The following is a 54349-nucleotide window of genomic DNA, read 5'->3' on the forward strand; positions in this document are numbered from 1 at the left end:
TCGGGGAGTAAGGGATGGCGTGGTATTGACATAAGGACCGACTGATTGCGGGCACAAAGCCGAAACAGCCGACCCTCGGCCTTGTGCTTGCAGTCCTCTTACGACACATGGACGAGCCATGCAAGCTTGAATAGCGGAGTCCACCGGGCCGTTGAGGGTCTCCGAGGCGAAGAAAGCGTTCAGCCACTGAATACGCCTGGGAAAGTGAACGTAACGATTCTAGGCGGCGCTGGCAGGCTTATATGACCCATTCTACCGCCGATAGCGCGGCAGAAGCGCGGTATGACGATTCCAAAAAGACATTGAGAATCCACAAACAATGATAGTGTGATTCTAAGCATGTTGTTGCACAAAACCGAAATCGAAACTGGAATGAATTTCTTATTGGGACACCGTCAAGTCACATCGCATCTCGAATACGCCGCACTGCTGTTAGTTGCTGTGGCCGCTGCAAAGGTCACATGGTATTTTTTTATCAAATAATTACAACCTTATGGCCAGGATGAATGATTAAATTGTGTTTATATAAGCTAATTCATGCAATGCAAACTAAAATAAGTTTAAAATTTTACTTTAGTGTCTCTCTAAAGACTTTACTTTCCGTTAAGCTAATCAAAAGCGACACTTTTCGTCTACCTGTTCGTATCTATGTCTGCCTGCTTGCTTGCACCTCTAGTCAGGCTTCCGGCCAAAATCTGACAGAATTTGTCAAAAAGAAGCGTATGTAGGCAGAGTCCTATCAATAAACCATGATTACCGGCATCAGTTCTGCAGGTCCCCGTTATTGAACGCAAACAAAAATGCAAATTGTATATTTACTTCACCTGTATTATCCGCCTTTTTTTATTTAAGAACATACGTTAGTTTTCTTTGCACGATAGAAAGAGAAAAAAAGAACAGAACTTCGACTTTTGCTGCCGCAGGCGGAATAAGACGACAAACATGCACGCTGTCCCAACTGACGGCGTACGAGGAGCGCGCAGACAAAATTGAATTGCACTCAACAGAGCCCTATTCATTTCGTAACGAGAGTCAGAGCAAAGGAGAAGAGTAGAAGCGGCGGAAACGCAGAGCGCAAAGCGAGTTACGTGGCACAGGAACGGAGGTCTATCGTCCGTGAACTACATTTCCAGTGAAGCGAACAGACACTCAGCCGAATTATCATTACGCGTTCTACTGTGTGGTGACGCTAAGCGTATTGTGAGCAGAAATGCTTGTCCTATGCGGGGTCGGTGGTAATAAGCTTGCCTTCAGCAAATCTGGTGGAGGTTATGTTTTTCTAAAGACTGTCCGCAACGGTTTGGTGTGCGCAATTAACGAATAGTTTCCTTCTGAGCTGCCTATATCTGCTATTATAAAGCTCCCACCGCAACACATGTCGCTTCGGTTACGCAAGAACCGTATGAAAACAAGCTGCATTTGTATTGATAGAATACAACTGCGGTATTCTTCATCCGGGGAGTGTGTTATGAATACTGTGTGAAGTGCTGACACTGAACAAGATGATTGTTTTTCTTTCGCAGAGTATTAGAAGAAAATCACAGATTTTCGCAGAAAAAACTCTTGTTAGGGATGCTGGAATACACTCTAGTTTTATAATTAATATTCGTCCCCACTTAGGTCTACCATTTACCACCTCTCTTCCTTTTGTTGGACGTATTCACACGTGCACAGAATTTTCGAGTATAGTGCTAGAGGAATGAAGCCGGCCAATAGGTTACATCAGGGCACTGTGAAAACTATGTCGAATTGACGTGCGTTCCTCTCCTGACGAGCCATCTGTTTGCGTTCCAGGCGTGACATGTACGCAGTGATGCACGCCGAGAGAGGAAGCAATTATTTCCTACTCAGCGTCCTAGACAAAAGTCAGCTAACAGGTGGTGGATGAGCTATCTCCATCTTCAATGCAGGCCAGAATGTCCTCGCAAATCGTTTGAACATGAATGCGGAGAGCTTCCTGTATGGCCGGAACTTCTGTTCCGTGTAGGGTAGCCAGCCACCTTCCCAATGATGTGATGCATGAGAGGGAGGCAGGAAATTTCGGGGCGTGGCGGTCCCAGCAGTATGAAGCTAGATGGAGGGTATGCATGGAGGGTAGATGGGTGTGCATTAGAATAAGCGAAGCTTCGCGGACAAAGCTGCACAAAAAGACTGCGCACAATGAAGCGTCCTTCTTTATTTCCAATTAATTGTTTCTAATCGGCGCACTTTCTACAAAGCAATACAAGAAATGATGGCAACAAGGACATGTGGGTTCTGTTTAGGAGAGCTACTCTGCAAGCCTACCTGCAACGGTGCGTTATTTATTTTGCCGAATCGCACATGTCTCATGAATGACATTATAAGTTGTATGGTTTTCAGGCATGGTTATTCTATATTCGCCATACGTGAAATAGACACCGCACAAAATTCGTTTACAGCAGTGGCCCTAATGGCTTGATGTTAAATATAAAAACTGATTACTATATAGGGATGCTTGAATATCGGCTGACCTTCATTCAGTGTTACTGAAGTGAATGAATGACGCATCGTCGCTTGCAGTGTCCTGAATTCTCTAAGCCCGCTCGTTTCTTACTAACAAATGCCGGGAAAAGCATTGATTCAGTTGGAGGGGATACAGAGTGTAATGTCCGCTCAGGCATTCTCTTCCATTCCGCATGCTTAACCTTCACTAAAATTTCGGCGCACGAATGTTGCACATACAGCTTTCTGATAAGCGCATCTTACGCTGTTTCTTCGTTAAAGCTGTCTAAGGCGTGATATGGCTTTCAGGAACGGGTTGTAATTGTCCGAGCCGCTACTAAAGCGACTAAAAGAAGTGCATATATATAAACATTGCACTCGCCGAATTGTTGCTTCAAAGTAACAAAATCAACCTAAGGTGGGTTAGACACCGAACATCTAATATTCTCGGCAGGTGTCCGCCAAGGCAGTTTTATTGGCAAGTTCCCGCCCCCAGCAGCCTTCTTGCAGGGTGCAGGGTGCTCATTCAAAGCACTATCCCAAGATGGGCCGTCCCACGAAATCCAAATCATTGCCCGGTGGAATAAACGGTGGGTGGGTAACGCACATTCACCCCTTCTAGCTGATTTTAAAAAATTCCACCATTATCTTAGGCGCCTCGCCCCTGTGCCTAAATATCACTGTTCTTTCTTCAAGAAGGAGTTTGCAGCCAACCTTGTTGCGCTACCTCAGTGTAGTGCCAGGTGCGTGAAAGGCCTACCCACATAATCTCACGCGCCATGCTCACGTAACCCTGCATCGAAGTATCGTCCAGTTTCCCCGATAAATACCATTCCGCAAGACAACAATTGAGCAAACACAACTGCATTCTTGCAAGCCACGAATTGCATTGCTCGTTTCACGTTGCTGTCTCTTCTTTTTGTGCTGCCCTAGCGTATCGTTTCGCTTGCCAAGTGCAGGACAGATCCGTCCCAGCTTTCTTTCATCGTAAAACGGAAAGTTCACGCTGTGTTGGGAACCCACTCTCTTGATACCATTTGAGAGCCAACGAAGATAGGGTATTTTTTCCACCGTGTTTTTTCAAGCAAACGCTTTTCCGGTTCGGCTAATGATGTTCTGTGCAAAAACCAATGTCTTTCAACGGTGCCCGGCGCTTGACCCAAAAGCTCCGATGAAATCTTTGGACACCCGGCTGGTGCGTGAACGAGGGCTTTCAATGCGTCAAAGCGGCTACTTAAAGGAGCCATGAAGAGAAAACTCAACTTCGTTTAATTTGAAAGAGTTAGGATTCAGTATCTCACTCAGATCCATTATAGCCACAAAGATGTTTTTTAACGAAAAAAAAGCAAGAAATATTTAAAAACTTTCAAATTTGGCGCCACAGTGACGTGTTATGAGCAAGAATGACGTCATATGGGCCAACAATGAAACATAATTTTCAGTGCTTTAGCTGCACGTTAGCATTCAAGTGATGCGGTCAAATAGAACTAGGGGCCCCATTACAGACGTCCAGTCGTGTGTCGTCGCGACAGGTCAGTTAGGCGGCCGCCAATCGCACAAACAAGGTTCCGTGACGTCATAGAAAAGTTGCTGGAAATTGGCTCGACTGCTTCACACGTTTTCTTTAATATCTCGGTTATTTGTTCGAAGATTGCGCTGATATTGGTATCATTGTTCTCGGGACTAAGCAGTCTTTCTAATAAACCCAACTTGTATTTTGTCTTCATGGCTTCTTTAAGAATCGCGAGGAAGGAATACACGCATCGATTACGAGGAAGGCGAAAACTGTATACCGTTATCGCATAAACCACGTATCGTTATGTATTTAGATCGTTCGTAGATGGCTTTACTTAGTTGGCGAAACATCGTCGCATGGGTTCGTTCTACGTTTGCGTTTGGGGTCTTTGAAGGCTTGACGAACGACTGGGCGCACTTTTAGCGAAGATTTTGACGCACTTTGACGCAGGCTTGATGCGGGAAATCTTCCGCATTTCCATGCACTTTCTTTAGGAAGGGATGGCAAAGCTTTTGTGGTCACGTTGGCATTGGCGCAAAAGTCGCATCGGTTTTTTATGGCACGTGTCTCCTTTTTCGCGCACCTCATCGCTGTGTAGAATCCGCGTGTTAAACCCCATAATCAAGGTTCTTTTACGCACGTGGCTGCAGCGGCACCGCTTGAAAACCCATGCAAAACATCGGACGTGCCATGAAGTATACCAATAGAAGAATTCAAAGGATTTTTTAGAAGTATTGAGGGGTGATCAAACTGTGCGTATCCCGTTCTCGTGGTGTGCGCGCTTTTGTAATTTGAAATCAGAAAGGTTTCGATAATACATTCTCTAGTGAGTAACTGAAGCGAAAATTTTGACTCAATATTTTCTTTTTTGTTGTACCCGTGGTAAGTGACGGGGAAATAATGCAATTTTGGACATTTGCCTGTTATTATTGCCAACCTTACCACGTGCTTTTCTCTAGATTTTTATGCCTCCTTGGCTAAGGTGTTGCGCTGCTGAGAACGAGGACGGGGAAGGGGGGGGGGGGTTCGATTCCCGGTAGCGGCGACTGCTTTTCTAATGGAGGCGGATAGCGAAAACGCCCGTGTGTAATAGATTTCGACGGATGTTGAAGATCCCCAGGGGGTCAAAATTAATCCGAAGACATCCACTACGGCACGCCATGTTACTGCGTTGCGTCGACTCCTTAAACCCTAACATCATCATCTTTTCTCTAATGATTTTTTTTTCGTCAGTGTTCGCTCTAGTATAAAAATTCGAGACATTCACGACATCTTCTAGCATTAGACGTACAATTCTATCGCGATTCAGAAAACGAAGAGAAAGCTGGGAGCACACCTATATAAAAGCGCGTTTAAAAATGGCTGACGATTACTATACCCCGTTAGGGAGTATATAGTAATCCTCAAGCCAACTTTGTGTGCAGCGCGAACTGCAGTCTTCTGGGTTATGGAACAAAGCTCCTGCGCTTCGGGAAGCGATGGCGTTATGAGCGAACGCAGAGCGGCGCGGTACTCCGGCGTTATTTGGCAGCTTGACGCAGTACAAGGCCGCGCCGCCATTCCCGAAGAACTCGGCGAACCCGGCTGGCTCTGCATACGTCGCAAGCATCGCCAGCAGTCCACCAACGCGCCAACCACGCCGCCCCCTCCGGCGAACAACCCGCGCCGTCCACCGACGAACAAGCGCAATAGGCCCAAGCGTCCTAACCGCAAAGCGCATCCCATTGGAGATCCCCTGTCCGACGATGACATCAAGGTCATTCTGCGCCCGCAGGGTGGCCTAGCGCTCCACAGCGTGTCAACCGCCCAGCTCATCGATACGATTCAGTCTCAGGCCAATATCCCGACCACCGTCGAAGATGAAATTCGCATCCACTACCGCTCCAACGTCGTTCTCGTCAGCACTTCTTCCGAAAACCATGCCCAACAATACCTCTCGCTGACATCTCTTGCGTTCAATGGCATCGTATTCCCGCTGGCCAACCACATTCCGCCTCCATCGAACACCAGCACTGGGGTAATATTTGACATCCCTACCACGGACTCCGCCGACAACATCCTGCGCAGCCTCATCGAATGCAACCCAGCTCTCCAAATACTCGACGCTTAGCGTCGCCACAAATCCACCTTTGTACAAGTCCTCTTCAGCGGCACCGTAGTCCCATTTTGAGTACGATACCGGGCCGCCCTTCTTTGCTGCTACCCGTTCAAGTGCAAGACAGAAGCCTGGTTCAATTGCTGGATAACCGGCCATCGCAAGGATGTATGTCCACACCTTCCGCCCGCCCACCGCTGCACCACCTGCGGCACCGTCTCCCCTACGGACCAGCACCCATGCACCTCCACGTGCGTCTTATGCGGCGAGAATCACCTCACAGGAGCTGCTGGATGCACCAAACGATTTGAACCGTGCCGCCCGCAGAAGCAACCCCCTCTGCTTCGCGACGCGCAAGTTTAGCTATCAAAAACTCCTATTCGCACTCCTGACAGCAATCCACTTTCCTCCTCTGTTTGTTCTGCTGGCGGCAAGACCTACAACCAGACCATCCGACAGCCTTGAGACAATACATCATCGATTTCTAACGTACAGGTGAGCTCCCAGGGCCGGCTCCCGGAGGCGCCCTCTGCCCCCGTTACTACACCCCGCTCCCAGCCGAACGTTCCCCTTACATACGCACCCCTTTTATCTGGAATACTCAATCTTCGCGCGGAAGTTCTCAGGCTTCGCCAAGAAAATGAGACTCTCCGGCAACAAAATCTAGAGCTTACCCTCGGAAAACCTTCTTCCCCAGACACTCACATGACATCTACGTACAGCGACACGCACCTACCGCCTCCCACCAAGCGCAAGGCCCCACAAGACGGCCCTCCCACTACCCCGACACCCCTTCCCCCGGTCCTAGAGGAAGGCCTCCACGCGCAGAGGCAAGAATACCTACACTTTCACAACTACCTCATCGCCTCACAAACAGCCATGCAGGACTCCATTACAAGCCTACAGAATCAGATTCTCTCTTGTATCAAGAAACTGCTGCCATCCAACTCCTCGTTTCTCGCGTCTTCTGCGCCCTCCAGTGTACCATTACCCATGGAACCCGAACCTAATGCCGGCCTCTAAATCCTTCGTACTATGACAATAGAACTGCAGGGGTTTGCAGTATAAACGCGCTACCCTCCAGTCATACATCACCACTACTCCTCCGCCCCCAGCTGTCATTGCACTGCAGGAAACACGCCCCGCCACCAAATTCTGCGGGTATCAATCATTTCAAGACCCCCGCTTTCCCACTATAGCCACCCTGGTACAACGCAACTTGCGGGCTGGCGGCACATCACTCCCCGTCACCACCATACCGCACCTCTTAGTAACCATATTTCCCTGCAAACCCTCACAACCTTCAATACACATCCTAAAAATTTACAGTACACATTAACAACATCACAACTTCCACACTCTCCTCATGCACGCTATTCATACCGCTGGCCGCAACCCCTTAATAATTGTTGGCGATTTTAACGCTCCACACTTAGCGTGGGGTTACACTCGTAAAACGCGGAAAGGCCGTCTACTTCGGGAAGTTTCACACAACCTCCGTCTCACCTTCGAAACAGACTCCCCAACCCCCACCCGCATAGGTAACAGTGTTCAACGGGACACCACCCCCGACCTAACCTTTTCGCGTCGAGCGCCAAACGGGCCCTGGCAAACCTTTCCAGACACCCTGGGTAGTGGTCATTACAACATTCAGACCGCACTACATCTTGCCCATCATTTTATCCACACGCCACCACCCCAACACATCACTGATTGGGACGCGTTCTGTACTGACTGTGCTACTCTAACTGCCCTTACTCAATTAGATGAAGGCGTGCTCGAGCAGTAGATTCGTGATATCATGGAGATAAAACACAGTCACGACAAACCCGCTGACCCAGAGCTTCCAAGCTCCTATGCGGATTCCCACATCCTCCATCTGTGGGAAGCCTACTGGAGTATCGAAAAGCGCTGGCGCTCCCACAAATGCACAAGAGCGCTCAAACACAAACTTGCCCACCTACAAGTTTCCATGCATGCTCATGCCGCCACACTCGCTCGGAATCACTGGTATCAGATCTGCGACGACATGCGCGGAGGCCTTTCCATTAAAAAGACCTGGGCCTTCCTCCGCCACCTCCTCGACCCTACTTCGTCCAAAACCACCAAAAGTACTTTCCTGCAATCGCTCATCAACACTTACCCAGGCACGTCCGCTGATCTTCTAAACAAGTTTCGATTCATGTACATTCCTACTTCCTCATCACAGCACTCGTCCCTTCCCTATTACTCCGGACCTCCGAGTGTTTCCCTCGATCAGGACATCATTGTCGCTGAGGTCAAGCATGCTATATCCCAACTACGTCGAGAAACAAGGTCACCAATACGATATGCGACAATTTACCGACCATACAATAGATTCCCTGACAGCCCTTTTCAATCCCCACTGGTCTCGATGCACGCTCTCATCAACGTGGCGGCATGCTGACATCTCAATAATTACCATACCACACAAAGCTATTACATTGGAGCACCTCCGTCCGATATAACTCACCTGTTGTCTTGGAAAACTGCTCGAGCATATCATCAACACGCGGATCACCACCTACCTCGAAATCCATCACCTGCTCCCACACACTCTCACTGGATTTCGCCAAGGGCTGTCCGTACAGGATACGCACCTCCGCCTCTATAATGACATTATAGCTAACCCTTCCAAGGCAGACACCTCGGCCATTCTGGCACTCGATCTCTACAAAGCAGTCGACACCGTCTCTCACGTAGCCATTCTTGACTCTATAAACTCCGCATGGACTTGGTTCGCGTACCTACCCTTATATCTCCTCCTTTCTTCGTGACCGCACACGCACTCTACGATTCGGACCCCTATAAACCTCGAACTTCCCTTACCCCGCAGTAGGCACATCTCAGGATTCGGTAATATCTCCTCTTATTTTCAATCTGGCGATAATCCCCATGGCCACTGCCTTGTCCTCCATCACAAATCTCCACACCTCTATCGATGCAGACGATACTACGTTATGGGTCAAATCAGGTGGCGATGCTGCAATCGAACAAACACTCCAGCAAGGCGCAGACTTTGTCTAAGCAACTGCTTCTCAGTTAGGCCTCCCGTGCTCCTCGCATAAATCCAAGTTACTTCTTTGCACCCCCTTTGCAAGCAACCCACCACGGAACACCCCATCACAGTTTAGGTCGACAACCATATCGTCTCTCATGTCTCCTCCCTCCGCGTGCTAGGTGTCACCATTCAGGCCAACCGGGGCAACGCGACCACCTTAACTAAACTGCCATCGCACGTACTTCAAACACTCAAACTCCTAAGAAGAATCACCGCACGGCGTGACGGCGTTTCCGAACCCGAACGCTTGCAACTTCTTCATTCCTTCGTACTCTCTCGGTTTACGTTTTACCTCCCGCACTGCAAACTCAATGCATCCGACAAAACAAAACTAGATTGCCTACTACAACTCATATACCCAGTTGCGCTCCTAATGCCTCTCTCTCAGCGCTCCCACCAGCAGTCTATTAGCCCTTTGCATTCACAACACCGTCGATAAAATCATAGAAGCCCACCGCACAGCCCAGATAGCCAGCCTATCGCGCACATATCCCGGCCGCGCCCTTCTCACAGCGGCCCGCCTCACCTTCTCCATCCCCTCCGCTATGGCCTCCCTTATTCCCACTAGGCTAGGACAACTGTTGCATGTGCTCCCACTGCCTCGCAATATGCACCCCCACCACCACTCCGACCGCCGACTGGCCAGGGCAAGACATCTGCAGCGCACAGTCCCTCCGTCCTAGCATCATTTAAACGTCGACGCAGCTAGCTACCACAATAAGCCGGCTTTCGCCACAACAGTCATTTCGTAGCTCGACAGCCCTCCCTTGGACGCACTCACTACACATACAACATCAGCAACCGCTGCGGAGAAGGCGGCTATTGCTCTCGCCCTAGGACAGTGTCCCACAACCAGAATTGTCCTTTCGGACTCTCAATCGGCAATTCGCAACTTCTCTGCAGGGCTACTCTCTCCAATCGCCCTCAAAGTCCTCTCTCGCAGAGCACCATCCCACCCCGTGGCTCTGCTGTGGATCCCGGCCCACACGGGAACAGAAGCCAACGAAGCGGCCCACCGTACAGCTCGAGCTCTCGCCACACGAGCAGGCCCTTCTTTTGGCTCTACCCACGGCAATCCCAGCTTCCGGGACGCTCTAGTCTCGTACCGGGACATTACCCAGCACTTCCACCTCCTCCGCAGGATATATCCTCCCCCACACCCTTCCCTCACTCACGAAGCCACTCGCCCTTGGCGTCTACTTCGAGCCCACTGTTGCGACCGGGCGGGCCGAGCCGCTGCCGGGAAGAGGTCCAGGGCTGATAGGCTAACGTAACTGTTTGCTTCATAGCGAGAGGTGAGCCGAAGCCAAAGAACAATGCCCCGACGGGCGATGTTACAATACAGGACTCGAGCAGAGCGACAGCATGGATTCGCTGCTCTAACAGGAATAGTTTACAGCGCTTGCGGGGGTCTATTTATACCCAGAAGCGGTAACGGTCAAACGCCAACAAGCGGCAACACGCCACGAACGTCACAGACACAGACAACGCTATTTCCAGAGTTCGTAAGCCGTTGGTAGCCTCGGCGCACGTTGAGTCCGAGAGATGGGAGAGAGGAGGACTCCGCTGAGTTCGCGGGGCCTCTGTGTCCTTGAAGAGCGTTGAGACGGGCCTCGCCGGCAGCCGCCGAAGTTTTCAAATACGCCGAAAGCGAAGCGTCTGACTCGGCTTGTCGGAACCTGTCACCGACATGGTGGCGCCTGACGGCAGAAAGGCGCACGCAGTGGCTTTGCCGCACAGCCGAGGAGTGATGCGGGAAAGTACGGCGGCGCTGGCCTATTCGTAACAGCTTCTCCGCCGGGGGTCCGAGATCCCGATGGATAAGGGTCTTCAACCTTTGTCCGGAGGGATGCTGTCGAAGTGAAGTGCTCGGCAGACGCTCGACTCCAGGCCTCGGCTGTACGACACTGTGCTGGAGCTTCACCAGGCCGGTCACAGGAGGAGTAGTGGCTCCCCATGAACGTCTCTGGCTTGGTCAGGCAAGCAACAGAACAACACACGAAGACACAACCGCATCTCCGGCAAGTGCGAAGACAAATCCACACTGAAGATCTACCAGGATTTTATTTGCGATAAAATACGCTAATAACTAACTACTATAGTTATATTTTAGCCCAGCAGTACTTTAGACATGTTCACAAACTTAAAAGGTGACATTTCGCGTGATTGGAAATGTCCCACACAAAAAGAAATCTGATCGTAAAGAGCGAAACCTGCGTCAGGAAAAACAATGAACTTGAGAAAGTCAGGCGTCTACAGGCCACTTCTCGCGCTGAGAGCTGCGATTCAAGCTCTCATCATTGCCCTGAGTATTTCCCTTTTTGTACCGCACTATAGGTGCGCCTGCTTCCTGAAAGCGACTGCTGCGACCACGTGAAAGGACACCGGCCGTTGTTTTCGACAAAGGTCGAGCGCTCGGAGGAGCGAACGAGATTTTCCAACGTTCAAACAAGAGGCGCGCACTCCTTTTTGGAGGCTACTCCTTTTGGAGGCGCGCTCCTTTTTGGAGGCGCGATGCGATCTCACGACTTTGCCCCTCGGCGTGCCCGCATTGAAACATGCGCCACAAGTACGCGCGAAAGTTTTTCCTCTATCCTTCTTGGTCGCCTTTTCACCAACGCGTTCGGCAAGCAAACGTCGGAACGCGTTTACGTTCTCTCATCTAGGCTGATCGCTTCCCGAGTTCGGCTCAGTTACAGGCGCAACCGAAATCTCAACTAGCTTAACCTATATTGGCTTATCATCGTCGGGAGCATCAGCTGGGAGTGACAAGGGCATGACATGCTTATTGGACACTTCGTAGCTTCCAACAGACCCTATCTCGGCGTCCCTCGCCTTTTCCACAACACCCTCAGTAAGCGAAAACCAAAGGGTGTTTTCGTTCTGTTTTGCGGCTGTCAAGGCTACACTAGATCCAAGCTGCCCTGTCCCAAAAGACGGCTCAGCCGCCCGCGACACCTGAATCTACGAGCTTGGCTGGCCGTTGCTCGAGGTTGGTTTCCTGAGCTGGTGGCAGGACGGAATCGGCTGGCGCAGTGGCGAGATGGTCGTTTCTCCCAACTGAACCATGCAAACCCTTCGCTGCCTCGACTGGAGGCTTTCCCACCACGTCGCTCGTTTCTGCACTGCCGTCCGAAGGAACAACCTCCGTTTCAGCGGACTCGTGCGGCCTTTCGGTAACCTCATCCTTTACGCATTCCTGCGAAACGTCGCTATCTCGCGAAATGTTCACGTTCAAGTCGGTAGCCGTTCCTAACGCCTCCCGCGAATTTGAACCGTCCAAACACTCCGCCGAGATCTCGAAAAAAAACGCCGACACATTATCGCACTGAGTGGACACACACTGCCCTCTGCCGCCTCTGCCGACAGTCTGAGCTAATTCACCGTCGTTATCTCTCTCAGCAACCTTGCCGCGCTGCTGGGCCGCAACCGTCGCTTCCAACTCGCGCTCCCTAGCGCCTGCTACTGGCAGCGCTGGCACGGTGCTATCCTCCACAACAAGGTCTTTTTCGAGCAACAAATCCAACTCGGGCTTCACTTCGTCCTGCTCGAGTTGAAATTCATGCTCTAGGTGCTTGTTCTCCCGTTGGAGTCTCTCTCTTTCGAGCTTCTTTCTTTCCCTTCGGATTCGCTCGATAGCGAGGTCATACCATCGCATCTTTTCTTCGTGCTCTCGTTGCCGTTTATGTTCTTGCTTCGCCCTCTCGAGCTCCTGTTCTTGCCTCTCAAGCTTCTTACGCTGGTGCTCAGCCTCTGCCTCTGCAGCCTGACGTTTAGCGGTCTCCCTGTCATTGATCAGATCAATGCACTCAGACAGCTTGTCATCGTCAGCCCCAAAAGCGAGTATAGCCTGTATCATCTCTGGCTTTCTCAGCGCGTCCTTAACATCCAAGCGCAACTCTTTTGCAAGCTCCAATAACTGCGGTTTTTTCAACGCCTTCAAATTCATGGCCGGTCGAGAGTACTGCTTTCCCACTGCTCCAAAAATCTTTTGCGCGAATAACCCACGCGAAAAAAACACACGCCCTACCAGCTATTCTCAGAAGCCTGTTAAACTCAGTGCCTGTTAAAGTCCCACACTCACCATTGACCGCCGTGAATTCTGCGAAGTGCTAAGCCGCCTTGACGTCCGTGGTGTTGTATCTCGCACCGCTGGCTCCAGGTGTTACGAAGTTGCCATCCCACCGCTGCCACCAGTTGTTGCGACCGAGTGGGGGCACCCGATCCGAGCTCCGTGCCCTCCGACATACGAGTGGTAGCGTGTATGATGCGCGCGGCCAGCCGCTGTTGCAGCCGTGAAGAAGTCAGGAAGCCGTAGGCCAACGTAACTGTTTACTTCATAGCGAGAGGTGAGCCGAAGCCGAAGCCAAAGAACAATGCCCCGACGGGTGATGTTACAATACAGGACTCGAACAGAGCGACAGCATGGATTCGCTGCTCTAACAGGAATGGTTTACAGCGCTTGCGGGGGTTTATTTATACCCAAAAGCGGCAACGGTCAAACGCCAACAAGCGGCAACAGGCCACGAACGTCATAGACACACACAACGCTCTTTCCAGAGTTCGTAAGCCGTTGGTAGCCTTGGCGCACGTTGAGTCCGAGAGAGGGGAGAGAGGAGGATTCCGCTGAGTTCGCGGGGCCTCTGTGTCCTTGAAGAGCCCTCAGACGAGCCTCGCCGGCAGCCGCCAAAGTTTTGAAATGCGCCGAAAGCGAAGCGTCTGACTCGGCTTGTCGAAACCTGTCACCGACATGGTGGCGCCTGACGGCTGAAAGGCACACGCAGTGGCTTCGGCGCACAGCCGAAGAGTGATGCGGGAAAGTACGGCGGCGCTGGCCGATTTGTAACACCACACAACCCCCTGCCGAACTATCCTTCACAACGTCAACCCCAATCTCTACCCTTCGCCTCTTTGCCCTCAATGTCTCAAACCGGATACGCGCTACCATTCCCTTTGCGAGTGTCCCCATGACGCATTTCCCCCTTTTCCTTCCCCTTACAGTGGGAGCAGGCCCTGGAGAGCTCCCACCCGGAAGTGCAGTTGGCACTAACCAACCGGGCCGCCCAGGCCGCGGAGAGCATCGCATCCTCTGCCACACCTTTCCGCTAGACCCAGTTTGCAAATAAAGTGTTCTCCTCCTCCTCTCCGCCTCCACCCCTTATGTTGTTTTAGTTCGTGTTTAAACCTCCCGCTCAAATGTCAGCGCTTGTAAGCCTCGGCGTCGGTGGCGCGAACTGCGTCTCAGGAAGTGAACGAGTCACCGTCAAGCGCATGACGCCACGCGCTGCTATGGCGTCATCTCGCTGTGTGTCGCAACCGCCGAACATCTCGCGTGCGAGCTCGATGTACCGCCCTTCCCCTCGCACTTTCGCCACTCTTTCAGCCTCTGTTTTCTTCTGTATTCTGTGTTTTCTTTGTTCGCTGTGTTACGAGGCCGGAGAGGACGCCAAAGCACAGTAGCGCACGCTTAGGGACTCCGCACTGAAATGTTTACTCAGTGAATTGTTGTTCAAGGCATCGATGATTTACATACCACTAAGATAACAAGAAATTCACAAATACATGTCTTTGTTGTTCCAATCCCGCTGAAAATTATCTACAAAGACTGAAAATTATCTACAAGTTTTGACACTGGCTGCGGCGTCTGTAATTTTTATGAAAACGATGCCAAGAAATACGATCTAAAATATTTCAGTATGGTGTGGTGGGATTTTTGTTGGTAAGAATTCATCCAGCCCGTGGCAGTGTTATCTTCGGCTGCACTACGTTCTCCATCCATTAAAAGAAAATATTGCAGACATCAGGAGTACTTGTTCAAGCTCCTTTAAACCTTATTGACCGGTTGGCCGTACCTGGGCCAACATTCCAAATTGTTTCTGATTATGGTGCGGCGTTGATGAAACAAGCAAACGTCGGAACGCGTCAAGAGTTCGTAAGCCGTTTACCCGATTCATGAAGCATGCCTATGAATCGCGTAATTACAGAAACTTCGGTGTGTAACGGTGGTGTCGATCAGGAGGATCCCCGCGGCTTTGTGGACATAGGTCTAATGGTCAGACTAAGACGGAAGGTTTGTTTCCCTTTAAATGCGAATGCATTTCTTAGTCGGGGGTTGTCGTGCTCCGTCGGCGTGCGCCTGCATTCCTCCAGCGCGAGCGCACGTGAGCGCGCGCCTCCTAGTTCTGCCTTCGTCGTCGTCGTCGTCGTCTCGGCGCGGCGGGGGGGGGGGGGGGGGGGGGCTGTGCTCCGTCGGCGTGCGCCCGCAGGTGTTATCTCTCCGCGCTCCTCCTCGCCCCTAGCAACAGCTGTGGCGCGCCTAGCAACCGGAACAGGGGGTAGCTCGGGCGGGAGTAGCGGAGGGCAAGGGGAGATAGGAGGGCGCTCGGGCGTGTGAGGGCGCTCGCATCACGGAGCTCGGCGGGAGAGAGAGCTCGCGCGCGGGGCGGGCGTGTTGCGCGGGTCTCTCTCTCCTCTCCGCGTACCCTCTCTCCGCTCGCTGCGCTCGGAAAATGTATATAAATGCAGTGGAGTGCACGCCTCTCTCCGTTACTGCTTGCCGCAGCGCACTCATCGGTGCACCCAATGCATTCGCATTTCCGCACGATCCCCTTCGGGGAGGTGGGGGGAGTTTTTTTGTTTGTTACTAACTTTTGTTTCCTTTTTCGACATAAAGGACTACAGCAATGCCACATACGTCACAATTCTGGAATTTGGGGACTTCGCCTTGATTCAGCGGAAGCTTTATTAGAAAAGGGGATGTCTATTTGCCCAAAGCGTCGACGTAGAAATCCCCACTCGTACGAGATTTTACGAGATTTCCGAATATTTGCTTTGGGCTTGAGAGTCCTGCGGGGAGAAATTTTTAAGAGTAATTTTGCGTGTGACTTTTAGTGCGTAAGTTTGGACGGAAAGAAATCAACGAGATATTTTTGTGTGCTGAGAGACTGAGACATTTGTGAAAACACGAGCAATTCTTTTAAACTGGGAAAGAAAAAAAATCTAAATAAGGGGAAATTTCTTATTACAGATTTGTGTGGGTCTCATAGATCAAAATAAATTAGCAAACTGCACGCTCAATAAGCACATTGGTGGATTTGCGGCGACATGCCAAATCACGACGTTATTTAATGAACCAGGTTCGTATTCACTTTCTGAATACCCCTACATGATATTTTACAGGTCGAATGAGGTGTTCTAATTCGGCAAAACCTGACTAATTGATTTGTGGGGTTTAATGCACCGACGCTACACAGGCGACGACGCGCGCTGTAGTGGAGGTCTTGGGATTAATTTTGACCTCCAGGGGATCTTTAAACTGTGCTGAAATCTCGAACGCACGTGCGTTTTTGCTTTTCGCCTCCATCAATTCGACAAAAACAATTGGAATTACGCCCAGTGCATACGAAATACAGAGGGCTTGTAATCGCTTAATATTTAGGCCATTGCACGAAGTTTTTCTGCGGAATGAAAAAAGAATTTCAATTGTTGAGCCTCTGGGGTAGCAAATATTTCTAGCTTTGAATTTCCAATTGTGAACCCCCGCACATCGAGCCTTGCGATGAGTTAGTGAAAAAGTAAGGGGGGCAGGAAGGGATTCAGCCATCGAACGACTCAGTAAGGTAGTGGGTTCTTTAGTCAAAATGAATAACTGACATTAACTGTATGTGTTCATTATCGACACCAATTATACATTTAAGGGGAAAGTGCATAGCGTCCCAATCATAATACATCAAGGAGTTTCTAGGTCGTGACTCAAGTGTGATAATGAAAGGCAGGAAAGAGAATGGCCAACCCATCGATTTATGGCAGGTATCCTTCATTGTAGTAGTGAGTGGGGAAACGTTGATGCTCGCATGTATGCGCAAAGATAAAAAGACACAAGACCAAAATATGGACAACCGAGCGCCCCTTTATGTACCGAGGTTTCAACGAAAGTCGTCTCCGACATTTTATTTATTTTTGTAGTAAGTCTTGCTCTGTACAGCTGTTTGCAGTTTCAACCTTCGAAGTCAATCGAGCCAGGGTACCCAGGTCCCGTTGTGATTTTCCGGAAAGGCCCTAGGATCGGCGGGCTTGTTGCGGGGCGGTATTGCCGTGGCATTGTATGCAGCCAGTCTCCTTTTCAACAAGCTCACCACCTGCACACAGCCACAGTGTTTTCCACGTTGCATTTTCAGACGGCGATAACAGGAAGCCTTGCAGCTGCTAACGGCACGCGCGTTGCCTGTCCCTGTACGTTGGCAGACACAGGGCTTCACCACGAACTGGAACAGTACCTGCGCTTTATTTCTCGCGGGAGTTAGGTTTCTTGATTGCTTGATAATTCTGCTTTGTTTATGAAGCAAGAAAGCAGCCGCCTAGGAAAAATGTTTACTGCCTTAACTGCGATAACGACGGCGTCCCTTTACGTGAAACTTTCCGGGCTTTTCGCTGGAACAATTTAGGTTGTAGACAATAGCGAAGGATGTATAGATAAATTTCAGTTTCATGCCACCTTAAACGATGCAATGCTCTGTACACATAACATGGTAATATTATTTTGAATACATTTTTCTTAACACCCAAGTAGCGGAAGAGAATGTGGCTCCAAATTGGTTGAATATGTTTTGGTCATTTAGGTGCTTCCTGCAAATCTATTTTTCTTTTCTATCGCCAGACTGGCAGCGCCGGAACATTCATACCTATGGAGAATTGAAACATTGTTATGGCGTAGTTACGGTACCCTTATTCCATTCATCAAAGTACCCAGAACGATTACTTGTACCGCTCTAATCTATTTCGGTTGAAGGTACCAAGAAGAAATATACAGATGGGTGTAATTACTGCGTCGGAATGAATAACGTGCAAAATGTAAGCGTAATCGCCTTTAAATCTTTGTGCTATTTAAACCCGAAGAAAGAACGAGTTGTTATGCCCATAATATTGTCCTGCACTTGCCCAAATATTCCGTTGTGCTGCGAGTACGCGCTGGCTGGCACAGTAAAACATAAAAAAATCACAAAACAAACAGGATTGTTGGATTCCATACATGTAAGTATTGAGCATGAATTGAACACGCGTTATTTGAGGAGACCACCACCAGGGATGAAGCAAAACGGTAAATCTACTTGAATGGCTAGCAGTACACTCTCGCAGTACAGTAAGCATAAGCAGCAGTGTACCTCTCGTCATCCCTAACATTGCGCTTGTACGTGCACGCATATATTAATGACTGCCATTATTTGAAGCAACTTCTACTACTGGTTCAGTAAAAGCCAGGGAGTACCAGCGGCTAGCTGCGTCGTCCGGTAGAAGAATTTGGCAAACGGTCACGACGTCACGCATGTGAAGCGACATACTATATTTTATGCTATTAAATCACCAAAAAAATTCATTTATCGAAAACCTAAGATAGCGCCCCTAGCATAGATCTCAGTTATTGGAAGAGACGCACGCTGTTATATATATTAGGCATAAGTACGACGAATTTTTCCCTGCCTCCCAACAGCTTTATGTCGTAGCAAACGGAGTGCCTAATTGGGTATCCGCTTTTTTACATACAAATTCATCCGCTGTGAAATTACGGCTTACTGTTAGGAAAGATCCATTTGAGCAGCCTGTCGCATAGAGAACTCTGTGGGAGTTTTCTGGTTAGCCTGGGCTTTACCATAGCTTTGCTATACGCGCACAGGCTTCATGGTCTTCGTGGTATCAAAATTTGTGGCCTGGAACTTTCTCCCACATGCCTTCTTGGAGATGCTTGCATAGCACTGAGCCCTATCCTACTCAGAAAAAGCACTATCTCCAAACAGAGACTGCTCAGATATCCACACGGAAGAAATCGGGGCTTGGACTGACAATCCTCTGATCGGGATGGTTTATAAAGAGATAACAAAGGCGCCCACCACTACAGAAAAGGATACAATGTCGTCTCGGCCCCCTGAAAGGGAGCCTTGTTCATTGATCGATTCTAACGCGCCAACGCATTAATGCGCCGACGCAACGCAGGCAATGGGCCGCGCCGTAATGGAGCGCTAGGATTAATTTTACCACGTGGGGATCTCTAACGTGCGCCGAAATTTCGTACACAGGCGTTATTGCTTTTTGCCTGCATCAGAAGTGCCTTGTTCACACAAAATAATAAGAAAATACGACGGCAACATTTCCCCCTCTCACGCAAGGTGTTAGGTCACGTGCTTCAGCCTATTTAAACACTCAGATTTTATTCTTAGCTTTTATGGTCAACAAGGCTCCTGTTCGGGGGGCCGAAACATCATTGTATCGCTGTCTGTCTTGTAGGAAGTTTTGTTATGTCTTCCAGTACTGCTCGGGATTCCGCTCGACAAAACCAGCCACGCGGAAGAGGAATTACGACACGTGATGTTTTTGCGGGAGCAATTTTACCCAGCAATGGTATTGGTGGGGCGTGAAAAATCGTCCGCCCGAAAATATTGAAAATTGCGTTGAAAAACAGTCTGCTTGGTAGTGGCCAGAATGAAGACCGCTAAGTTCCAGTATACGCACTATCCCTGAGAGCGGGATCGATACTTTGTTTTAGTGGTAGGGGTTTAAATGTTTAATACAGCCTAAACAAAAAGTGGGTGGCGTCAGCTTATCCCCGCAGGTTATGGTTTAAAACTCTGTCCGGGCCCGATTGTCCGTGTCCTTCAGGAATGGCCTGCCCAGCCTTCCGTCTGACTATTGGTGCATGGAGGGAACTAGGGCGTGCGGAAAAGGGGAGGGGGGCAGAGGGGGCGTATTTTTTCACTTTTTCTTAAAACCGTAAACGAAGGGAAGCCCTTCGAACGTTGAGAAGGCTGTGCTAATGTTCGCGTGGGATACGCGTGCCGCAGACGGGAAATCCCATAAAAATCGGTATAATTTAACAGACTCTCGTGACCTTGATCAAAGTCTCCCGTTATCGTGATCAAAGACCCTAGTGATTGACATCTAATCTACTCAAAATGCGTATCGAAGTGAGGAGACGTATAAGCTTCGAAAGTATTTCTGTCCTTCAAATTTGTATATTCTATCAAAAAAAACGTATTCAAGTAATGTGACGTATCGCCTTAAAATTCAAATCGCGTTTTCTATGGCGTGCTACTTTCATAATGACCGCGTCGCTCATTTCTAACGCCTGGCTCTATTGAACACCTTACGACTCAAAGAAATGCGCAGTTTTGTTCGCAGACGTAACAAATGCATGGTGGCCTAGCCTCATAAGCTACACTTAGAAGATGAAGCTCAATCCCACCTCAGGCTTGCTGGGTGCCAGGTTCACTAGCTCGCAGGGGTCCTCTTCCAGGTGGAATAGGTATGTGGCTTCCGGGTTGGTTATATTTATCGCACCGTCGGGACATTTGATCGCCGCTTTCTCCCTCCAGTTGCTCGGGAAGCGGAGGGAACTAGTTCCGTACAGTTCTCGCAGCACGCGTGCGGTTTTGCATTGATTCATCAATGCGTCCAAGTTAGCCGTCGGTTGCGTGCCACCGGTCGTCGGGAAGCGCAGGTTGTAGATGCCGCCGATGGCCGTGCCAAGTACCAGCTTGTATCCGTCAAGGATAATACCCGAAGTGCCCTCGATGGAGTCGATGTTGCAGAGAACTTCTTTTCTGGGCGTTTCTTGATCCATGGAAAGGCGGCGCCACATGTCGAAGCCATCAAGCGGGCCCAAGTCTTTGACGTCTCCGCCTGAAGAAAAGTTGGGTACCGACGGAGTGCCATGTCTCTTTCACCATAAGTATGATGAAGATTAATAGTGTTTAGCTGTTGACGATGTCGGGATATGCGGGCTCGAACTGTTAGGCCTAAGTTTCGGTAGCTGGTTTGAGAATGGTCTATCACGAAGATATCAGAGCACACTTTACATGAGCTTCCTAATGGTAGCAAATTACATAACCTTGCATAAATCATACGTGTGTATACAGCAGATAAGGCTGAGGCTGTGGCATCTGAGACCAACTTACCAGCAGCAGCGTAAAGCGTGGGTAGCCAGTCGACGATATGCATAAGGTTGCGCGAGACGCGTCGTTTTTGCTTGAGCAGGGGCGACCACACAAACCCCGCAGCGCGAATGCCGCCCTCGAAGAGCGTGCCCTTGGCTCCTCGCAGCGGCCAGTTGAAGCTGCGCGCCGCGTTCTCACCCCAGGGGCGTCCACCGTTGTCCGCGCTGAATACGAAGATGGTGTTATTTAGCATGCCTTCTTTGTAAAGCGCCTCCACTAGCTCTCCCACGGTCTGGTCGACGGCGTCGACCATTCCTGCGATCACCATCGTATCAACACACCATTTCTTGCCAGTTAATAACCATATTCAGCGGCCTAGGTTTTTTTCGCTCGGATTGAGTGGCAGGAATTGGCTGAGCAAGCAGATTTTTCTCACTGCCAGCGTGTTTGATACAAATCAGCTGAAGCAAACAACAAAATGTAAATACATACGGTCACCTGAATCACTCATAACACCACAATCTGAACACTGAATTTCAAGGTGTTGCAGCGACCTGTGTAGGTATACAGGGAACGCACTCACAAATTTCACAACTTTTCAAACCACTATACATGTTACTCTAGGCCACTCTATAGATATCCTCGCTGATCCGGATAAGGTTGTGATCTCAAGCTTAAATATTCAAGAGCACCGCATATAAGGACGATCACCAAACTAAGAAACATGTACAGCTTTATTCAGCGATGCTCTTCCTAAGGTAGTTTCTTAGCCGCACCTTCTAACCCCGAAGATAACGCAACATTTCTCAAAAGCAACAAACATGGAAGTTACCGAAACTGTTGCACATAAGTGCACGGTTCCTTCAGCCGAAACACTCGTTCACTGTGTTTTGGCACTAACAAAACAGAAGTTTTGATATGATACTGTTTACAAAAACACACTACGCTGACGTCTCGAAGTATTTATTTCTGCCTCCCTATAATAATTTATTTATAGAAAGTAAAAAGCCGATGATGTGGGGCATGAACTTTTACTGTACTCCCTACTAGCGAATTGCTCAGATAATTTAGTACTATTACAGACCATTACGAAGTTATCTGCATAAAAAAGACAAGACCATATTTGTGGTCCTGTATCACCCGCTTAACGACCGCGTTCCCACTTTCTTGGGTTTCTATGATAGTTTCCTTCCCTATACAAATCATATTGGTTATGTTGGGGCCAGTAGTGGTGACTTTAAAATTGACACTACAGAAGATTCAACAGTAGCTACAAATTTGTCATGTGTCCTAAAACTCAATAATTTTTCGAGTGCAATTTTTCACGTCGCCAAACCGGGTTACCTTATCAACATCCTCCATGGTCAACCATTTGTTAGAAATTATTACCCTGAAAAGAGAGTATGAGCTCTCAAAAGATCTGAAAGCAGTGATTATGTGCTAACATTTATTGTCCGTGTGCTAACTGATCACTCCCGCTCGGCCTAAAAGCCAAAATGCGCGCGCCGTTTTCTATCACATAACAAAAATTACATAAGCTTAGAGCCCAGTTTAGAGAAGGCTCCCACCAGACTAACGGTGATGCAGTCTGTGCCACCAGAGATATTGATGAGTGCTACGCTTAAATTATAAGATTAGTCAAAATGCTTTTCTCTCTCCATTCTTTCTTATAAAAATGACCACGCCTGAAAAAGTCTCCGGTGACGAAACAATTCATAGTACAAATGAAACGCAAAAGTAAGTTGTATCAGCCATTCATGCGATGTCGCAACTTGGACAAGTCGAACGAGCACAGGAAATCGAGGAAGTAAATAAATAAGGAAATTGAAAAAAGCACAGGAAGAATAATGTATCTCGTACTAACGCTAGTAACCGGCAATATCCGGGTGGGCCACAATACTAATGACAATATCGGGTAAAACACCTGTTCAGTTATTTATTGCGTGTTATAACTAGGTAGTTCACTGTGAAGTTGCACACAACTGGTATCCCCCTCCTGTCGTCAATACATGAGCTCCTACCGGAGGCGTTGGGTTTTGGGAAAAAGAATGTAACTCGTGTTTGATAGGCATCTTCTCAAAACAATTTGTACCAATATTGTCCGCTAAAATGACTACTTACCGTTCGGAAGTGTTATCTCAGTAGGTATGAGCGATATTCATCAGTCAGTTTTATTATAAATAGCATGGGCTTCTACGGGAGTGGCGTGGTTACAGAAACTCCGAACAGATAGCGAGCGCTATGCAAACGCGGGAAAATTGAACTTTCTTCCGCGTCTAGAGCAGTGTAATATAAAAACTCGCGCTCATTGCCCTCATTGGAGGCATGTTAGGACAAAATCCTACAGTATATCTTTTGATAACTGTAAGTGCAGCATTTGCAAGCAAAAACAATTTCGATATATCAAAGCGCTGAATACATTTTGAGGAAAGTTAAAAGCACGCACATTTCTCGTAATTATGATGGTCCCTATTAGGTGGGTGTTACGGAAAAGTGTTGTGGAACAATATTTATATTCTTGAGTAAATGAGCGGTATAAAAAAAACTAGCTGAATAACTCCAATGGCCTGTGATAAAAAATAAATACTTGAATATATATTTCACCGTTTTTCACTTCGTGTAGTGATTTCTAAAAATTACAGCAATTTTGAGCTCATACACTATAATTGCAATGTGCTTATGGATTTTGAAGCCGTGGGAAACAGTAGTTTGGCTTGGCGTTGACATCACCGTTCGGCCTTTTGGCCTATTCAGGCAAGTCATTTCAAAATATTTATTTTCGCCCTTTTACCGGATTCGCTAAGCGAAATCCTACAAGCTCGTTTTATGCATTTGTATGAGCAAACATTAACTCCAATGTACTGGGATGAAAACTAAATATTTGAAGAACTATTTCACCGTTTTTCCCAAAAAGCAGTTAGATAAAGGAATCAGTGAAACATTTATTGGAGGATCCGTAATAGAACCCTATTTGTTCCGAAGTGCAGAATTGCCCAAATAGTGTGGGTTAGCGTACAACCCGCAAAACTACTTTTCAGAAATTTCTAATGGCTACATATATCAGAAAAAAGCACTTGAAATTGTGAATCGGTGCAGCAAGTAATCGCGAATTTACGAAAACGCAAGTTCCCATTTTCCCTCGGCTAGGAGTACTATTTACAAAAAATACAGCCCCAGCGAGCCCCCACGCCGTGACGCAAATGTACTCCAGAAATTTCAAGTCGCTGGATCTAGAAATTTTTTCTGGGCGTTAATAAGTTAGTAAACGGGTTAGTCAGTCAGTCATTTCATTTTAAAGGTATAGGTTTCATACGAACTGTGTACGCATAAATGTTAGTTTGTGGAAAAGGCTTAATAAATATTAAACCCTATAACTCCAAGTCAAGAAATGGGAGAGACCAGTACTCATAGACAAATTGCCAATCGAAAAGAACTTGCCAACATCCAATGTTTTTTTTTTTTAAAACTGTAAAAATTGCATATGAGGAACCAATTGCGCCAGATATCTCGGCTCTAACCCAAACAATATTTCCGACGTTGGCTTTTGCCTCTCAAGATCGCAGCATTTTCTTAAACTACAAAAAATAGCCGCAGCCGTAATGCAGATATCTTGAAAATCCCATCAAATACGCATAGCACAGTGATTTTTATCCTATCCTAAACATCCTATAAAGATATAGAGAAACAATATATTCAATACGTCCCTGTCGAGTGGTAAATTTACAAAGAGCATGCCGGTGGCATGGGTAACGATCCTGCCTAAATAAGGCAACAAAACTGACATATAAAATTATTCACCAATGTCCGCAGCTGCAGTGTTTTCAAATGTCCTTGAAAAACAAGAAACGCCCTTATGCACAGCTTCATCGGGAAACAGGAACTGTTAACCGAATGCCAGTAAGGTTTAAGAAAAAAACACAAGTGAAAGTGCCTTATTTGTTCAGAAAAAAGGGACATCGAAAAATTAAAAAAAAGCAGCTGACACTGGGCCCATTTTAGAGCGTGCGTTCGATAGTGTTACCCGAACTTTACATGTAGCGAAATTGGAAAAATATAGTTTGAGCGGCCTTGCCTGTATCCTTATGTGTTCTTTCTTAAAGCAACACGCTATGTTCGTTGGAAATATAAGTATAAAATAAAAACATTTAAAATGGGATTCCGCAATGTGTATTCTGGAACGTATTCATTTTCGTTTATTTCAATGGCATCACACAACTGAAAAACCAGTTGAAGTTTATTATACATGGAGATTACTGTGCCATCTTTCTCTCTGGAAAGCATTTAACAAGCATACTGCCACTGACTAGCACAGTTTGTGGAAAATTTCAACGTAGGGTTTACCAAAAACACCTTCTCCTTAATCAAGCAAAAACAAAATGCGTTATTTTACGAGCACCACGAAACCATCACACCTAGCCACAAACAATATTGCGAAATATGTAAGCAACACTCGCGTTGTATTTTCACTATACATCTCATGGAGTGAGCATATTAATCTCTTGAGCCAGAAGTTGAAAAAATGGCAGCATCTCCACACCGTGGATGATGGCGAGCGTGCGTAGTACGGGGACACGAAATCACATCCAAGTTTTACATCAAGTGACATTCGATTTGCGCCCCTACCGTCATTCGATTTGAGGGATGTGTTGCACCTTGATTATTCCTTAAATAAAACTGCAACTCGCGGCTAAAATCAAAATTTGCTTGATTTTCGCTTGATAGTGGTGTGCGCACGGATGGACGCGGACGGACGTTGGGAGGTCCTAAGATACTCCGCACCGTTACAGGCGAGGAAGTAAGCTGTTTAACTCTCGCTTACTAACTCATGATCATAGCCAAATGGAACTGGTTAAGAGAATATTTCGGTGATTCAATGCGTATGATTATTGCAGTGTGGAGGGCTCAGCCTGAGCCTCCAGTGTGGTTGCCTGTCATGGAAACACTGACCAACCTCAAACAATTTTAATCGTTTTTCTGCTGGAAAGGTGATGACTAGCAGTTTTATCCTTGTAGTGTGTTGTTTTATGGTGCTTGTTCTATACTGAAATATTGCAATAAAGAAAAAAACAGTAATAGCCAAATGGGTAGACGACTGACACTAACTCTGTCTGGTCTACCAGACACAGGCTCGAATCCTGCCGGTGCCTGCGGGATTTTGTGCGATTTTAAATGCTATGAACACAGACGCGGACGGACATTGTGCTGTTCTAAGGTACTCCGCACCTAAAAAACTGTCCGTGTCCTCAGCAGATATCATTACATGTTGCCCCCAGCAATGAAAATACTAACATTTATGTATCTCTTTATTTTGCAGCATATTTATTTCTCGTCAACCACCACTGCCCTGAATATTTAATAAGCAGCACTCGTAGAAAAGAAAGTAGTAGGGGCAAATAACTTGTTTCTTACTTAAAAAAACACGAGAGTTGTTATTAAAAATTTTAAAAATTCTTACACACATGAAGGGGCTCTGACGGAGCTCCTTCGTGTGTGTAAGGAGCTTTGGGATAGGAAATTTACACTGGGTTTCATCGAATGCAACTTTATGTGCAGGTACTCCTTCATATTTTTTTAGGTACCAACCACCATGACAAACACCTTTTTACCACACTAACAACGGTTAACAACACCTTCGTCATGCATTTCCTTCCGTATACGTCATTGTCATATTCTGCGAAGGACATTGACGTCCACTTCAATCCACTACACCATTGGGATTAGCCCTAAATCTGGCCGATTAACATTTTCATATTCACCAAAGGTAAATCATAAAAGTAAGCAGAGCTTGTAACTTTTTACAACCGGCGTGCATGACTTCGCACAACGATAAACAATGACATGCGCGAAATTATATGTATCTTGTGTTTAAATGACATGTGTCGGTTAGAAGGGTGTTGGAAACAGCAAAAAATAGAAAATATGTTTTTGTTATCACAAACAAAAATGCCGAATTCCAAGAGGCAAACCCGACAAGACCTGCGTAGATGGTTCGGTTCCGCTCTCCTATGTACGGGAACTTTTGTATGTTCTCTTGTGGTGCCTGCAGCTCTCGGCCTGGGATGCTTCCTTGTTGCGTAGCTTGGTGGGCAAAGTAGAGGAAGAGCGGCTGCGAAGAAAGGCAAAGCGTAGCATTACGAGATTACGGAAAGCATTACGGAAAACGTGTAATAGGTTGGATGCAATTCGTGCGTTCTCCAATGTGCTCTTCTTAACTGCCCTAGGGTAAGCGAGCTTTGATGCAGTTATAACTGCACACTCTACCCTCCTAAATCATTATATGCTGAAGAAGGAGAACAAAGAGAGAAAAGCAAACCTTCAGTACAAACATTACTTCTGTGTTGCTTCGTTACCTATTACAGAGTAAGAAGCGCATCTAGGCCACCGTTGATGCAATGACCGTACAAAAAGATATGACAACGTTTCCTTAAAGTATACCTTGCTTTTGTTACGGTTTTCCACTATGTACTTTGCCCGTTGTCCGTACAGGTTTGTAGAGTATTGGCCATCTGCACTTCTTAAGGGGTTCCGGTTCAACCAGAAGTCCAATCCCACGTGGCCACCATCCTGTTAACGATGAAATGTTCCTTGCTTTTACTGGTTAGTGTATTTTAAGCTTTTTTCATCCAATAAAAAGAGTAATTTCAATGCTGCAGGTGAAAGAAAAATTTTCAAGCTAATATAAAAAAGCACACACGTAATGATGGCACGAACATTTTCTGTTGCAAATATCTGCTGTCTTTATTCCCGATGAACCCTTACAGTACAGCTTGTCACGCTGATTGAGATTTTCCCAGAATTGTGGAAAACTTATACAGTTGAGAGCTGATTCTTTTTTCCGCTTTCTCTTTTTACGTAAGAGGAAGTGTTTACGAGTGTCGAACATTGCTTGTTCGTTCCGCAACTGCAAGCAGGTAGATAATGTAGCTAACGCCGAAGGATACAGTATTTTTTATTGCACGAGGAAACTTAGTTTCTTCGCCAGAAGTTGAGTTAAGGCTGGCAAACATAAGCGAACTTTTGTTCAGGTACAGGGTCGTTCACGTTTGGTGCGAACCCACGAAGCGTGGCCTTGAGTCGCGCCGCGCCATCGCACACTACTACATGATTCAGTATCGAAAAGAAAAAGAATGTGCACTGAGGATATTATTGAACCCATCTTGGGGCTCACCTGCATACAACCTAGTGCGGGCGGATGAGGAAGAGGGGGTGAAAGACTAGAGAGGAGAAAGAAGGAGTTGATGTAATAGATAGTGAAGGGGAAAGCAAAAAAAAAGTGAAAGTGCAGCCTCGAAGCAAAATAAGCGCGCAGCAGCAGCAGAACCGGCGCGTACGTCAGTCTGCCTGCGCCAGCGCACAAGCCATGGCCGCGCATCCAAGTTAAGCGGTGCAGGCGCGCAGGGGCTTAGAGGCGGGTAAGGAGCGCGCCGTCCTTGCTTTTCTGTGAAGCGCGTCTAACTATCGTCATTCTTGTAGCGTCTTCGCGCGCCGCGGCCCGGTTCTCGGTAAGCGCACTTTACTCACTGCGGAAGGTTGTGTAGTTTCTACGTACGACCACGGAGAGCTTCCACTTTTCAGTGCCGCAATCCTTGTTAAACTGCTACAATGTGCCGCTCCCGTAACTTGCTGGGTGACCACTTACCGAATATGACTTCATCCTGCAGCATGGCAAGTCGCCTATACACTGGTCGAAATATGTTGCTGCGTTGTTAGCATTGTGACGCGGCGGTCCTCGAACGGCCTCCTCAGTCGCCTGGTCTCAATGTCATAAAAAATGTCTGGGGCAACATAAAGATAGCTCTGGCCCACCGACAGCTGCGCGCCATCTCAGCGCATGCACCGTGGGTCATTGTCAAACTGGAGTGGGAGCGGCCTAGAACAATCAAATAGTGTAGGTCCCTGTACTGCCCCCTGCAGAACACAATGCAGGATGGGATAAATGCAGGGGGATGAGGAAACCCACCCGCAAATCAGCTTAGGGTACTTCCGGAAGCGCTCCTCGCATGCGAGAGAGACTTCGCAGCAATAAAGCCTCAGTAGCATCATCAACAATAAAATATTTGTTGCTAGTTAACAGCTGCCTCGTGGTTCTTTACGCTTGATGTCTATGCCTTGCGCCACATTCCTCCTGACACGGCAAAGAGCTGTGGTGGCGAAAACCTTCAGCGGGTACAAGGAGATTGACTGACCCATTATAGGAAGTTTAAGAATTATTATTATTACATCCTCATTCAGCCTGGTTAATATTCCACACATCGCCTTACATTTAAACAAAAACTTGCAGTGCGGAGCGAGCATATTCTGATTTTTTTATATTTAGACATTTATTGTCAATTTTCGTGAGTTAGTTGGTCTCATTCAAAGTCAAATTGAGGAAACCCCGAACGTCGTCGAGCTGCACTGAGCATGTGAACACTCTGATCAAAAAAGCGACCCAGAAGCCGATTCCGGACATCTGGCCATCTTCCTTAGAGAGCACTCGCAGAAAATAGTTTGCTGCTCACTGAAAATAGTTCTGCTCCGTAACCCTGTTTACTTCCATAGTGAAGGTAAGTCCTGAGAATGCGCCGCCATGGTGACTCAGTGGTTAGGGTGAATGGCTATACTGAGCCGGGACACCCATGTTTGATCCTGTAGCAGGTGCCGCGTTTCAATACAAGCAAGTGCACTAACGCGCGTCTGGTGCGCCATATGAGTGCACGTCAAAGAGCCTCAGGTGGTTCAGAACCCTCCTCTACAGCGTCGTCATAGCCAGAGTCGTTTTCCAGCGCTCTACGCCATAACCCGAACCAAATCAGGCCACAATACCGGCATTTAACTGGGATCGTGTCGCCGAAGAGAGAAAGTGTTCCGTTGTAGTACGCAGAAACTACACAACGCGCCGCAGGTAGTAAAGTGCGCTTTCCAGCAACGCGGTCGCGGCTCGCGAAGACGCAACAAACATACCGATAGTGATATCAGGTGCCCACTGTGGCCACAACCCATGTAAACACTTTAAAGACTGACGTCATTTCACGTCTCAGCCAACCGAACTGCGTGACACGCTGTTTTTTTACATCTATAGCTCACGATTTGGCTTTTGTATGGATCGTCTGAACGTAGCATTAAACGTTCTTCCCAGCACAGGAACCACGGCGCGCTCCTGCCTTTTAGCAGACGACACGAATATCCGCCTCCAAGCTTATATGCGCCTGCACCACTCCGCTTGGATGCGCGGCTGCGGCTTGTGCGCTAGCGCTGGGTGGAGCACGGTCACGCTGCGCCGTAATGTCATCAAGAGTGGGTGACCCTGTACGTCGGTCTAGGTGTGCCTTATAAATATGTTGTGAAAGTTCACGGAACTAAGAGAAGAGGAATGTGTCATCGACACCTCTAGGAGACATGAACACGACGCGGAAGAGCCAAATGCCTTTATACTAAAAGACAAAACAAAAGAGCGTGCTCACGTAATAGGCAGAGTGGTTGTAGTAGTCGATTCCCTCGGTGTAGTGGCCAAGGAAGCTGTCAAACCCCCTAAACGTCGGCGTGTAGGTTTCCTTGAAAAATCCCAGGTGCCACTGAACGTGGCGTAGAAATCGCATGCAACAATGGAAAAATGCTTACAATTTATCTGCACAGGAATCAGCGCTTTGACCCTTTCCTGCGAGTTAGAGATAATTTTCTACCGTTGTGATCCACCTGCTCGGTTTCCTTCTCATTATGTCGTGCATTACTCGTCATTGTCACCAATGCATTCTAGTGGATGGCCCTGTAGCAGCAGAGATGTAAGGGGGCAGACACTACATTTAAAGACTGAGTAGAGAACCATATGGAATCTTATGAGTGGCCGATTCCCGTTCCGTTCTCGCTCAAAGTGCGCACCATAAATTTGACATGATATTATTGTGAAAGCTGCGCGTTCTCCGTCACTTGCCACAGATGGTCTGTGAGCTCCGTAAGTTAAATTTGGCACGGAACAGTAAGGTTAAACTTTGTCGCCGAGTCGTTGGCGTTTGCGCTTATAGCAAATGCGTTTCCCAAAAACCGATTTCAAAGAGTAGCACTTTACATTAACAGTGATACGCTAGTACAAAGATAAAGCTAAACTATATGTTCCTCGGTGCGGTGCAAGCAGAACCTGAATTAGATAATTCACTTTAGGACTATTTGCAGAATCAGAATGCTGTTTCTGTGGCAGCACAGATGGACTGATGAATATACCTTGCCGACGATGTGGGCTTCATATCCCAGGCCCTTGAAGTATTGTGGCATGACTGTCTGGTTGAGGGACAGGCCCCAAGGTTCGGGAGCTTCGATGGGATAATGCTGCATTCCTGCGTTAATACGATGTGGTAACAACGTGAGGTGGTTTCCTCTTGTCCTTCATGATGTCGGGTCTCAAATAAGAAAGTCGCACTTCAGCGGGAAGTTGAAGTGGGCTGCGCTTTCGTTAATATTTACTTTTGCGTGGCTAATTTTTGACTAGCTGCTAATAACATATACACAGCAACATCAGTGCATGCGGCTAAAAGCAAACCAGTGAAATATACTGGGAGCAAATGATCAGCTGATTTTATTATAGTGACGTTTTCTTTCTTGAATGTGTTGTATATACATTACCCAGAGTTAGATTCTTTGCTTTCCTCCGGGTAAGCCGTTGCTTCACTAGGTTTAAGAGGAAACCGCACCTGTATGGATTGGATAGCGGCCAGTGAAGAGCGCAGACCTAGATGGGGTACAGTGAGGCTGAACGTAGTAGTCCCGCAGGATGATGCCGTCCGCCGCAAGGGTATCAATGTTCGAAGTCGGTATCTGAGCGGATCCGTGAAAACTCACGTCGCTCCATCCCTTGAAAAACACAGCAGCAAAAGAAGGTAACAGTGAATTTAACAGTGAAGGTAACAGTGAACAGTGAAACAAAACGTTCGACTATTTTCAGAGAGTAGCACGGTGCGTTTGTAACGACCTTGCCTTGCGATGAACATCGGGCGGAACAACCTTTGCACTGCAGTGAGTGCTTACATTGGTGTATGTTCGATCAAGCCGCTGATTTATCTATTACTCAGAACGGGCACAAGCTGCTTGTCGCCTCACAAACACTTCGTGTTATGAATCTGTGTTGTAAAATTGGTATGCATAAAAATGCCACATCACCAGGGGAAGGTTGCAACCATGTTTGTTTATTCCCAAAGACACGGTATAACAATTCCTTTCCTGTGTCCGTAGGAGTTTAAACCGAACGGAAATTCTGCACCGAACTATGAGCACTGAGACACATATACCCAAAGTGGGTTTAAATGCCAAACGTACTACCCCTACACTCTGCCCCTTCTTCCCCTGCAGAACTAGGGGCTGCGGTCAAGGTACATCCCCTTACCCATTTCCCTGTGGGTTCAGAGAGTGGTCCTAGGAGGGAATGATTATTGATAACCGTGACGAGGACAGCACACCAGCTATACATTCATTGCTCTAAAAACAGAAGTTTATTTTCTAAGCAAGTGTTCCAGTAATCACTTCGACTTCGCCTCTGATCTCCTTGCAAGGTTCAGACCTTTGCAATTCTTGCCCAAATAAATGTACTTATTTAATGAATCTTTCTCCTCGGTGTCGTACAATTTTCTTGTTTACAAACCCTTCGCGGGCAACGTACTGCTAAATCTGCAGCTTTCCGTCTCATCGCCGTTCTTGCAGTAGTGATTACTCTGCAGTTATTCAGCCGAATGCAAAATATTTCGCTCAGTAATGATGTGGTACACAAGCTTGTTTTTTGCGCAGCTTCGAGATGTGTACGTTGCACGGCCAGGCTCCGGATGCATAGAAACCTCTCTATTTTAAATGTATGGGGCATACATTTTAACAAAAAAATCAAACCAGAAAATTCGACAGTCCTCGAAAGTATTTGCAATGTTCGTTTCCAAGTCCACTTCCTGCTCTACGCGAATTGTCACTTTCCTGCAAGGGCTTTAGTAGCTTGCTAAGAGATCGAAATTTTTAACAGAAAAGATCTCCTGCCATTGTCTGAAGATGCAGTTGCTCTTAAAAAAACAATGTTTTGGTGCTTTCAGCTGGTCAGAGTAAACACCGGCGAGCACGAGCAAATTTTAGTAGCAGCGCTAAATCATCAATTTTGACTCACTATGTAAACACAGAAAAAGGACGCTGACAACGGAATGTATGTCAGAATAAACAGATTCTCTTCACTGGTTTAATTAAAAGAGTTTTATAAGACAGCCACAGTGCAACGCAGTACAGTAAGTACTAACTGTGAATCCTTTGCCTTACACTGGCGGCCAAATATCGAGTAACGACTTAAGAACAATCTTTTTTACATGCATTCATTTGCCTCCAGGCATAAAACTTCACGTTTCTCTACACAGACGGCGTCACGTATGCTTCATTTTAGGTGCGTCCATTGGTAGGCATGCTTCGTCCGCGCTTACGTCCTTCATAGACGAACGTACACAAGTTCTCGAGGGAATATTGGTACTAAATTATCCACCTTCGTTGCGTACCTTCTGCTATCCCGAGCTAATGCACACGTGTCCAATATTTTAAAGTTGAACATTGGAAGTCCCATTTTGCGAAGATACTGCTCTCTAGTTTTCCCGCAGGGAGGTTAGCCGAATCTTCACAACGGCTACGGCACCTGCCCGCAAATGATACCACCTACGACCTCTTATTCCGCGCATGATGGGCTGTACACAGCGTACGACTCCATAAGGGGATATAATGTGTGAACGTTATGAAAGATCTTCGGCTAGTACTCTTTCCCCAGAAAGCTCCCTCTGCACCCCACTATTCCGCCTGACGTGAAATTGTGAAACTGAATGCCTAAACAAGTACTTTCCGGAATAAAAAAGAGACACCAGAAAAGCTGCGCCAACAAAGCTCCCGGGCTTCACTAAAATGTTGTTCAATTAGAAAGTACGCCTGATAGGCAAACTTGCGGCCTAGAATAAAAAGAAACAATAATTTCTTATGTAGCATCTTTCTAGAATAGTTTTCAGTTAAACATTTCTTGTAACAGCGCTGCGTCTTAAGCGTCAGCTCGGTCCGGTGGCGTTAGCAAAAAAAGAACACAAAGGAAAAACTCATCTGCCGTGAGGAGCGTGGCACACTCTTAGAGCAGCTTCGTAGGTGAAGCCAGGCCCCACTTAGCTACGACGTCACTGCGGCAAAACAGCGACTTCGTGAAACCGCGTTGGCGCCACACAGCGCCTCGTGGTTCTGAACACCGCACACCGTTTAGATTACCGCAAACGATGGATTGGCCGAGAAGTATGTAATTTTTGAGGAAGAAGAAGTGCAGCGCAAAGTCTCCGTGACACTTCTCGGCAAGACCAGATGTCTACGATCCAACCCAGAATATCGCGGTGAAACATCTGCGCCTAAACGGCAGCGAAGAGGGCAAGATCCCGACTTCCTTGCAAAAACATCGCGAAACCTAAAAACACTTAGCAAAGCTTAGTGAAACCTACCAAAACCAACCGGAAGAAGCTAGTTACACCCCCAGTTCTGCTGTTTCTCCAGCCTCGGCAAACTACAGCAAGCTGTGCCAATTTTTAGGAAGCCTGTACTGTCGCCATAGTTTAGTTTTATCTGTCATGAAGCTGTTTTGCATGAGGCAGTGCGATAATTTGGATCTTGAGAAAACGTTTTATTTTTGGTCGTGAAATACAGGCGATTACAGATTTCCAGACGCCAATTTTTCTATATAATATATACGCCGACCTACGGGAGCATATACTTACAAGGTCATCAATAATCATGAACACGATGTGTGGCTTAGTGTTATGTTTGGCCAATGTAATTTGCAGAGCGAGGAGATACCAAGCCGTCCGGAACATGGCTTCCTCTGCAAACAAAACAACAAATCACAGCGATATAGAGATATGGAGGAAGGGTGTGTCGTTTTTATAACGCACTTAGAAAGGACTGCTCGCCGTTGACCTATAAAAGAGTCCGTATTATTAGACAGATTTTCTTTCACGTGCGTACAGAGTTCACAAGCGCAAAAGTAAGAAGTATACATAATCCATGCTTATGTATACAGTTTATAATGTATACAATGTATACAAGAGTGTACAATGTATAATCTTATACTCCACTTACGCGACGCAAGGCGCGCGTAGTGTGCCTGGATACCCAACGCCATCTCCGAACAAGCACCGACACTGTTGTAGGCGCTCGTGATCTCGCGGGAGCGTTGCTATGAAGACGACAAACTGTACTTCGTCAGGCGTAACGGCTGCAAAACCACCCTTCTATCGAAAACACAAAACGTGTTTATCGTATAACTTTAGGTGAGGGTAATTATTGGCAAATTGAAGGCGAATTCAACAGCTCTGAACACGACATCGCACAGAGGGATTAGCGACGAAGCTGTTTTCGATGAGAAACGGGAGGGCAGGGTGACGCCATGTTGTTCAACTCTACGGACGTAAGCAACGTGAACACCGCAACGTAAACATTCGAATCTCACGTACGGCCGTAAGACACACATAGGCCCTTCGTGTGAAAGTTTGACGTACGTGGAGCCTCTACGTTTGTAAACCTAAAGCAGTCTATTGTGAGCCATTGCCGCAACAACCAACTGACGTTGGATTCGCTGGTTTGGTGATTATAAACGATTTCTGAGTAAGGGTGCACGCTCTTTACGCTAAATAGAACACAGGGTGCAGAACTCAAGCACTGGTCACTTATATTCTTTTCTTCATAAAGCTCAGAACACCATATGGCCCAAATAACCTACCAACGTCGGACTAAAACTAACCAAAATATGAACGCTCAGGGACAGTTTCGGCATTTCGTGAGATCAAGTCTCTGACTGTTTGTTTTGCAAGCATTCCGGCACGAGTGGTCGAAATAATAGCCCCGCAGACACACAAGGGACGGTCTTCCTTTGGTTTTTTAATTCCATAAAATCGGCCATTTAAGGGTACAAATGGTGTCACTGCGCGGAGCGCACTTTTGCCACTATGCAAAACTGACCAGTTACGAAGACCTGCTTCAAATGGGATACTCACTTTCCAAAGCAGCTCGCTTCGGTTGAATGCCAACGATCTGAACAGAATTGTGGGCCACAATAGAGTTTAAGCCAGCCGCACGAGTGTGTTCTGCTCGTACACCACAAAAACAAGCTCAAGGGCGCTGTATAGAGCACTTGCACCAAGGTCGAAAATGCATTTTTGGCGTTATTTATAACGCGAAAATAATGGCGCAGCGTTCAGCGTAAAAAGTGGTGATGGCACAAAAGGACCCGAGAAACCTTGGGCTTTGGGTGATTTTCGCTGCTACACGTACGTTCATTGTGTTTTGCAACGATACAGGCATTTCAGGTAAACATCTGTCTGATATTATTGCGATTGAGAAGGTGCGACTGAGACATTAACTAAACTCTGTCGTAAAGTACCACCAAACTTCAACCAAAACATTTGCTCGGGATTAATGGTATTTCTTGAAGAAAACATTGCAATGGCTGCAGGTAGCTCCACACGGGTTATACAAATTCTATTGGTTTCGTGCAGGCTCAAACATTTCTAAACTGCCTGCGATCGGCTATGAACCTACGCACGCGGGTGAATCGGTCAGTGAAATGAAAGCAGTTGTCAGAAGCCAACTGCCAATCTAACAATAACAATGTGGCTGAAACGGGGGAATGCGTTAGCCTCACGCCACAGATTCCATATGCGAATGTGCAACTTTTGCCTTATCCTAATGTTTTACGGTGAAATCTTGTTTTGCCTTATCGTTATCTTTTACGGTGAAATCGTGTTAGCGGCTACGGGGAAAATTGATGTCCTCTTGCTTGTCACGTTGCTCGGCCCAATGATATAGTTATTAGAATTAAAGGGGTCATGAGCGTAAAATATAACTAAGATCAGTAAGAAATAATTATGATTCGGTTACTCACTCACCTTCATATTATCCATGAAAAACGTCTTTTAACCAAAATGCCGCCAACATAAAAGAAAAATGGCTGCGGTTTAGCTCAGCTGTCCTTTGATATGCAAAGCAAAAGCTTGGCTTAGTCTGGATGAGTCTTGATTTCGCTTGGTTAACCTTTGATGTAGCTGTAATGCCCACCATGACTGAAAGCCGTTCGGTCACGTGCAACGCTCATCTAAGGAGGCCCGGCCTGCCTTTCATTCTCGGCGAACGCGTCGTTCATCTTTCAATACGAACGGGGCGCAAGATGACTCACATAGCCGGGGACAACCCAAGCGGCGCATGCGTGGGAGGCTTCGTATTTGGTCGGCAGCCAGCGGAGCGGCCGCTTCCGACACAGCCGCCGCCGTAACGTGAACACAACGGCTTAAATCGGGGCCTTGGGCGCAGCGCCGACCACGGGCCCGGCGAATCACACCATGCGCTCCAAGGGGCGTACCGCCTGTGGTGTGTCCCCGATCTAAAGGTTAACTCCCGCATCCTCCGCGGAACCGCTGAGCGAAAGTAGTAAAGCTTTGATTTAAAAATCCCCTGCCATCTCCACTAATGTGAAACCTGGGCAGGGAAGAAGCATGCAGTGTATAGGTGTATTCAAAGACTAAGCCTCTCTCTTGCCGCACGGCGCGCGCTGATTGGGCGCCGGAGAAGCGCCGGTGGGAGGAGCAACCGCGCGCTTGCTGAGGCGGTGGCGGCCTCTCTTGCGTTGAACGGGATTTAAGCAAATAAATGAGAGAAAGACTGGCCGTGAGTTGTTTTCTTGTCACACGCCGCAGCATGCTCGCTATGCTCTACAGTAGAAAACCTGCCGTTAAAAACCAATTTCGAGACAGAATTAACGACTTCCTGCTAATTATTCATTTAAATTCTGATTTTTTCTGTATTTTAGAATATTATAACTCGTATTTGTTTATTTTGAACCGGTTTCATTCATGAAATAATTGTGTTCGACCATCGTTTGAGAACCTAATTTACCGTCACAACAGGGGACGATGGTAACAGGACACACGAAGAGCCCAAGGCCCTAAGGTCCTCCGCCCAGAAAACATAAATATTGCATGACCATGACGTAATTTGGGCAGAAGTTGACTGTGTGTGCCCAAGAACAAAACATATATATCAGTGTTTTTACCACATGTGGGAAGTGATACGATCGAACAGTGGGGCTACAGGCCCATTACAGTCGCCTGATCTTGGTTCTTTGTTGTCGCGTAAGTCGGTGGCAGTAATCTCACAAGCAAATTTCTAGGACGACATAGAAATTATCACTGGGAAACTGGCTGGCGATTTGCTACGGCTTCATATATGTTCTCGATCACAGGCGGTATTCGTTTGACGTCCGCAATAAACCTGGTGCCATCAATATCTGGAGAAAACCGTCTTAAAGTACAGGTAATGGTATTTTTTCTTGATGTACCCTTTAAGGATCAATTTCTGCCCAAACACAGCTTAACTAAGGTTGATTGGCCCGTGAGCATGGCAAAACCGTCACATACTCGCGGCCGTTTCACCAATTTCCATTTCGTTGCGACATTAGAGAGTTTTAGCATAGCGGCTCCCATAGCGGCTCCCGTAGGTTAGCGGGTAGCGGGCCCGGACTGCGCATGCGCGCGCGGGGAGTGCGAGGAGGTTGCCCCTCAGCGGAGGGAAAGAGCGGGCATGGCGAAGGCAGGCCGCGCGGAACTAATCCACCCCACCGTGACGAATTTGCTCTCCCCAGTCGCGCCCCGCTACCCGCCGCCGAAGCGTTAGCGGACGGAGCACGCTATGCTAAAACTCTCTATTAACACATCCAGCCGCAACTTAGAGTTACCGATAGGGAAATGACAATAAGAGCCGCACTAAAAGTCACGGACAATTTCCTATTTTACATTTGGCGGAACGTGCCCATACCAACCCCCAATTGTCAAATTCCCAGTTATAGTAAGGTTTCGCCAATGACGATGGCATGAGCCGCGAGAAGGTCATAGCAGATGGACGAACTCCCACCGTCAGTCCCATCGCATGCTGGAATTTCCGGCTTTCTACGTTACTGCAGAGACTTTCTGAACTCAACAATTGATCATTTGGGTACGTTCACACCGCAAGGGAAAGCTTAGGTTTGTACCTAATTGTTTGCCAGTAAGACCTGCGAAGCCGATTTAGACCTTTCTCTTCCAGTGCAGTTGTTTTAGCTACGCCGCCGTTTTTCAGAGACCCTGATACAAATGCCAAACATTGTGACGCTAACATTTAGGAGAGCCTTTTGTCGCAGTTTCACCAACAAAATGGTAATTTTGCTTATTCATTTTGGAGGCCTGCATAGAGCATTAACCCTAATGCTTAAGCCTGTGTTTGCACGTTCTGAGTGTCTGTGAGACCGGAACTACCGGAGTACGGCCGCTTGTATGTCTGCGAAAGTGGCTTGGGCTGCTGCCTATCAATCTTTATCGGCACTTATGAGCATGTCATCTACATATCTCATGAGACGGACGCCAATTTGGTCGGGGATGTCAGTAGACGAATTTTACGGAATTCAAAATATTCGAAAATTTATTGATTTCTTCGGGACCTGCGTTGGAATCCTTTATAAACTTAGGTATGGCGTATTTTCAGTGAAGACGAAAGTTTTTTTTTTCCCACTATCTGGAAGTGTAATCGACATTGATTTCACTTACGAACGGCCTCGATAAATCTTGTTTACACATACGTGTACGATGCATGAAATGTTGTGGGTTGTCCGGAACCCAGCACTATGTTTAATTAAAAAAAAGGTTTATGCTGGCAGAGGCAGTAATTACACGGTGTTTGTTAAGTAAAAGGACCCTACTGAATACAAATAGGTTCGCCTTGCCATGTCACATTTAGAACAATTCTTGTTATGTCCAAAAAATTCAATTCAATAAAAATCATTTCTTCATTTCTTTGCGGGAGGAGCAGGTAGGAGCTAATAGCTGTGAATCAATCTTGACAGAGGCTCCAGCCCTGTATGCAATGGTAGCAGTGTCTGCAGTGCGACACTCGTCAAGAATAGGTGAACGTAACACCAATTATCTTATAATATCAAAAACAGAAGCGCATAAAACCGTTTTTAGTATAATACATATTGTCGCGAACAAATTACCAAGGGCTTCTTAAACACTCTTGCTTTCACAAGCATGGTAGGTGCTTTTCAGTAACAAAGCAATCTTGGGTTTTACAACAAATATTCACATATCCCCACACACCAAATACCGCCATTACAAACATAGAGACTGTTTGTCTCGAATACAGCCTGACAACTATATGGAACATATCAACAGCACGAGAACAGTGCTTATATGAGTCGCTCATCAAAAAACAACGTTCTTTAAATCGTGTATGATCGTATGTAATACCACCGCACTAGAAGAGCGCAACATATCCCTCCTTCTGCTCCCATACCGACCTTAAAAAGCTCTCGTCAAAGTAGCTTCGGACACTACCTTCGCTAAAGGGTTGCTGCCTGCATCTGAAAAAAGGGGGGGGGGGGGCATTTTGGGATCACTTACTCGCTGTGCTCCCTTTCCTGGTTTGGCGTCCGAATAAAGTGGTTAATCATCACACATTCCTGCGCATAGGTCTTGGTTTTTTACCGCAATGCAGGGATGGTGTACTTTGTAAGAAACACTTTGTTAGGACTATGAGTAAGCGTATTAACTTAGATTGCGAATGGACTTCTCCTGTGGTCTGCCTTCGTAGTGCTGGCACTTTGACTGAATGAGTGAATTATTTATTGCTTGGTGCATACACTTCCAAAATGTACTACAGCAGCATAAGATGGTCCGTATGAAGTGTTGTCCTGTACACTTGCGAGAGTATGTGCTGCTGTGGGGTATATTTTATTTTCATAAGTAATGGTAGCAGCTGCCGGCTGTGCTCTGATGTTCAGCCTGATGTTTCCCGTTAAATTCTAGAAATATTGAACGGTACTCACAGCTGTACGTGCAACCTGTACATAAATACTCTCAACCATTGCTGCGTGGCCCAAACAAGAAAAAGTGATCTGTCCGTATGCAACGCATAAGTTTTCACACTTGTGCTGCACACGAAAAGGCTCTGCTAATATTAAAGAAATGTTTGGAAAGAAGCCACTAATACGAAAGCAAATTTTGTAGTATCGTGTTTTGAACCCACAAGTTTTGAGTTTGAGTGAAGTCAGCGTGCCCACTACACTTTTTGCCCATTCTTGTAAGGAGCGCAAGAGATGTCCACGTACAGGGCGCTGGCCAATAAGTAACGTTACAAACTTCGAGCATATAGTTTCGATATTTGGAATGACAGAGACTAAAGCGGAACGAGACGACATTTCCATGGCACCGACTTCCCAAGGTGTGCGCATCTTCAGCTTGTCAACATGGCGCCCACAGCCGAACCCTCATAGCGTCAGCGTGCCCGTGCGGTTGCGCAAAATAATATTTTTTCATCGTCACACTGATACGGCGTGGTATAAATTACAACCGATCGTACGCGGTTAGTGTCAGCGCGATCCATTTTCCACCATTATACGAGCTCATTGATCAGGAACAAAGAAGCATAAACGCTGGAAGGAAACGAGGTTCTCGACCTCGAAAGAAAGAACACGGATGAGCGCAAAATGTCACGCCTACTGCCAACGCCTTAGAAGAAAACTAAGAGAAACACGGCCTTCTAACGCTGCCACTCCCCGACTCTGCTGGAAAAGCTGAAAAGGAGAAAAAGAATAACAAAAAACAGGCGCCTACATCAAGCATTATCCGGCACTAAGAGCTTATTTACGTAATCATGAAGCAACAGACACACAACTGGCAGCCCCAAGCCCAGGGAACAGTAAGCTCAGTTTGACATGAAACAACTTTAGGGGAAAATCGACAAAGATGCACAATGGCACCGTCGCCAAGGAGGACATGGTCGTCGTCAAAAAGTAGCAGTGAAAGCAACCTCACGACTACATATTTATGGGAATGTTTCTGAAGTCTATGGAAACGCCCAATAACGCTGCAATACATTGTGGCGTGTCTACGGCGTCCCGATAATTAATGATAAAAATCCACATTCCCTATAACAGATAGATAATGGGCGCAAGACCTAATATCTGAAATTACAAAAGTTGGATTAGATTATGTCATGACGCGTAGAACTGACAACCTGTGTACCTTTAAGCTATCCAGGTGGCTATCGGAAAGCCGGGTCAATGACCAGAAGAATACCATTATTTTAATAGAGGGATGAAATCGGACAACTTCGAGGTAAAGAATGAACCAAGGCTTCGCAAGGAAGGTAGGGCTGAGGGAGCGCCCCAAAGGAGCAGTCAAACCACTATTGCACGCAATCTTTCTGCTGTGCTCCGAGAACTAAAATTCCCTGCTGGACGACAATATTTCTTGATTCCGTCACACCCTTTGTCTTCTATTTATACATGGTATTCACTGAAAAGTTTAGCTGTCAATTTCTTCGCTTGGAAACAATGGAAGCAGACATGGACATGGCGCGGCGTGTGCCACTGTGCCCGCATGCCGCAAAAAAAAAACAACACGGGCGTGCATCGTCTGCTCCGTTTCAACCATATTCTCAACGGTGGTATCAACAGGGATATTATTAATCGCACTCACATTGGAGTTGACGCATTATTTTGCGTTCAGTGGGGCAGAGTTTGGAACAATACCGCGATCCCGCGGAGTCCGGCGTAACCAGTTACGGCGCACTCACATGGTTGCCTGCATGCGTGCCTCGCCAGTGAATACAACCTATAGCGGCAAGCGAATATTTCGCTGCACAAAATCCTCGGGCATTTAAATTCTTCGCAATATCAGTTCGTGTCCATAAAGTGGTTGGTGCACCGCAGACAGTAGTGCATTTTGTGCGAATTAGCCGACCCATCGGTAAAAGAAAATAAAGGCTAACTTCTGTTCGTAAAGCGTGTCAAACAACGCCATTATATGCTCAATCATCATCTATGCGACCTCCAGTAGAGTTAATGAGCGATTTTTGATCAATGGCGGCCAGTTTGTGAGGCTAGACCTCAAACAGTGACGATCGGGCTAACCTCCGCTGTTTAGGCTTCACAATCATTGCCCTCAGACGTTTGTGCCCACCACAGGACGAAGGCCTGCCACACGTTCTTCTAGCAGTACATGTGTTACAATACTCAAGTTGATTTTTTGCTTTAAGATGTCCTTTTTTATAGGGATCATAGCGGTCCTAAACTTCCCGCCCGTCTGCCGGTACAGTCGCTCTATTATCCTAATCGTCCACCTGTCGTAGCATGTCCAGTCCTCGTCAACTTCTCTTATTTTGAGGTACATATTATGTCTTCTGCATATGCTGTTTGATACATAAGGCTGGTTTCTTGTACTTGAGGGCTTCTTCTTTCATGTTCCTTGCGATTGCTTTTGGGGACCTAAGATTTTCGTCTAGGAACTTAGTAACAAGCGAATGTCTGCCAGAGTAGGCATTTGTCATATCTTTCTTTTCAGTGATAAAGAAAACATGCTGTTCATCATGATCGTGCTTGCCGGAGTGTCCCTGCGGTAAGCATAACACCATGCGCCTTTCATATAGATGCTTACGACTGCTGGAGAAACACCTGATTAGGTGCCGAGCGGCAAATGAGGATTCAAAATGACAGACCCTAAAGCCTGACGCTTGACCTAACCTTGTGTTGCCGCATGCTGACGCCATCCCCTCCCTCTGAGACAGAGTAATGTTTGCTTATGGTTGTTAAAACTGAAAAATACTACTGGCTTTAACGAATAAGCGATTTCTTACATCTAGAAATACGGCGGAGGTGTGCTGGTAGGGCTTTTTATTTAAAATAGGCAGCGAGTCATTAAAAAGCGGAACACCCTCGAAGGTTACCGTTGTACAATTTCGATCAAACAAAATTAGCAATGAAGCAGTACCGCATTTTGCCTCGCCTCGAGTGCGAGCACTACATCTCAACAGCGTGTGTGTGCGTGTAAACGGGCAGATGTTAAATTGTACAAACTGTAGCATGCGGGCTAAACAGTGGCTTTTGCTGGCAGCCTACTCCACTCCAAATTGCCTCCTTGCTGTGCGTGCGTTTTCACAAGTTTTGATCTTCAAACTAACTCAAGAGCACGAAAACGTCGTAAAGAGAGTGTCCTTGAGAAAAAGAGAAAGAGGTAACTATGTTCGTAAAACATGCACTTCCTAAGCCATTGAGCTTAGTTTGCGGCCTATCAAAACCAAAAATATAGTACGGTCGGTGATTTAGGATTTGAGAATGTGACCGCGTTACCCTTGCTGGAACTTCTGATCCTCTGCTGATGAACTATTTGTGAAGACTGAGCGGCCTTCCCCATCAACACTGCGCCAACCCCAGACCAGCAGCCTTTGAAGCTCGCCGAGCTCATTTATATACACCACGAGCCTCTAGTTCACAGATGTCTGTTGTACTACTTCTAAAAAATGTTTCTATTGCACATGGGACAACGGACTACCATGCGTTGTCGTGGCTATTTCTCTTGCCTGCAGCAAGCTCTCTTGATCACGGCGTCGATTTGTATAGGCCACACGAAAATTTTCTGTGAGCCACAACGTGACAACCAGTTCCATGAAAGTTGCAAATCTTAGGAGGTAAATTTAGAGAGAGCACGAGATAATATTTTAACAGAATTTTAGTAAGCAGTAATCCTAGCGGAGCCGCTGCTGCTGTGCTAGTCCTTGCTACTTTTCGTAATATTCTTGATGTTTAAAGAGAACATCTTTTAACCCTAGAAATCGCAAGAAAGACCTGAAACGCCATTATCCGAGGCCGTCAGCAAGCGGGAAGGCTGTTTAGCATGCATGCTGGTAAGTGGGCACGCCCGTGCTGACTTGGGAAGCCGGTGCGCTAAGAAAAGCGCGCGGTTTTAAGCTACTATGCCTGTGCTAGCAAAGTCTCGTATTTGCAGCTGCGGTGTGAAAACGATACGTATCAAGCAACACACACATGCGCACTCACAAACACTCGGCCTCACACGGACACAAACGGAGGGCTAAACAGTCGCGGTTAGAGCACTGCACGGACCTGATTTTAAGGCCCGAGCGCGGCTTGAGACCGCTTTGTGAAGCCCGAGACCGACCTGGGCCCGTAACACCGAGCCCAGGCCCGGCCCGGGCACGGGCATTCATAAGTGAGCCAAGCCCGGGCCCAGCCCGGGCCCGTCGTCTCAAGCCCAGGCCCGGCCCAGGCCCAGTCATTTTTTTTAGCCTAGGGAGGGCCCACGTGTGTGACCAGCCCAGTCTTAGACGCTGACGAAAATTTGTTTATTATATTTGGTCCAGTGTCTTCGTAACGGGAAATGAGATGGAGCATCTGGTCTGTACAAGTGCGTCCTGAATTACAAGTGCGAGTCTGTACAATTACAAGTCTGTACAAGTGCGTCCTGAAGTGCGTCCTGAAAATAAGGGTTTAATAGTGCACGTAGTTTAGCTTACACCGTCTGCAGTTTACGCTGCATCGGCTAATAATAGCTCGTATTCCTACACGAGAGACACCATCACCTTTGATGACCAGACTCTTGGCAACTTCACGTGGTTGTCTCAGTCACAAGTTGGTATTGGTGAAATTTCTTGGTCCCCATTTGAATCCAGGAGTATGTGCGTGAGTTGAAATATTTTCCCCGTGGCATTGGCGCTTCTCTACTACGCGAGTTTGATTTCCAGGCACGGCAGCCGCATTTAGATTGGGTCGACATCTAAGACACACGTACATATACATAGGTGCACAGCTCCAGGGTGTCCTAATTCCTTCCCCGCTAGGGCATTCCTTGTAACCGTAGCTTTGATATGTTATACACCAAAATATATAATCTTGATGCAGTACATGAAATGTCATTAAAATTACAGTATAGTGACTATCAGACCTAGCAAAACACGTTTTGAAAACAATGTGTACAAATAACACCAAGAAGCGCGTAAAAGTAAACTCAGAATATTCATTTTTATGCTCTTTTCTACACCTCACGTTGGAACTATTAACGGCTCGGCCTATGAATTCAAGTCCGAGTCCGGCCCGGGCCCATGGCGTCGAGCCCGGGCCCGGCCCGGGCCCACGGCACTTAACCGGGGCCCTGCCCGGGCCCGTGGATAATCGACTTCGGGCGGCCCGGCCCGGTCCGCGGGTCGGGTGGGGCCTGGGCTTTCGGGCCAGGCCGGGCTCGTGCAGTGCTGTAGTCGCGCTACTATTCATCGCAGTACTGCGTCTATAGTTCATATCACAAGCTAGCTGCAGCGCTGTGGAGGCTACATTGTTGTCCCCCTCAGGGCGCCTAACACACCGCGAAGGAAGCGACAAAAGGCGCCGGGGCCTTGCGGTGCCGCTTGCCGAGAGGGGAGAAGGAAGTGTCCTTTCAGGAACCCCTTCAAGGCGAGTGAGGCGCCCTCAGTGGGCGCACTATTGATAACAATGTAGCCTCCACAGTGCTGCAGCTAGCTTGTGATATGAGCTATAGTTATGTGCTCTAGAATGTACACAAGGCGACCTGCGCAGCATACCAGTACCATAAATGAGGGGCTCCAACATGGTCAGACATGACATGCTCGCCCTTCGAGGTCATTGCAGATGTTGAGAGAATTCGCGGATACAGGTTGCAAAGTTGCGGAGAAGCGTTACGAGCAGTACGTGTGGTGGAAGGCCGTTTAGATGGCACACTGCTCAATGGACACGCAGGTAAGTGTACCTTTTGGCGGGGCTATGGTCCGGAAACGGTAAACCATTGCATATACTGCTTTTGCCGAAATATACTTGACAGCTAGTGTCCCTCAGCGTGGGGACACAAGAACCGAAAACAGACCCCAGATCAAGTCTCACTTTACGCGGCCCGGCCGGAACTGTAAGCATGCGGAAAATAATCTAGGCACACTTAAACAAGGCTGCCACAGACTTGGTAGGAATAAGATATACGGTAATGTGTCAGACCCACCGGCAGAATTTTAACCACGTAATGCTGCCTCAACCCCACGTGTAACCACAGCCTATACAAGTTAGCTTTCTCACGTTTGATAAGTGTAGGTCTTATCATGGCAGAGCGAGAAAGAGAGAAACGTCCAGCTGGGCGAAAATATGGCAATAATTGTTTACAGCACAGTATTTATGTGGAGGTTATGAAATAAACGAACTGTAAAACAAAAAAAAACAAAGAAACCGCAAAAGCAATCGGAAGATCGCAAAGACATTTTCGCAGAAGCACTCCCATCATTTTCATCCGTGTCACGTGCTTCCGCGATGCCTCGCCCTGGCTATGCATCGGCAAATCAACTTTTGTCCCGCACTGCTATATGGAACCAACGGCACAAAACTTTTGTCGAGTTCCGCAATCCTGTACGCTAGCGCTATTGCGCTATATGGTGTGGTCATTATTTCCACAAATAACCAGCGCCTGAGTGAAATGTCTGGTAACCACTTTACGAAGGTTCTTATCCTGACCCAATGCGAATGGAAACAACTTCCAGAACAACTTCGTCGGAAAAACTTCCAGTTTATCTACAGTATCTTTCGCCCAGCAAACATAGCTCGGAGTATACAATGCCTTCCCACAGAGAACAAACCTTTTACTTTAGTGTGTTTCGAGGCTTGGACTTTTTTACGCGCGTTTTGCATTTATTAAAACAATTTTTAGCCGAAGCGTTGCATATAGCGAAATTCACGAGGGTGTTGTCTGCAAGCGGCAACAGCGGGCGAAGAACGCTGAGAAGGGAAGAGGATGCTAGCAGCAAAGTGAGGTGAGTGTGTTTTTGAATGGTGAACCCCTTGCCGCCACTAATTATATGCGTATAAGGGGGATAGAAATCAATGCAGCTGGGTCGGCATCTTCATGGGTACGCTCCACTAGGCAAAAGGCCACCAGTATGCTACTCGTGTTGCTCCGAATCGGCCAGGAGTCATGGGGTGCCTGCTCTCAAGTCATGCGTGCGGCAGTGCGTGCTATCTTCCAGCTTCGACTAGTTTACTAATCCCAGTTTCAACACGTATCTTACCTTGCGCGATTGGGATCACTTAGAAACTGCAAATTCGGTAGCAATGCAAGTTATCACCGGACGCCCTCGCATGACCTCTCTACCGACACTTCAAGCTGAGGCGCAAGTGCACCAGTGTCGATGGGCTCGTCGTTTCAGAATTCGATCGATTCCGCGGAGGCAGCACTTGCACACTACTATGATTGTGCTTCGCCTCTGATACCTCGTTCAGCGGCGCCACCTCCATGGCCGCTAGGGTGCATAAAAAGCAGTCACCATCAAGTGAAGCGGGCCAACACACCACTCCCTCTTGGGTAACCAGGGTGCCTTCAAGTGCATGTTGACGCAGGAGTAGCCGACGGCATCCTCCACACGAGCCTTGTCTGCCCCACTATGATATCCGTCAACCAGAAATGCACGTATTTCACCGAGGCGCTGCTTCCTTCTGATTTAGCGGAGCTGGTTGACCTGTGATTCGCGATGACCTGTGGGCTTTATATATCTACAGCTTCTGAGCTCGGCGCTGTTCCATCACTGTACTTGGTATTATACACCGATTCCGCCAAAGCTGTTTGAGTGCTCCGGAGCGTAAACAGTACACTGCGTGTTACATGCGAGGTGTGCCAGATACTCCAATTATTCCCCTGTTCTGTTTGCGTCCTCTGGACCCGCCGGAGCAGGACCAGGCATGCTATCGGTGACTCGGCCGCTCATCCGCAGGAAGTGGTGTAGCCGCTCCCGTTTCTGCAGCTGTCAGTGGAGGACACCCTACTCAAAGAAAAGACATCTTCGGCTCTCCACGCGTGACCTTCTCCCTCCGCGTGGGCCTGGTGTTCCTCCGGCTTAACCAACCGTGAAGAGGTCCTGCTTCGGAGAATCCGCCTGGGCACCCCACTGACGCCCACGTCTGGCCCTACTACCCTGCTCCTGTTGCTGAGGCGACACTGGAACACCTCCCAGGGATGTATCCAGGGCTCCAACAAGCCCGAGGTCAATACATAGGGGCCACAGGACATCGCCCCGGCCAACCTCCCTATATTCATCGGTGGACGCACAGCTGCGTTTACAAGAAACTCTTAGAGTTCATTTCCGAAACGGGACTCAATAGTTATCTGTAGCAAGCCGCATAATCGCGTTTTTGACATTTTGTTTTTTTCGTACCTCGGTCCTGTTTTGTCTACGGTTTCTCTATAACTTAGGCCCTGTGCTGTGGCAAAACGGCGCAATAAAGAAAACGTGCCGCGGTAGCATCATGGGGGAACCCGGGTATAAAGTTGCGATTGAAGCGGAAAATAGGCGTGCAGGGGTCTACGTGAAGGTAGTGCAGTGGTTCCACGCCGTCTCGGGAAGCTGCTGTCAAACACGCTGCCACAGACGAGACTGCCGCAGTCGGTATGAACAGGCGCTGGGAAGGCAACGCATTAGGAATACAGTCACGCAAAACACAGCTTCCTCTTCTTTTGTAGTTTGTAATCCTTTATGCAATTTAAGAATAGCTACTTACGCATTTTGTTTGGAATAACGAGCACTGCACGTAGCTTCTGAGATCCCCCGGCGGCATGATGCAGTGCTCGGCGCAGCAGAAGCTAACGTAACAGTAACGTGAAATTGCACGTGCAGGCGTATGTATGCAATATTCATGTTGTAGTGTAACAGCGTAAAAAGGAGGAGGGGTGCAGAATAACGCAGAAGAATGGCGCTGACTGGCAACTATATTTATTGGAAATTGTGTGAACACGCGCGTACGGGAACGCTAAAATAGATTCCAGAGTACACATCTTCCGACCTATGAGCACACTGCCGAGCATTTGGCTGGGCGACGCTGTTTTGATGAATGCGACGTTTTGATCACTCATAAAGACGTACTGACACGAGAAGTTCTGGAAGCTTATCAAATAAAGAACAATTCGAAGAAGTGTGGAAGCCAGGTTTCTCTGACGCTGTACAATTAAAAAATGGTGTTTTTGAATTCTGCCTAGCAAGCGGTTTTGATATGCCTTTGCCTTTATTTTAGTTTTGTCTAATGTTTCAATTTTTTATTCTTTCCGCAACACCAGATTGTACCCCTAAGTTATATATTGGTGCTCCTTTTCAGTAAAATACTAATTGCGACTCAGCGCGCGTCTTGCGCATTCCTGGGCGTCTAGCCTCATTTTTCAGCTGTCACCTGACAACTTGAATACACACCAACTCGCCCAACGGTCCATTTCGTTACAATGCAGCATTTTTTTCCGCACTATACGCCTCGAGCGCGGCCTGTAGGGGCGCCACTGAAATCCCCCTAGCGGCCCGTTTCGAAAGCAGGCCTGCTCCCCGTCCCCGGCCTGCTCCCCCCTGTCGACGTTGCTTTTGGGGCTCGTTCAAGACAGCGATTTACCGTTTGTCCGCGTTCGAAATACCGAATAACGTGGAGCAGGCACTCTGCTTGCAAGCCTGGTGTGTTCACGAGAGTATAAACGTTTATGACGCGATCTTAGAAAGATCTATATGAGCGCCGGGCGTGTGTCACAGGCCGGCGTCCCAAAGCCAGCATTTGCATGCAGCTGATTGCAATTCCGCTGCCCTGAAATTTAGTGGAAGTGTCTCCGTAAGCAGTGTTTCCTCCGATGGTCATGTTGCGGCCATACACACTATGATGTAAATCGACTTTGTGCACTACAAAATCCAGCGGAGCACTCATACCTGACAGCACGCAAGTTACGCCTGCCAATATCGCATATCAGATATTGGTCACTACCCTGAACAAGCCAATGCGGAATAAATTTCGCAAACATTGTACCAAAGAACTACGATGGATAATGCAAAATTACACTCCGGAGTCAGCACACGACGACAAATTTAATGCTGGGTCGTCTTGTCCCGAGGTGAGCGCTCGCTAAGATTCATAAGTTACATTTATCCTCCACGAGAAGCGCGAAGACGGGCTTATAGAGTAATCCGCGTCCGCAAACTCTTCTTCGAAACATCGTCGTATGACACAGGCAGGCTGCAGAATCTAGCATAAACCGAAATCAGAGACCCTTATCAGACACGACACTCTTCCAAAGAGCCCGTGTGTGCGAGATTTCGGCGCACGTTAAGGATCTCCAGGTGGTCAAAATTAATCCGGAGCCCTCCACTACGGCGTGCCTCATCGTCTCCGTTGCGTCGGCGCGTTAAACCCTGCAATCAATCAATCACCTCGTATTTCTTGTGAACTGCTTACCCTGTATTCTTCAAGAAATGCGTCCGCCGAATGATCAGCCGTTCGTTGAAGGCGAAAAACAAATGAAAAGTGAACACGCAGCTTGTGTGTGTGATTAATAAAACGTTCATTTGTTGATTTCGCTCCGCATTTGTAAACAACGACAGTTGAGCGTCCTCCTCCTTACCCCCCCCCCCCATGTCTAGCGAAATATCAGTAGTTGGTCTGGTGAATACTACCTTGCTCAAACACACGTCTTTAGCATTTCAGAAGCTGCACTCGGTTTTTTTTATTCCCGTACGACTATTCTATTTATTCCTGACTTGCAGACCATTCATTTTCCCGTGGTTTCATTAACATATACCTTGGTTCTTACCATAAGGCATGAGTGGGCACATATCTGACAATGCAGAGCCTTTGAGTGTACTTAACATTTTCGCGTGGTTTATATTCCCATAAAAGGCACAAGTTTTTGTACGCTATTGGGTTATCACATCCCCGAAACATATTTTCTACGACGTATATATTCGAAGCAAAGCCGCATTTGTTGTCTGCGCTGCAAAACGAACCAACCTCTTACAGTGCCAATATCAGGTCTAAACGAGGTGACAATAAATAGAATTCACGTGTGCTGACGTGTTCGAAGGTGACAGCGGTGATATGCTGCTGCCGTCGCCGACGCCCGCAAAAGCGGCCAAGAAGCGCGCAGAACCGCCTCCCCGGGAAGCTCTTGCTGGCGTTCGAGCGCTCTACCAAGACGCAGCTGTTTTTTTTAAGCGCCCTAAACGTGAAGTTAGCTTACAGACGTCACCTTAACAAGTTGTTTAGTGCGCGGAAAGGCAAAGATAAGCGAAAGAGAACCAAAACACTGCATGACCACCTATGAGCCACGCAGCGCTAATCCCGCAAACGCCGCGGAGAAGCGGCGGCAGGCGGCGCAGCGATCGCGAATCTCGAGGCGTATATGGCAATGCCAAATGATCCGAGAAACTGGACTTGAATGCCGCAGTACGAAGAAAAGTAATCGTGAGCGGAGTTGCCTGTCGTTCGTTGCCTTGTTTCATCAATGACGGATATCCTGCAGCTGGAAAACGCTGAAAAAGAATGCTACCCCGAACGGTCGGACCCGACAACGAACGTGTATCGCTTCATACATTGTGGAATAATGAACACATTTCTTTCTTCGTTGTTGGCAGATTGCTGAACTGCATTTTCCGCTAAAGGTGCATTGTACGCTTTCCAGTTAAAAGAGCCAGCTCACTACTTCAAAGGGGATATTTTTTTTATCGGCAGTGGTAAAACCAACGCGGGACATGTAGGCACAGGTGACGTGCATTCGGCGTAGTTTACGGGAAAATTTCAAGATTTCGATTTTTTTCAAGCAAGCGCGTTCTGGGCTACACGGTATCGATGGTGGGAAAAAAAGCATAAAGCGTTGTTCTCTAACATGCTTGGGCCCGGTTACGTTCGTAGGGAAAGGAAACCAGCCGTGCGATGAATCTTCTGAGAGGAAGCGGTGGAGCGGGCGCCGGGAGAGAGAAACGGCAGTGCCAGAGGAAGGGAACCCGCTATACCGTACGTCATTTACAAGCCGTATGGAGTGGCGAAGCTGGTCACGTGAGTGAACAAGGGCTACAAGCAACGGCGAGCATGAGGAACGAGCATGGGGGGGGGGGGGTGCTGTCGAAGGTGGCTATAGTCCCATTCAACATAAAGTTTTATAGTAGGCCAACAAAAGGCCCAACTGTGCTTGCGGCTTCACCTTCTTAGAATGTTCTTCGCATGTCACGCATTTCTCTTCAAGTATTTCAGCAAAGCGCATGAGCGTTTGTTAGAAATCAGAATTATTCATCGCACGATGGTCTGTTATCAGGGTTAATAACGTTTTTATTTGTTGAAGCGATCCTAAAAGATAAACACAGCATATATAGTCAGAATGGATAGTAAGAATTTCAGTTTAATTCAAATCATATTTAATTTTCCAGAAAACGATTATCTAGATGGTCGTTAGGGCAAATGCTGAAAACAAACAGCTGACTGGGCCCAAGAGACCGTTTCGAGGTAGCGGTACAGCAGAAACAAAATGTGGTAATTCACAAAGCGAGTGCTGCATCAAAAATAGAAAAAAATACAAAATACCTGTATAAGACCATTACACTAAAGCAGAAAGCTACTTACGCACTTTTTACAATGAAACTTACAACAATTGCAGTGATCAAAGCAACCGATCCAACAACAAATTACCCAACAACAACTTAGAACAAACCCAAAGAGTTTTTTTTTAAATTTATGCAAAGATGGCTGCGTAAGAAATTAACAAAATACAATTGTAAATAGTTATTAACACCAGTTATTGTCATAAACACCTCAAAGGTCAAATCAACACAAATGCGTAACAAGGAACAACAAACTTTCTTACACCCTTTTTGCCCGAAAAGGGTGTAAAAATGTTGTCTCATGGCTAACACCCTTAAAAGGTGCGTTAAAAAAAGTGTGTACAGATGAAGAAAGGGTGTTGAGCTCAACACCCTAAAAAAGGGTGTTGAGCCATCTGTGGCAATGTGAATCGGCGGAGCGTGCAGCATTCAACACAGTCAATACGCACAAGTTGCAGTTGGAGCACAAATGAATTGAGCAAGAAAACCAACGGGATGCGAACGGTACCAGGAGTGCATACTTACTTAGTAATACATGTGCTGTTCTTGCTTTTATATGTAGCAGAGGAAAGCCCCCCGATCGAGTCGGTGGGCTTGTCCCAAAAACAGATATTTTAGCGCCAATTTTGCAAGTATCGATTTTACTATGAGAGTTTACGAATCAACACGCGGGTTTGCAAATACTTTTTAACGACGAGGTAGTTTTTGTGTTCCATAACTTTTCAAATTTTATAAAATACCTAAGAAATCTTCACACCGCCTCAACACTCTTTCAAAAGGGTGTTCATTATTTCAACACCTTTTTCCAAGAAGGGTGTAAAGCTACAAATTAGGGTGTTCGAAACCAAACAAAGGTGCAAAAAAAGGGTGTAAGAAAAAGGGTGTAAGAAAAGATTACCAACTAAATAAAAGGGGAAGAGACCTTAAACCTTGGAGGCATTTTGTACCTGTTTACACGGGTGGACTGAACTCTACGGGCGGGGGGTATTTTGTACCTCACGATGTTTAAAGCTATATAAATTGGCATAATCTATTACCAGTGAGGCTCTTAAGCGTGAGCTAGTTTCGGT

The 54349-nt window shown here is 47.2% G+C and overlaps 1 protein-coding gene and 1 pseudogene across 1 annotated transcript; one reads left to right on the forward strand and one right to left on the reverse strand.

Annotated features, from left to right (window-relative positions):
• Window positions 1–17045: 17045 nt before the first annotated feature.
• LOC144158655 (arylsulfatase I-like) lies at window positions 17046–36175 on the reverse strand. The gene is made up of 10 exons (XM_077689689.1): window positions 36083–36175; window positions 34808–34911; window positions 31745–31904; window positions 31278–31390; window positions 30524–30634; window positions 27516–27644; window positions 27057–27186; window positions 21102–21395; window positions 20390–20826; window positions 17046–17294 (listed from the first exon to the last, which is right to left on the reverse strand). Exons 2-10 carry the CDS (start codon window positions 34901–34903, stop codon window positions 17166–17168), a joined length of 1599 nt encoding a protein of 532 aa, XP_077545815.1. The 5' UTR covers window positions 34904–34911; window positions 36083–36175; the 3' UTR covers window positions 17046–17165.
• A 10339-nt stretch (window positions 36176–46514) lies between these two features.
• LOC144159877 (uncharacterized) overlaps window positions 46515–54349 on the forward strand; it is a 13375-nt pseudogene continuing 5540 nt past the window's right edge.

The sequence above is a fragment of the Haemaphysalis longicornis genome, unplaced genomic scaffold (genome assembly GCF_048455015.1).
Source record: "Haemaphysalis longicornis isolate Haplotype H1 unplaced genomic scaffold, Haemaphysalis longicornis Haplotype H1 scaffold_10, whole genome shotgun sequence".
Lineage (NCBI taxonomy): Eukaryota > Metazoa > Arthropoda > Arachnida > Ixodida > Ixodidae > Haemaphysalis > Haemaphysalis longicornis.

What these genes read in the sequence shown, in the direction of transcription:
- LOC144158655 (XM_077689689.1), bottom strand. Translation starts at nt 34,903, where the DNA reads ATGTTCCGGACGGCTTGGTATCTCCTCGCTCTGCAAATTACATTGGCC. An exon ending in CCGCTATCCAATCCATACAG is followed by an intron (nt 31,391 to 31,744) that starts GTGCGGTTTCCT and finishes GTATTAACGCAG; the next exon opens with GAATGCAGCATTATCCCATC. An exon ending in ACAACCACTCTGCCTATTAC is followed by an intron (nt 27,645 to 30,523) that starts GTGAGCACGCTC and finishes CATCGTTAACAG; the next exon opens with GATGGTGGCCACGTGGGATT.